Source organism: Podarcis liolepis (assembly GCF_965112155.1).
Source record: "Podarcis liolepis genome assembly, chromosome: 5".
Lineage (NCBI taxonomy): Eukaryota > Metazoa > Chordata > Lepidosauria > Squamata > Lacertidae > Podarcis > Podarcis liolepis.
In genome coordinates, this window is record NC_139556.1 from 67,067,295 (window position 1) to 67,139,383 (window position 72,089).

Sequence of the window (72,089 nt, forward strand, 5' to 3'; positions counted from 1 at the left end):
GAACGCCCTCCCATAAGTTGTCAAGGAAATAAACAACTACTTGACTTTTAGAAAACATCTGAAGGCAGCCCTGTTTAGGAAAGTTTTTAATGTTTGATATATTTATCATATTTTTAATATTCTATTGGGAGCCACCCAGATGGGCGGGATATAAACTTATTATTATTATTATTATTATTATTATTATTATTATTATGGGCATGGGTGGCACTGTGGTCTAAACCACAAAGCCTAGGGCTTGCCGATCAGAAGGTTAATAATAATAATAATAATAATAATAATAATAATAATAATAATAATAAATTGTTATTTATATCCCGCCCTCCCCAGCCGAAGCCGGGCTCAGGGCGGCTAACAACAATAAAACAGTACAACAGTACAACACAACACAACACAACACTCTAAAATCATTCATTATAAAATTAATTCAAAACAAACCAATGGCAACCATTGGGCCAGAGCTCTGCGAAGATTGCCGAAGGAGGGAGTCAGGCTGTTCGAATCCCCATGACGGGGTGAGCTACCATTGTTCGGTCCCAGCTTCTGCCCACCTAGCAGTTCAAAAGCACGCCAAGTGCAAGTAGATAAATAGGTACCGCTCTGGCGGGAAGGTAAACGGCATTTCCACACGCTGCTCTGGTTCACCAGAAGCGGCTTAGTCATACTGGCCACATGACCCGGAAGCTGTCTGCAGACAAATGCCAGCTCCCTCAGCTTATAGAGCGAGATGAGCTCTCAACCCCAGAGTCGTCCAAAACTAGACCTAACGGTCAGGGGTACCTTTACCTTTACTGTTGTTGTTGTTGTTATCATCTCCAGGTAGAGCTGAGGAAACACTGCAGGGTTGCTACCAGTTAGTGTGGGCAGTACTAAACTAGATAAAGCAATGATCTGGCTCCAATATAAGGGAGATTCCTATCTTCATATGGAGAGTTAGCACCATCAAATCATACTCAATTGACCATTCTCTTAAACACCCTCTGGAAATAACAATGACAGTACAGTGAAAATCGAGAAGCGAAGAGGCCAAGTGGACTTTCTGTGAAAGGGAATTCCAGACGCTGGGTGCAAGCACCAAGAAGGCTCTGTCCCAAATGACGTCCCTTGCATCAGATGGCAGAGAGTTGTAAAGCAGGGCTTTGGTTGAAGACCCAGATCTTCACGTAGGTCGGTTCACCTAGGAGCTCTCACTCCCTAAGTCCGGAATCCTGGGCCCTGGCCATTTAGGAATTCACGAGTTAAAACCAGCACCTGTGCTGAGATGTATTAGCTACAGAAATGACATGCCACTTGTTCCAATAGCTCCCCCATTGTATCAATATGGCTTCGATTACAATCCTCCTGGGCGTGCTCAAAACCATGGGTGGTGGAAAAGTACAATAAAACCCTGGAGGGTTGTTAGGTGTTGGGGACATAAAAATAAACGTAATATGCCAAGAGTGGAAAGTGACACTCACTGGAGAATATACCCACCCACATTTTAATTGCCTTAACATGCGGTCTTTGCTTTTAGCATTAAAACCAGCGTGAAGTCATGCCATGCTTTTTGGCACTCAGTCTTATGATCCCATAATGTGGTTTTGAAGCTGCCGTCAGGGCCCTGCGCACAACCGCCCACCTGCATGGATGAAGTATGGACACCAAAACCGCTTACAAAGCTGTATGTTCTTTTATGGAAACTGTAATAACTTCTCCCCAAAAGGCTGCCGAATGGCCTGGAGCTCTTGGCATTCCTCAGAGCCCATCCAAGGTTTAGAAGTGCATTGCCATGGCAATGGAAACATGTTATTTTTTCCAGCTGTCAAAAAATGTTGAATCTGAAAGGGGGGGCGGGTTGGAATAGAAAGCAAGAGAGGAAATTCTGAGAAAATGAAATAAACTGGAAAAATAGCAGGCGAGCTTTTTCTTTCAGCTCCCTGCTCCCATTCTTGAAGAAACGCTTCCAAAATAAAAATAATACATTTGAAAATCTAAGCTCTAAGCCAATGGAAACAGGAATCCCATAAAAGAGGCCTGTTAATGCTCATTCGCTACACCAGGAGGCTCTATTTATTTAATTTATTTATTGCATTAATATTCCACCTTTTTCTCCAAGTTGCTCAACAACCCTATGAGGTAGGTTAGGCCAAGAGGCAGTGACTGGCTGACTTCCAGTGAGCTTCATGGCCAAGTGAGGATTTGTTTTGCAATGTTTTTGCTTCATTGTTGTTTTTATACCGTATATCTGTTGTTTGCTGCCCTGGGTTCCTTGGAGAAGGCTGGACATAAATCCATTACAGTATATGAATAAATGTACACTGTCTTGTGAAAACACAAATGTTTGCCTTCTGGTTACCCTGCAGCCTGCAGAGATTTGTTTAAAGGTGACAAATAAAAGGAGAGCCTTTTCAGTAGTGGCTCCCCCCTTTTTAAAAAAGGTTGTAAGCTCCTTGGAGCAGGAGCCTGTCCTCTTCCACACTGGAAAGTGCTGTGCACGTTGATGGTGACTAAGGCCTGCTTCAGATGCTGTTTATATAAACACTGACTTAATAGAGCCTGCCATCTCACCAGATTTCAGGTAGCTGACCTCTTTAGGAGAGGGCAAGAACCCTTGCACTTTGGCCTACCACCTTGGAAATTTGAAACCAGCTTTGATCACATTTTCACTTGTTTTTGTAGTATTAGTCTTCTCCAGTGCAGCAGGCAATACTAGCTAAACCACGGGTTGGCAAACTAAGACCCAGGGGCCGGATCTGGCCCAATCGCCTTCTAAATCTAGCCCACAGACAGTCCGGGAATCAGTGTGTTTTTACATGAGTAGAATGTGTCCTTTTTTAAAAAAAAATGCATCTCTGAGTTCTTTGTGGGGCATAGGAATTTGTTCATTTCCCCCACAAAAATATAGTCCGGCTCCCCACAAAGTCTGAGGGACAGTGGACCAGCCCCCTGCTGAAAAAGTTTGCTGACCCCTGATATTAAAGGAAGCAGCCAAGGGTGCTTATCAGTTTGCAGAATATCGCACCTCCAGTCCTCTGCAGCCTTCCCTAATCTCTTGCAGGGAGGAACCTAAGGGCTTATCTAAACACCTATACTTGTATCCGTTTTATACCAGTTTAACTGCCTTGGAGTCTGCAAAAAGATCCTGAGAATTGTACAGTGGTACCTCGGGTTACATATGCTTCAGGTTACAGACTCCGCTAACCCAGAAATAGTACCTCAGGTTAAGAACTTTGCTTCAGGGTGAGAACAGAAATCGTGCTCCAGCGGCGCGGCAGCAGTGGGAGGCCCCATTAGCTAAAGTGGTACCTCAGGTTAAGAACAGTTTCAGATTAAGAACGGACCTCCAGAACGAATTAAGTTCTTAACCCGAGGTACCACTGTAGTTTGGTGAGGATGCTGACAATTCTCTGTTAGAGTTCTGCATGCAGCAAGACCATTCCACAGAGAGAGTGAGAGGGAACGAGAGAATGAATCTCTCTCTCTCTCTCTCTCTCTCTCTCTCTCTCTCTCTCTCACACACACACACACACACACACACTTACAAGATTGTTAATATACTCATCCTGAACTATATCGAATACTGTACAGTGTAACAATGCAAACAATTTCCAAATATCATTGAATTTGTCCATGGCAAATCTATGTTTATACTCAACTTGTTCATGTGTTGCAAGTTTATACATATCTTCTATAATCCTAAACCAATTTATGCCCGCATGATAGATGTGCCCAAATGCACCATACTTCAAGCTCCTCTTTGCGCTTTGAAAATGGGCGCCATTGTGTTCCATATACCAGTGGCACTGTGCAGAATTGCCAACTGGCTACAAGAAAAATGGCCTAGGTTTTCCCTGCACCAGCAGTGGGGAACCTGTGGACTTCCTGAAGCTGTTGAACTACAACTCCCATCATCCCTGGCCACTGGCCCTGCTGGCTAGGGTTGATGGGTGTGGCAGTTCAGTGACACCTGAAAGGCCACAGGTTTCTCCTCCCTGCCTTTACACCTTCCAACAGCAGTTTGACCATGGAGGAATCAGGAGATGGAAGCATGGAGATAAGCATGATAATCTGCTAATGGCTGCACAGACAGTGCTTCTTAAAAGGCACAGGACTGAAGCCAGTAATAAAAGTTGGCAACTCAGATGACATTAAAAAAACAACCTGTGAAACTCAATCAACTGTCAACCTTTGCCTCACAAAGCAGATCAGGTGAGAGGAATGAGGAACCTGTGGGAAGTATGGGGTGTGTCATCTGCAGCTGGGGCTGAGCCTGAGAAATGCAGAAAGCAGCCAAGCAATTTGCTCTCCAAGCACAGCCTGGCTGCAATAAATGTGAGGTTTCCTTCCTTCTTTCTTTCTTTCTTTCTTTCTTTCTTTCTTTCTTTCTTTGGAATTGAAATCATTTCTAATTCATATTTGTTTGACCTTCCCATGCATCCAGCTTCACATTGTTTTCAGCCGAATTAGTGAATCATAGCAGAAGCCCAGGAATAATAAAGTGGGCGTGGGGTTTGATTTATGCTAAGGAAATGGTCAATCTCCTCCAGACATTAAGGTCCAGAGCTGGTGTGTTTCATCACCTGTGGGTGCAATCGTTTAAATAAATAAATAAATTGGTGGCCGTCATTTGGGCTAGGTCGAGTATTCAAAGCGCCAGAAAGGATCAAAGGCCTCTTGCCAACTCTGTACCCCAAAGATGGGGAACCTGTGCCCCCTCCAGATGTTGCTAGATTCCCGTTCCCATCAGCCCCAGCCAGCATGGTCAATGACCAGGGATGATAGGCGGTTGGAAGCCAACAACATTTCAAGGGCCCCTGACTTTTACCAGAAGGCTGACCATGCTCTCAGTTATATGCTGGCCTCAGAGTGCATACCACAAGTCAAATAGAAAAACACGAGTGGATAATGCTGTTCTAGTGTGCATGACCGTACATATTCAACCCCTGCCCCATTTTGGAGTGTGGACCCATTTTTGCTTCTAGTTTACTGAGCTGCAGAGCAGGCCACAGCACAGTTGGCAAGGTACCAACTAGCGCAGCCTGCACATTTATGTCTTGGCAGGGTCCAAAGCCAGGTTTCTCCCAGTCCTGTCTGGAAATGCCATAAATACTGCTGACAATACTTCTGGCACTCGTGTCGCATGCCGGCCACCCATGGGGTATATCAGGGGTGGGAAAACTCTGGCCTGTGGGCCAGATGTAGGCCTCTCTAGCCCGGCCTTTGGATTGTCCTTAGGCCACACTTTTCTCCCCAGGCCACATTCATCACCTGTTGTGTACCATCTTCAAGTGCTTTTTCCTGGAGAGAATGTGTACAAAGATAGAAGCCACATCCATGACTCTGCCCACTGGGAAGGCTGAAAAATATTTCACACCCCTGATATATATCCTAAAAGAAATTCTGAGTGCTAAGTCTTTCAAGAGCTCTTTGCCATGTTAACTAAATGGAACCTTTATGTTCCAAGGACTTCTCCATACCAGCTCCAGAGAGAAACAACAGGTGGTGCCTACCACCAGCATGACCTGGTTGTTGAATTTTCCAGGTGCAGATAACTAATTGTTGCTGGAAATGTCGTGCTGAACCAGATAGATGGACAGACCATTGATTTGAACCAGCAAAAAGTCATTCTTATGGGCTGATTTCACCATCTGAAAATGTGCAGTATGTACAAAGAACACAGGAAGGAACAGGCAACAAGAATGCAAATGTTCAGAAAGGAATGTAAAAACAAAATTGCACCAAATTCAACAAGAATATCCTGTAATGCCGACACAACTCAAGTTATGGGTAAAGTGTTTTAAAAATAAATAGATAATATGCTGATTCCCAAGGGGTGTGTTGTGAAGGGTAGAATAATTAACTCACACTTGTAGTTGGCTCTGTAATGATGAGAAATGACTGCTTATGAGAGGTGTGCTGTGGCAGCAAGATGAGAAGAACACTGGAGGAAAGAAGGGATTTAAGCCAAAAGTTGGCTTTGCCTATCTCTGAAGAAACCTCTCACAACGCTTTCGCAATACAGCTACCCCAAATGGCCTGGTTACATTTTTGAATGAAATCCTAAAACAGGATACATCTGAAGTCACGCTAAGGTCTGCACCCTGCCAGTTGTTCCCTAGAGAGCTTAATGGAAGTACGTAGAGACATGGATAAATAAACTAGACTCTGAGTTTCCATCACTTAAGAACTGAAAATGCCCTTAGTTTTCCCTCCCAACATTACATTCCACGTAGCAATTGCCGTTGCCACACAAGGGAGATTTTATGCAATTGTAAATAGGAGCAAGTTAGATGGTTGGGAAGCAGTTTCCCAACCAGTGTGTAACCCACACTAGGAAAAATGTTCAAGAGTTCCAGACATGGAGGAAGGATTTGAATATCTGGCAGATCACCAGTGCTCGCTCATAGCTGGACAAAAACAGGCATCTCCACCTAAAAATCTACAGCACCCCTCCAGTCTCTCCAATTCAAGCCCATCACCCTATCCAGCAATATCCCTCCCATATCCTAGCACAGTGCAGAGAAGGTGAATGAACTCGTGTGCCAGGATCTAGGAGCGAACACTCTGTCCACATTCTTGGATGCTAGGCTGGAATGTCAGGTCCTGTTCTGATGCCAGAGGCCACATTCCTTCAAGATGTTGCTCTCAAAAATGCCAAGATCCTCTCCAGAGAGAATGCAGGAGCATTGCTTTTGCCCAGAACAGAGGATTCCCAGTTAAAAACACAGGAGGGTGTTTTCAAAACATATATTAAATTGTCATTGTTGTTTTTGTGCTGAAAACTGTGATAGAGCAGTTTGTGTTTACAACACATACTATCAAGAGGGAATTGCTGGAATGCTCGCCTCCACAAACCCCTCCCTCCCCACCCCAATTTTAGGCCATAAGGAAGTTTCACCCAAATATTGAAATCCTCAGTCTGTTGGCCACATATTTTTTCCAGAATGTACAGTATATCAAACATTGGTCATGCAAATCATGGTGCCAAACAGCAAGAAAGCAATGGAAGGGAAGATAATCACAGCCAGGTAGAAGCGAGGCATATGTTGCTGGACAAAGTAGCCCACCCACATCAGATTTAAAAAACATAGAACTGCAGAGTTGGAAGGGGTCCCAAAGGTCATCTAGTCCAATCCTCTGCAACGCAAGAATTACAACCAAAAATCCCTGACAAATGGCCACCCAACCTCTGCGTAACAACCTGCAATGAAGGAGAGTCCAGCACCTTCCGAGGGAGTCTGTTCCACTCTTACCATCAGAAACTTCTTCCCAATCCTTCTAGCCAAGTTCTCCTTTCTCCCACAATGGTCAATTGTTCTGTTTGTTTTGGGATGCCTGCCTTTTTAATCCCACCCAGCTTCCCATGGTCTAAGAGAGGGATGGGGAACATGATGGGCAGGGCTGAAGCCAAATATGGGCAGGCACCCCTTTCTCTCCTTGCCACCCCCCCTCCTTACCACCCAGATGAAATTAGGATGTGGACTACATGAAATTAGCACACAGGCTGCACCCCAGGCTGTCCACCCCGGTCTAAGATCATGGATTCATCAGTAATTGGATGGATCCCCTAACCACTGATATTCCTTGCAGCTGGCTTTATGCTTCCTGAAGCCTAATTACACTATTGGAATGTGCCTTGGCCTGTAGCTGAGTTTCAAAGGTCACTTATGAGCCATATGAAGAAACAGTCACTTCCCTTTTCTTTGGATTGATTCATGTTTACCTTGCCTTCTTGACACGGCATCCAAAGCTTTTTGGTGGCAGTGCCCTTGGGACTGTTAGGATAAGAGGCAGGGAGGCCAATCGTAGGTGGAGCCAGAGCAAAAGACAGTCAGAGCCAACTGATTCTATCTCTGTCCCCATCTTCCTCCCTGCTGAGTTCTATAAGGGAAAAATTGACACCAGGGAGAAGGAGGTGTCAGGGTTCACCCACTTAGCACGGACCAGATGAGGACTGGTTGAGGGCAAACCAAGGTTGGCGAGGCATTGCCCTCGTTCACCCTAATGGACCAGTCTCCACTGCAAATAATACATTAATTAGATATAAACCTAAAAAAAGTATCTCTGACAATAGCAGGATTGCACCTAAGTTGGCTAAAACCAGGCAAAATCAACTGCTGAAAGATACTTTTTTGATTCTTGTTTCTAACTCTGATGCTGTACAGAACTGTGCATAAATGTGACCAATTTGTTTGAATCACGCCATTCATTGCCCATCTGCTTCCCCCTAAAGCTGGCAGCTGTTTTCACATAACAAACAGGAGGAACACGAAGAAACTGAAAAGAATGCAAGGAGGAGAAACTAGTCCTCAAAATTGTGGCCCATTAAATTTATTGCAGCAGAACACATTTTCCAAGAGGGGTTCCTTCTTTAGGAGCAATCTTGCACTTTCAAATGTTACAGAGTATCTGAAGCAGCTTGCCCAAATGTTGCTGGCATGATGTGTCTAATAGATTGAGGGCGGGTTGTTATTCTTGCTATGCAGGAGCAAGAGATGGACAGACCAGCTTGTTTCCAGCATGTGACCTTTTCTCATGTGTTCAGGCATAAATCTGTTCCATCCCATCTCCACATCAATCTAAAACGCACGCACAAAAATATTATTGTCACAAAATATTCTAAGTTTTGTATGCATTTTATTCTGTAACATACAGCTTTGCACACACCCTAAAACGTGCAGTTGTATGCATTTTATCTAAAGATGTGCATTTTATATGCATTTTGATACATTTTCTGAGCTGAGAACTGCATTGCAAAATTCTGACAAGCTTAAAAACCGATGATTCGACACTAGAAAGAGTATAGAAAATAGAAAATAAAAGTAGACAGTGGTTTACAAAATGATTTAAGTATGGAGAGAGAAATTGTGTGGCTCAGGATTACTCACAACACACTAGGTGCCTGTGACCATATTCAGCACAACAATTACAAGGGCAATAAATGAATTACTGTACCAAGATACAACATACTGTACTTCGAAGGAACTGTTCAAAATATGTGCAACTAAAGGGAAAGTATGTACACTGACTGAATAAAAAAAACTGATCACACAGAAAGACTGGATCATGCTGGCTTTTCACTCATATGGAAGGAATTAATTTTGGGTGCTCTTCCTAGTTCTCCCATATCCTTTAGAAAATGATGAAGTGATCAGGGCTGCTTATCAGTGAATCAGCAGGCACACCATTGATGTATATAAAACCATAATGTTTTCTTACTAATGGAAAGCGGTGGTGCTTTTCTAGAGGTCATTTACAGCAGCTTCTTCAGCAATGAATTCTCTCAGCCATCTGATCATGAATGAAAGAAATTAAGCTTCTTCTGGTGTTTCCAAAGAAATAAGGAAATGAAGTCTCACTTCTTAAAACGGGGGTCATGTTATTCTGTACACCCATGTTATAAATATATAACATTAGTGCATGTGGAGATGGAGAATTTGCCTGAAAACTCAAGCTTTCTTATAGATAGGATTCTTAGTCTAATAAGGGTTTGTTTTTTCTTGTTGTGTTGGGGCCTTAGGGAACACTGACACCTAGTGGTCCCAGAGCTTGCTTTAATTTAGATTATGATATCACACAGTAGTCTGATCTCTAACATGCATTTGGGGACCAAATTTGGGGTAGCACTCTGGGTTAAACCACAGAGCCTAGGGCTAGCCAATCAGAAGGTCGGTGGTTCGAATCCCCACGATGGGGTGAGCTCCCGTTGCTCGGTCCCCGCTCCTGCCAACTAGCAGTTCGAAAGCACATCAAAGTGCAAGCAGATAAATAGGTACCGCTCCAGCGGGAAGGTAAACGGCGTTTCCGTGCGCTGCTCTGGTTCACCAGAAGCGGCTTAGTCATGCTGGCCACATGACCCGGAAGCTGTACAACAGCTCCCTCGGCTAATAAAGCTAGATGAGCACTGCAACCCCAGAGTTGTCCACAACTGGACCTAATGGTCAGGGGTCCCTTTACCTTTCCTTCCTTCCTTCCTTCCTTCCTTCCTTCCTTCCTTCCTTCCTTCCTTCCTTCTTTCTTTCTTTCTTTCTTTCTTACTTTCACAATATATTTATATAGTGGCAGTGCTGTTGTTGTGACCCACCTCAGATCACGCTGCGACCTGGTAGTGGATCCACACCTACCAGCTGAAGACTAATGTGCTACATGGTAAGATAAGTCCACTTACCCACAGCGCCTCCTCTCCTGCCAATGATGCAGGGCCGGGGGTCAGGATCTGATCCCTGCTGGAGCACATGCTTCGGCTCATGCTCCCGCCTTGAAATCCTGCTCTGCATCAGCCTGCCAAATTGGCCAATGGCAGGCTGGTGCAGAGGGCTGGGCTGTCCAGGGATGGGCTTGAGGGAACAATCAGGCTTCCCTCAGGACTGCTCCCAGGGGGATTTAAAACCACCCACGCCAGCCCCCAATGCCCAGCTCTTCTTCATCAGATCAAGATTATCGGGCTTCTTTGGATCAAGTTCAGCACAAGACCAGGGGATTAGTGACAGGGTGACCTCCCGTTGCTCGGTCCCTGCTCCTGCCAACCTAGCAGTTCGAAAGCACATCAAAGTGCAAGCAGATAAATAGGTACCGCTCCAGTGGGAAGGTAAACGGCGTTTTTCTTTGCGCTGCTCTGGTTCACCAGAAGTGGCTTCGTCATGCTGGCCACATGACCCAGAAGCTGTACGCCGGCTCCCTCGGCCAATAAAGCAAGATGAGCGCCACAACCCCAGAGTCGGCCATGACTGGACCTAATGGTCAGAGGTCCCTTTACCATTAACCAGTGGCGTAGCGTGGGTTGTCAGCACCCGGGGCAAGGCAAGTAATTTGCGCTCCCTAACCCGTGGATTTGCGCCCCCTAACCCTAACCCCCAGATGTTGCGCCCGGTGCAGCCGGCCCCCCTGCACCCCCCACGCTACGCCACTGCCTTTAACCTTAGCCTTGGTTGGAGAGGGCGTTGTGCCCTTGCCTTCCCCTCCAGAAATAGGGTTTCCCTTTAAAGGGATTCGTGATGGAGTTGCTTTTGTCTGTTTGCCCAGATGGGGGGCTTGGGCCTAGAGACAGCGATCCCTGCCGGGATCCCCCTATTTGATGTTAGTCATAGAAATCCCCGCTGCTGGGTTGATCCTGATGTCATATCCAGTAGGCAACCTGGAAATAAATGCTTACCCAATGCCTTTGCCAAACCACTTTATCTGTAGTCAGTAAATATCTGTGGCCTGGTTTGATCCCATTCAACTATGCTGTTTCCTTTATTGGTAGCTCACCTGAGCAGTGGGCAGGGAGTGCGTGGTCTGGGCCTGCAATTATTACATTTCTTCATGTGTATGTTTTCCACTGTCCTACTTTTCCCATCTCATGTCAGCTTATGCTGCAGAGAGCTCCTTTCCCAGCAAAGTCTCTGGACCCAACTTAGAAGTGACCAAAGAGAACACAGCTTTTTTTCTGGAGGGCTAGCTAGCAGCATGGCACTTTAAGCTGAACCACCAGCTGAGCCCATTTTTAGGAAGATCAGGACTGGCAATAGAGGAACACACCCCGGTTACATACCGTATATCTGGACTGAATTGCTGCAACCTACTCTACATGGGGATTCCTTTGAAGAGTCTCTGGGAAACTTGCTGTTGAAATGGAATACTCAGGATGAAACGGTGAAATCTGCTATGATCAAATGGGCACAAGATGTAGGACATAATATTATGATGGCTGACTGGGAACAGTTATGTACCACAGGTATGAAGTTTACGGCATGTAATGCCTTAAGAGAGAATCTAATGAAAATGATCTATAGGTGGTACATAACACCAGTCAAGCTTGCAAAAATCTACCATTTGCCTGATAACAAATGTTGGAAATGTAAGGAGACTGAAGGTACATTCTTTCACCTTTGGTGGACATGCCCAAGGATTAAGAACTTCTGGGAGATGATTTATAATGAAATGAAAAAGGTATTTAAATATACCTTCCTGAAGAAACCAGAGGCCTTTCTCCTGGGCATGGTCGGCCAATTGGTGCCAAAGAAGGATAGAACTTTTTTTATGTATGCTATAACAGCAGCAAGAATACTCATCACAAAGCACTGGAAGACACAAGATTTACCCACCCGGGAAGAATGGCAGATGAAGCTGATGGACTACATGGAATTGGCGGAAATGACTGGCAGAATCCGAGACCAGGGAGAAGAGTTGGTGGAAGAAGATTGGGAAAAATTTAAAGTATACTTACAGCAATATTGTAAAATTAATGAATGTTAGAAGGATGCTGGAATGAAGTTACATGGTTTTAGCAGAGATGTTATAAAGAACTAAGTAAAAATAGATTGTTAATGGGCCAAAGTGTAAAATTTAAGGTCAGATTGTGTTAAGATAAATTATAGAACAAAAATTGAGAAAGATGGAAAGGATTTGCTGAAATAGCTAATTGAACAAGAATACGAAAAAGGGAGGTGTGAGGAGGTCGATGATACAAGTAAATGAAAGGTAGAGATATAGAGATATTGGATGTGTTTTATGAATGTTTTTGCTTTTCTTGTTGTTTTGTTGTATTTGTTTTGTTTGTTTTCTCTTTATTTTTGATGTATTGTGAACTTTTTACTGTTTTCTTCTTCTTCTTTTTGTAACTATTAAACTTTTAATAAATATATTTAAAAAAAAAAAAAAGAAATGAATAGTCTCTGGGAAACTTCATCTGGTCCACATTGTGGCAATAAGGATTTTGGTGAGTGTACCACTTCAGAGCATCGCGCAGGTGATGCGACACATATTTTACAATAGCTGTGCTGGCTTTTGATTAACTTCCAGGCATATATTAAGGTGATGATTATTACATGTAAAGCACTAAGTGGCTTGGGCCCAGGTCATGGCTTGGTGGCAAAGCATCTTCCTTGCATGCAGAACTTCCCAGGTTCAATTCCCAGCGTCTCCAGGTTGCACTGGGAGAGAGAGAACCCTGTCTGAAAATCTGGAGAACCGCAAACAGTCAGTGTAGACAACAGTTAGCTAAATGGACCCGTGGTTTGACTCAGTAAAAGGCAGTTTCCTGTGTTCCTATAGCTAAAGGACCGTTTCCACCCAAACAAGCCTGCCTAAGATCTGTGCATGAATCTCTTATTTATGTCCCAATGGTGGTGGCGTTGCTGGTGTGTGTGTGTGTGTGTGTGTGTGTGTGTACAAAATATATATGAAAGGTAAATGAAAACTACAAAAAACTGTATTAATACATCTCCAGATAAGTAACAGGGAAGAAAACAATCCAATGAAGCTGGCTGTCAAATAAATGCTAGTTGTCTGTTGTGGGGTAGGAAATGGAAGGGAGTATTGTGGAAGCAGATGTACAGTAGATGGCTGGAATCCTGAGCAGAATTCTACACCACAACTTTTTGGTCAGATCATAGGTACCTTCAGACATCTGAAGGCAGCCCTGTTTAGGGAAGTTTTTAATGTTTGATATTTTATCGCTACATTATTATTATTATGTTGGGAGACGCCCAGAATGGCTGGGGAAACCCAGCCGGATGGGTGGGGTATAAATAAAGATGATGATGATGATTTTAAAATTGCTAAGTACAGTGGTACCTCAGGTTACATATGCTTCAGGTTACATACGCTTCAGGTTACAGACTCCGTTAACCCAGAAATAGTGCTTCAGGTTAAGAACTTTGCTTCAGGATGAGAACAGAAATCATGCTCTGGCGGCGCGGCGGCAGCAGGAGGCCCCATTAGCTAAAGTGGCACTTCAGGTTAAGAACGGACCCCCAGAACGAATTAAGTACTTAACCCGAGGTACCACTGTATGTGATAGTAGTGCTTTAAATTTTTAACCCCCTGTTAAAACAGCAGGTGGCAGTGCAGTTATGATTTTCAGTTGGATGCAAACTGCAAAATGCCAGGCATGAAATGAGTGGGACAGTAGCTCTGGAAGTTTGTTTCCTATTTTAAAGACAGGAACAACTCAATATATCATTTAAAATTGATTAATAAATTATTTAACTGATAATATACTGAAGATATGCTTTTAATTATATACACACATAGAGAAACACTCTGATCCTTGTCTGCAGGTAGACACCCACGATACACCAAGATAAGCAGGGCTAGTGGCCCAAGACAGCAGCTGAAGATGTGCATCCACATGTAAATTATGGGCTGGATGAGAAAGTGTATTGAAACCTACAAATTGCCATATGGGTGGAGATCACAGCTGGTGGGACCTGCAGAACCAAACCAGTCATGTGTTGAGTTTATTACTAAAAAATATGCTAGTTCAGCTATAAAGTGGGGCTGAGACAGCTAATTTTTTAACTCCAAAAACAGTGTATGGAGAATGGGAGCGAAACCCAGTCATTTCCCTAACTTGCCTCACTGCGCTCCACCGCTTCTGGTTCCAGTACGTGGAGGAAATGTTATTATATGTGTACGGTTCTCTGAACCCAGAAAGCGAAGCTGCCTGCAGAAGCTGGAATGCATGCAGATCCCCCTTGTTGGGTCAGGGTGTCAAGACAATGAGAAAATTGCCATTCCCCCCACAGTTTCACAAGAGAAATTTTCCCAGATGTTGGATGAATATTGCAATTCCCCCTCCCTGCTGCCTCTCCCCGCTTCCCCTGTGGCAGGATGTGCTGACACCAAATATTACAAGACACACGCACCTTCTTGTTTGATGTGGCAGCAGGACACATGACTGTTAAGGAGAGAGCCTGTTTGTTGATGAGACAGAACATGTTAGCCTTACGTTTTCACTGTTTTGAATGTAATGCAAGAGCTTGGGTTTGCCAATTTCTGTTTTAAGCATATTAGAGCTGTAATGTGGGTTACAGCCGAGGAGCTGCTTTCTACAACTTTCTTGTTCCCATCTTTAAAAAGCAAATAATAAGAAACGGAAAAACAAAACCCATGTCTTTGTAACATCTGAATGGAGTGTGTTGGTCTCCTTTCCACCATCCATGTATGGTCAGCAGGATTAATACTCCGGCCAAGGTGAGGCCTTGTGACATACAGGCTTGTATTCAATGCAGTGTTGAGCGGATTGTTCTGTCAGAACAAGGAATTCTCCCTGTGCAATCAAATGATATCTCCCTCTGCTTTCCCTGTGTGGCCCCTAAATCTGTTCTGGGTTTCCCCATAAACCTCCGGAGCAGATGTAGGAATGGAACAGAGCAGTGGTTCCCCATGGGCTAAGTACTGCAAACCCATTTTTTTGAAAAGCCGGGTCATGGAACCCCTTCTTTTGAAAACACTGATATCTCTGTGGTAGTTTTGGTTATGTGAATGGTGCCACCATACCCTTCAACATGTTGCAATGCAAAACTGGGACGTGTGTTTTCCGGGCCATGCTCCCATGTGAGCCACATGACCCATGCAAGAGCACAGCCCCACCCCCCAAATGGGATATCCTGGACAGTTGATGAGTATGTGCCACAGATCCCCTGGGTGGGTTTACACAGACGCCCTGGGGTTTGTGGACCACCGGATGGGAACCACAGGTGTAGTGTGTGTGCAGGGGTGGGGAATCCCACAGTGCTAGTGTTAATGTTTGCACTAGTGAAACTATTTTGTTGACTACTGCTCATACATACTGGTTTCTTTCCCACCTCTACCTCCTTTTTTACATGGCACATTACATGGCAGCAAAAATACTTGCCACTCTGCTTACAGGCACTGGAGTTCCACACAAATTCCCGATGTGCTACATGCACCACTATTAGCACATCTGCTTAACAACTCTTCTGCGTTATGAAACAGATGAGTAGTGACACCTGACAGCCAGTGACTTGAGATACAGTGACTTGTGCATTGGCTTAGATAGATAGATATAGATATAGAGATATAGAGATATAGATATAGATGATATAGATATAGATGATATAGAGATATAGATATAGATATAGATATAGATATAGATATAGATATAGATATAGATATAGATATAGATAGTTGATAGATAGATAGATATAGATAGATGATAGATAGATAGCCCAAGACATGACACTAATGTTCCCTGAAGTTCTGGGGCTGCCATAGTTTGAAGAGCAAAAAAGAGGACACTTCTACTTTTAACTATGGATCACCATGATGACTCTCATTTTACATATCCATGAGAAAAAGACTGTGCTCTGGAAAAAGAGAACCTATAGCAACCCTATCTACCTCACAGGGTTGTTGTGAAACTAAAATGCAACTCAGATCTCTTTGAAGGATGGACAAGATACAAGTATAGCACATTCACTGTCTCCTGGATATAGCAATGCCCTTTTAGCAATCATATGAGGAAAGGAGACATGTAAATCTATGCCTGCCTTTGAGCATGTCAAATTTTTGAGCTGCAGAACTAAGCAAGACGGAGGGCACTGTTGGTCTGCAATGTTGTCATTTTTCCTTTGAGGAAGGAGGACAAGGAGCAGGGGAGAAAGAGACATTTTATCTTTTCCACCGAATTATGCTCTAGTCTGCTAAACATAAAACAGAATCATGTGTGTAATTGGAAACGTAATGCTCAGCTAGCAGTCGGGACAATCAATGGCTTTGTCATCTATTTACCATGGAAATGCTTCAGAAATGTAGGATGAATTAATATTCAGATTACCTTGCAGCCTGGCCAACATTCAGAAATAGGCGCATAGGCAATGGCCACATGTAAAATCCCAGAGGAAAAGCCCTTTCATGCTTAGCACCATTACACCACACACCGCTCCCCTTATAAGGCAAACAAAAGAATGGTATGTAGGCTCCCGACCACAGGCTGTAATAATGTGCAGATGCTCTGCTCTTTTCCAGCTTCAGACCACATGCATCTGCTTATTTAATTCAGTTGCAGTAACAGTTGTAGCCCTCAATTAATGTTCTTAATGTTCCTAGAATGCTTTCTCCAGAATCTGCTCTGTGTGAAATACTAACTGCCTGAATGCTTGAGTTTTTCTACACCACGTCCATCCTGGAAAAAATTCTGGGAACAAACAGGCTTACTGAATAAATAAATAAATAACCTTCTGCGCCGAGGTGTTCAGAGCATGACTGTCCTCTGATGAAAGCTGCCTTGCCCACCTAGCTCATTAAAGACAATTTGCTAAGAGAAAGTAGATTGTATAAATTAGATCAGTAGAAACCTGACCAAATATGAGCTTTTAATACACTGCTAAGTCGCTGTTGCAACCATAAAGTGGGCCTGATTCAGGAAAATGCAACCAGTGCTGTGTGGCAGTGGCTGAAAACACAATCCTTTATTTTACTTTATTATCACTAAAACATTTATATTGTGGAATAAATGCTCTGATGAGGCAGCAGGCAAAAACGGCAACAATAAAAACTATTTTAAACAGCAGTTTAGTCCTTTTAAAATTAGCAATGAAACATCAAAAATTTTGGAAGGCGTTTTTTGAACTAGGCAAAATGACCAGCCAAAACCTCTCCAGGCGTCCTCCCATGTATATGGGGGAGCACCCTTTAAATGCCCTGTCTGCAATCCAGACCAAAAACACTGTATCCAAAAATATCCACAACTAGAATTGTAGCTCTGAGGCCAACCTGGAAAGCTGCGGCTGCTGTGCTACCCCACACGTCAGCTGTTAGGCAAGGAGGCTGAGCAGCCTAAGCAAAGCCGCGCTGTGCCTCCAGTCTCTTCAGGGTTTCCTCTGCCCTCACTGATGCCCTCTTTGGGCTCCAGGGACAGTCTCCTTGCAAGCCACTAGGACTCTCCAGCTCTATCTGCAGGAGTTGAATGTATTTATTTATTTCCTGGTGCCACAAATATATGTGAGAGTTGATTGCGGCTGTAGTTAGATCTGATTCTAGCACTCTTCCTGGCTGGAAGTGCTAGTAATAATGCTACTGGCTGCAGTGTGGCTGGAACTAGCTAGTCATGGGGGGGGGCTCTATGCCCACAAAGGTGGGATGATACAACCCAATTTGGGACATAGCGTTATCTGGACATTGGCTCCAACAAAGGCGAGTCATTGAGCGTAAAGCGAAATGGGATGATTTTGATGTTACATGGTTTCCATTCATTATATTAATAAATCCCAGTCTCCCTAGGCCACCAGCACCCCCAAAAGCAAAATGGCGGGGCTACCTCCAATAATGAGAATGATGACAGTAGAACTCAGTTTATGTTTACTGACACTTTATTTTATTTGGCAGACATGTTGTTCTTTTCATATTTATTTCTTTTTGTTGTTGTTTTATACAAACATTGGTTCTGTCATACATAACGGTGTAGAACAAAAACAAGTCTCTTGCCGCGGCACCTTAAAGACTAACGAATTTTATCATGGTATAACATTTTTCGGTGGACCAGAACTCACTGCATTAGGTGCACGGAGTGTCATTCTCCAGTTAACAGCAATGAAATGCCAAAGTGCAGCCAGTGACAATTCAATCAGCACTTAATATATATGCAAAACGACCCTTCGCAACGTCAAAAATCGGCGATGACACTGTGCAGGCGGCCCTGCTCCTACACAGAGCAGGTTCCTTCGCAGGAATTTTTAAAATCAGCTTTGCAGCTGAGTTGCTCTCACTCTTACCAGAGAGGTAAACAGCACGATCCAATATGCGTTTACTTACTCCTGGGGAAATTGCGCACAGGATCCCATCTCGGGGAGGTGAATCTCAGCGTTCAGTGAAATGGGACGTCACGGTATACAGAAGGGAGGGGGCGCGGTGGGCAAAAAACCCCCAAACCCCACCTCTAGCTCGCAGGAGCCCGCCTGCCTGCCTCTTATGGACCCTTTTGCGCAAGCGCGGGAGGAAAGAGAGGCGGGCTGCCGCGTCCGCCGGCGCTGCGCGCACGCGCACTGGACTGGGGGGATAGGCCTCGCTCGCTCGCCTGACTCGGCTCCGCCGGAGGGGCGGGCGGAAAAAGGGGGGCGCGCGCGCGCACGGAGGGAAAAAGAGAGAGAGAGAGAAGGGAAAAGAAAAGAGGCTGCTCCATGACTCCCGGCCCTGAGAGCGCGGGCGCGCGCCGCGGCCGGAGCATGAGCGGCCGCCGCCGAGTGTGAGGGGCTCGCGGGTGGGGAGGGGCGCCGGGTTCCCTCCCCGCCCCGCCGAGGGAGCCGGGAAGCGAGCGATGGTGCGGGGTGGCCGGGGGGATGGAAGCTGCGGCGCGGCTGAGGCGAGGCTGCCCTGCCGCCTCCGCCCCTTCCTCCTCCTCCTCCTGCTGGCGGCGGCGGCGGCCTCCGAGGCTCCGGGGGGGTCCGTCGAGGCGCCCCTTCCCGGGCCCGGCCTGAGCGTCTACATGAGCCAGGAGGAGGTGCGGCGCCTCATCGGTGAGTGAGGGGCGGCGGCTGCCTCTCCGCGTGCGCGCCTGCCTGCGAGGGGGGGAGGGGCCCCGCGGTGTCTCCGTCCAGGCTCGGCTTCCTCCGGGAGGGGAGGGGGATCCCGAGAGGGCCGTGCGGCGGCGGGTGGGGGGCGTCTGGCCAGGCACCCCCTTCCCCGCCTCTCCCCGGCTGGTCCTGCCTTCGTTCCTTGTACGGCCTTGCTCTGCTAATGCCGCTCAGCGACTCGCCTGCTTGCCAGGGCTTTATGAGAGGGGGCTGGGTTTGGGTTTCGGGGTGGAAACAAAATACGTGGCTGGGGGAGGGAGAAGGGGGGGACCTAATGGCTTCAAATGTGCTTCACGGTGCAAATTCCCAAATCCGCGCTTTGCAACTGCCCGGGTGAAGCGCTGACATTCTCCACCCAAAAAGCCACCCAAACCACTTCATGGTGAAGGAGGAGGGAGCGGGAGAAGCCTAGAACCAAGGCCAGCAGCAGCAGCAGACTTTCCTTGGCGGGTGGGTGTGTTTTGCAAATAGGGACGGTCGCACTCAGTTTAGACTCAAGCCCTTTTACGTGCTACAGGGGTTGGTTTGTGGTACTGCTTGTACAGTGCATACACAATAAATTATTTTATGCAGCTGTGCCCTAGGAGTTCATGCTGTGAGATGCTAAATCCTTAAGACTTGACTGGGTAAACACTTTATACCTTATGTTAATTTGTTTATCTTGGTCCTGGCATATTGACTGCTTTATGAAATGTACCAAAATATGGCAGATTTTGCCTACACCCCAAAGTGAACAACACTGAAATTCTTACGTAAATGTGTTTTTGGATGGAAGGGTCAGTGATGGCCTTCATTTTGTCCTGCTTAAGCCTTGTTAATGGAATACAATAAATTTGTGAAATCTCAGTTTAAAACACAAGTTACAGAAATAAAATTTTATGTGCACATCAATTTATTCCAATATGTATTTTCAAAAAATGAATTTGAAAACATTTGAATGGCGCATTGTATATCCAGATACCTATTACTGAAGCTGTTGATTTGTACATGCAGTAATGAATATTCACAGACTCTTACAAAGACATATTTTACTCAGGAGTAAGTAGTCCTACAAATATGTCTGCAAACATTACTAGCTCAAAATAGTAATTATTAACTCATTTGTTCATGTATACATTCATGTTCCTCCCTCTGTCTCTTCTACATTACAAAAATTAAAATATAACTGTCTGGTTTTCTCATTGAAATGCTTACTTGCCACAGGTGACTAGACAAGTGCATATTTTTGAGTCTCTGGTTAACTAGATGTTGGGATGGGGAGAAATGATAATTAAAGTAAGCAATCTTCAAAACTGAAATTTGCCAATAAATAAAGGTAGTTTGATGTAGGTGATTTTACTTCTGTCAAAGAAAGAAACAATTTTTCACATTTTGTTTATAAATTTGCTACAGTGTAACAGTGTGCTCTGTACAAGTCTATTTTCATAGCTTGGAAATTTATAATATTAAAAACATTTGGTTTTTACCCAGATGCTTGTCTTTAGATGTGCTGGCTTGCTCTCCTGGTGCTGCCTTAAACTAGGTAATTTGTCTGAGGTCAAAGAGGCTTTCTATAGTTTCAAGGGGGGCTGAGAATAGGTTTTGACCAGGATGTCATAGAAGAAAAGAACCACTTATGTGGAGGAAGGTGCTAAGCGTGATTAAATAAGAAACTGACAGAAGATGGATTCATGTTAAATTTTGTAGGATGGGTATACAGTGGTACCTCGGGTTACATACACTTCAGGTTACAGACTCCACTAACCCAGAAATATTGCTTCAGGTTAAGAACTTTGTTTCAGGATGAGAACAGAAATTGTGCTCCGGCGGCGTGGCAGCAGCAGCAGGAGGCCCCATTAGCTAAAGTGGTGCTTCAGGTTAAGAACAGTTTCAGGTTAGGTAGAGTCCTCCGGAACGAATTAAGTACTTAACCTGAGGTACCACTGTAACTGCAGAAAGAGGGGTGTTACAATGTGTTCCTATATGTTTGCCTGGCAGTTCTACTTGATAGGGTTGTGTATATCTCAGATTCATCGGATTGGGACTAGGTACACACAATGTCTTGTGGGAAAGTTTTCACAGTTGTGAATGGATAAAATATTCTTCATAGAATCATAGAGTAAGAAATGATTGAAAGAATGATCTAGTCCAGCCTCTTGCTATGCAGGAATCTGCAGCTGTCCCATGTGCGAATTGAACCTGTGACTGTGACATTATCAGCACCATGCTCTGACCAACTGAGCTATCCAGTGGTGTAAATCCACTCCAGTCTTGTGCAGGTGTGCACAAGGCACTTTAGGACTTCCCAGTTAGACTGATGTGGCAACTTCAAATGTTTATAACTTCTCTCTTTTAAAGCTATCAAACAATGGTTGCAGGACATTATTTTCTCTGGTAGGTCCCTAAGATTATTACAAGACCTCCTTTACTCACACCTTTGTAATCCTAGTAACGTAATTGTCTTCACTTTTTCAAACTTATTTACGGAACAAGGATGACAGAAATCATTACAAAACCAGAACCTTTAAGGTTCTGAAAATAGCTGGGGGGGGGGGGTCCAGGCATGTCAGTAGTACTTCTGCCTGTATATCGCCGGTTGCCTGTTCCTGTTGCATATCTATGCTATTTACTTCAGCTGTAACTCTGCTTTCCTGGGGACTTGTGCAGAGAATATCGTATCACAGAGAAATTATAAAACAAAAAGTGAAAAGGCCTGTTTTCTTTATAATTCTTGCTATAGTTGTCGTAGCCTCTCTTCACCTAACATTTTCAAAGCCATCCTATCTCTTAGTTGATACATTGCAACTTACCGCTCAGATGGTATTGGGGAGTCTTCTGGTAATAATGTACTGCAAAGTTTTAATTAAAGATAGGTACTGTATCTAATGATTTATGCACAGGTACTGAAAGTTGTTTCTGGAGTACTTGCAGTTTCCCTTTCAGCAGCTTTCATTACTGAATACGCAAACAGCTTATAAAATGCTCTTTTCAAAAGCATTTTGGGGAGCAAAAGCTGGGAGGGAAACTCAGAAAAGCTCTAGCATATGTTCACATCTCTTATCACTGCCTGATAAATTGTATCCAAATGCCCACTCAACTGAGCTGTTTTAACCTGATTTTCAGCTGTTCTCTTAACCCATGGCAGTCACCTGGGCACCACATTCTTGCCTCTCCAGTGGAAAGGCATTTCAGGGTGCTGCAGTTGTTGAGAGACTAATTTATTGAATTGGTGTGTGAATATTTGTTGGTGTAGCACCAAACAATGGTTTAGCATTCTAGTGTGTGAAGAGAACCAATGCTTGTTAGGTGTCTTATTTTCCATTAAGTTTGAATAAAGTGCTGAATAAAGTACCATACTTATATGGTACTTATATTTATTGTTCTATTTTGATCTGAAGATATGGCTGTTAATTTGAATTAAGTGCTTCTCTTAACAAAATATGAAGATGCTGCACATTGACAGACTTGTAGCTTTTAGTGTATAAGGCTAAGGTGTTTTTAAAATCTTTTGAATACTTAACCTTTTTAGATTTTTTGTATGTCACCATCTCATCAGTTGTATGGTCCTACTTGAATATATCTGCCTGGAGTTGTGTGATATATTGCAGAACAATTATTTCTTAGCTGAAAACTGTCCTTTAACATAGTGCTCAGGGAGAAAAGATGACTACGCAGTAACAATTACTGAAGGCAAAAACAACCTTGAGGAAGGAGCTTACTTTGTTAAGTTGACTGTCTGTATCTCTTTGAGGATGCTCCAGCTTATTAAATATCTAAGTCTGAGATGCTAGAGACAGATGCTAAAATGGCTGAATATGTTTTCCAGTTGTACAAAGGAGCTGTGCATGATACAGATGTGTTTCACGGTTCCCATTGCTCTTGATGAGGCAGCCTATATCCATCTGGGATCACGAGGCAGAGTGGAACTCAAGCTTAGATAAAGATCATTTTGTGCAGATTAGAGTGCCTGGATAAATTCCAGAGGCCAAATTGTTAGGGCATGAAGAAAATTAATGCTGGCCAGAACTTCATTCTGATGCCCACAAATTTGAAATATACTTACCAACTCTAGATGTAAAAGTATGTTGATGCAGCAGAATGAATCTTTGGCAGTATTTGTTGTCATGGGATGAGCAATGACACACCAGGACCTGAAAGAACTTTAGATCTTTATTGTACTTTTGCTGAATATTCATGCCTAAAGAATTTTGAAAGGATGAATGTTTACTATATTTCTGAACACTCAGTAGTCTAATAAAATATATCGTTTTACTAATTCAGTGCTGATGGTTTATTACACTGTCGTGATTTCTCTCCCCCTTCATGGTTCATAAATTTTAGTGCAGTGTGCTGTTTTTGAGTACGGTATGTTTTATATAATGTGGACAATTGCTTTTAGAGTCGGTGCCAAACTTCAGAATTCTCAGACACAGTCATTGGATTTTAAAGTCAGGACTCCAGAAGGGACTGGAGGCTCTAAAACCTTTTGTGTGCTCAGTTACTCTATGTGATGGTGCCTACAGGATGCAGTGTCTAGTGTGTATTTTCAGTAAGTGGTTCATATTTCTTCTGGACCTGTGAATGACACTATAGGGGTGGGAATCTACTCCTGAAGGACTGTAGTAGATGCAGAGGTCTCTAGGTCCCTTTGTATTCTTGGTGACCTTGTTCAACCCACTAAAGTGCCTAGAGTAGTATTCCCCAACCTGGTTCCCTCTAATCTTTAGGACTACAGTTCTCATCATCCCTGACCATGCTTTATGGGGCTGATGGGAGTTGGAATCCAGTACAGCTGGAGGGCACTAGGTTGGAGAAGCCTTGTCTTGAGTCTGATTAATAATTACTGAAATTTGAAGAATGACTGATTGATTATGAGATGTCCAGTGGTTGTCTTTGTAATTAATAATGGATTTTAAAATTTGAAACTAATTTGTTATGCTTTGCCTTCAGATAGATTGTGTCTGTACAATTCTAGCTATATAGCCCAGCAAAAACTAGCATGATGCTTGTGTGCACAGTGGTGTCCTTGAGGTTCACTTGATTCCCATGAAACCTCTAAGCCTACCCCCTCACTGTCCCCCTTTTCTCTCTTGAAAAAGTACATAGAGCTGAAGAAGGAAGTTGTAAGAGGTGCACTTTCTCACTTCCTCTTTCAGCTCTGTGTTTTTAATGGTTCTGATTAATTCTCCTTGACTTTTATTCGGATTGCTTGGAAAAGTGAAGTACATGTGTGTGCTCTGTCTCTTGATTTCAGGGGGCGGGGAATGATTTATGGAAGTCAATTCCCCATGTTGGATTCATTGACATTACGTATCTGACATGCAGTAAATATTTTGGTCAAACGTACCCATAGGCAATGTAACTTAGATGTGCGAAAAAAGAGCAAAGATAGGGGCAGCATAATATAAGACAATTTGATATCTGCTTGCCTGTTTTTAAAAGATGCAAAAAGCAACATGAAATTAGTCAGAGTTATCTAGTTCTTAGATCCAGATCTCTTTCTTAGCTTCCTTTAATTAGCTGTGAAAGGCTGTGTACACACCATACATTCAAACTTTAATCTCCCTCCCCCCAAAAAAGAATCCTGGGAACTGTAGTGAAGGGGGCTGAGAATTGCAACTGTCTTCAAGGGAAACTACAGCTCCCAAGATTCTTTGGAGATGAGAAATCTGCTTTAAATGTATGGTGCACAGCCTAAATGATGTAGAATGTCTTCTATTTAGCGTGATTTGTTGCAGCGGGCACAACTAACAACCCTGCCTAATACCTCATAGTAAACAAATTTATTCAGTCATGAATTGCATTGTAGTGGATGGGAAGAGAAACAAAGACATTCTGAAGGGTCCCTTTGGCACTACTGTGGCAACTGAAGACATGAATTTTAGCTACATTAGGATTTTTGTTCCTATGTTTTGTGTATTCAATAGTATCCATGAGAATTTATATTTGTTGTGTTTCTTCTTAGTTTGTGCCAGAAGTTCTCAAATCTCTTGTTACATTTATGTCTCAACTACGAAACTTGGTGAAGCTCAAACAAAATCAATTGGTTGGGAGCAGCATAAATTTTCATGATGATGTAAGCCCCAAGGAAACAAAACTGAGAAATCAGTTGGCTGCTGGCCTTGCACAGCATCAAGTGAGAGAGGAAAGGGACATATTTGTGCAGTTTCCACCTTCTCATACCATAAGATGCACACATGAACTGGATTGCAAAATAGAAGTTGGAAATATCTTCTGCTCCATGAGACTGAATAGAATTGTGAACTGTTAGGATCGTGCCAGTTCCTGTAGGTCATTCAGTGGATATTAGCTCTTGCTATGCATGGTGGTTGGTAAGATGTGAATTGTAGCAGAATATGTAAGTCAAAGGAAGGTGATTAATGTAATGAATGTGATTTTGTGCATACTTGGTTAAGAGGAAAACTTGTATTGCATGTTTCCAAGTCTACACACAAAGGCTTTCTTAGAAAAGTCCCATCTGAATGATTATGGATGATAGCTTAAATTTCTGATAACGCATTCCTAACTTTTAAAAAGCTACCCACTTTCTAAAAAGAAAGTTAAACTGGCACATAGAAATTGTTTTAATTTACAGGAGACACAAGGAACATAAGCAATAAAGATGAAGATAATACTAGAATTGCTTCTAGTAATTCAAACACTGTTGAACGTTTAGAAAATGAAACCCACCTATTGTCTGTCTTGCTCCTCAAGAGGGGAGTTCTCACAAGAGCCCCTCTTAAGTAAACAAAAATCACTTTCCCATGCTAATTGAGGAGAGCTTTTTGTATTTTCTAAAACTGCAAAGATTTAAAGCTCTTTTATGCAAGAGCCCCTTGAAAAAGCCACGGTTTTGTTAAGGCTTCTAGAGTGACATGATCCAGTTTTGTAATGAATACAAGGGTTCCTCAGCATCCTTCATTCTAAGAATGAAATCCCTGCCTCTCCTTGTCTGCTTCATAATGTGTTATGTTAAAATCTTTAAAGAATGACCTTGTATTTCTGTGGTATGGCATAAGCCTACCTTCTTGTTCTATGCTTGATTTAATTTATTCTCTCTGGTTTATGTCCAAGTGTGGAGCACAAAGATATATGTTAATGTGATTTAGGGTTTGCCTGTGCAAAACAGTGTTTCCTCTTAAAATCTAAAGCAAAAAAAAAGCAGGCCTTGTCATGTGGTTTGCTTTAAGTTAGGTAAGATCCAGTAACAAGAAACTAGATCCTTGAGCCTTAAGCTTTCTATATATGAGCTTGCTTAATGGGGTCTGCAAGTCAGAAGAGTTTTAAAGTAGATTTGTTTAGTTGATTCCAGAAAAGTTTTTCTTTATGCCAGTTAAATAATTTATTCAATTATTATTCTGTTGTTTTGTCTGCAGTTGATCAGAGAGTCTGTGTACACATTTCCTTGGACATTCATAACTTTTTGTAGTGTTTTCCTTATCTCCTTTCATACTAGACATGACTTAGCCCATAGTTACGTATTTCATAGCAGCTTTTTAAAACAACAACTACTACTACAACCAAACATTGACACACACCCCTTAGCCTCATCAGAGTGTGGGGAAGAGGAATGCTTTAGTCCTTTGCTCCTGCCGTGGTCCCAATTGGAACTGATGGGACCAATTGGAGGAGACTGCACCATCTATACACAATAGCAGGAAAGTTTCCATTGATGCTAAGGACTCATGAATCTATTCTACCTGAGATTTTATCATTTCCAAAGCCTGGTTTGCATGCTGTTTATAATAAAGGTTTATTCTAGGCTTATTGCTCAGAGTGCTCCCATTCCACAACAAGCCAGGCTCTGGCTTGTTTCCTCCCCCATTAAGGAGTAGAGAAGGAGGTGTTTGGGTGGGGGTTGTAGTTGATTTTAAACATTCCTTTAAATGTTGAAGGTAAATTGGGTCAAACTGACTTAACTGGCACTGAATGTTAGTTTCCTCTTAAACAAGTAATCTTTATTTCTTGTTTACTAAATTGCCTGTGGCTGTAGCTTAGCTTTTAACTTCATTTCCATCCCCCTCTTTGTTTTAAACATGTTTTAGGTATTGATGCAGAACTTTATTATGTGAGAAATGACCTTATCAATCACTACGCTCTGTCCTTTAATCTGCTGGTACCAAGTGAGACAAACAGCCTCCATTTCAGTTGGCATTCCAAGGCCAAGGTAAGCACCAACTATTATTTTATGTAGATGAAGTAAGCAACAGTATTTATTGTGTGGCACTGGAGGGCTTAACCAGGGTGGGTAACCTAAGACTGAAGCTACATGTGTAAGGTGTGCTACAGCTGGTATAACACACTGCAGCTTTGTCTGTAGCAGTTGTGGTGGGGTTTTGAGACCCTTTGCTGCCTGGAGCAGTTTCATGGATTCTGTCCACCCCCTCTTCAGCTTCAAGCATGGAGCTGGGGGAAGGAAGCAGAAGTCCATGAACTTGTGCAGAATGTGCAGCGTGTGTCCATGATCAACATCCCATTCTTAAATATTGTCCATTTGGAAGTAAACTCCATTGCACCCATAAAACCCCAGTGTACACTTACCAGGGAGAAAGTATCATTGAACACAGTGGGATTTATTTCTTATTAGACATACACTAGGATTGCACTTTAGAAGTATAGTGTGTGAGAAGGCTTTTCTCTTCATTTCATAGGCTTGATTCCAATGACTTGTGCTAAACACAGTTTGGTTTTCATGAATGAGCTTTAGGCTTGTGTGCTGCTTCATCTTTAAATACATAAGAGTCCCTCCCTCCCTGTTTCTCAGTAGCTATAGTTTGCCCAATTCAGATATCTGTAAACCATAATTTTGCCTTGAGTTCAGGATTGGAAACCATACAACATGTATTAGATGGTATCAGTACACACATGAGTCAGAAAAGTTGTTTGACATTTAAAAGGATAGCTGGCTTTTGGTTTGAATATTTAAATATAATTCAAACAGTGGTATTTTGGCATCCAGCTTAATAAAGCTGAAATATTAACTGTTCTGGCAGTATCGAAAACTAGGTCTTTAGGTAGATCTCTGGGGGTGAATGGAAATGTGTTTTTCTGGCAGAAAGTGATTCCCGCCTGTCACTTTGTATTGATCATCTCCACATCTTGATATGGTTTAGTATCTGTTCTGCTTACAGATCCCTTTTTCTGGTTTTGATCCAGATTCTACCCTTCCCCCTAATAATTGCTTGGTTGAGATGCACGTAGATTAAGGCAATGTCTGATTTCATCCTCTGAATTTACCTTGTTCATTTTTGTTGGACACTTAGCAACATGCTTCTGATAATTTGGTTCTTAATTTATCTCATGTAGAAATCAGTGCAAATACATACCCTTTTAGTGAGCATATTTTCTTTCTGGCTTGTTCTGCACATCATTACAGATTGAATATAAACTGGGATTTCAGGTTGATAATCTATTGGCTATGGATATGCCACAAGCAAATATTTCTGAACAAGGAGAAGTCCCTCGTACTTTATCAGGTAAGTAGTCTTTCATTACACAAACTGTAATGCTATGTGCTGATGGGGATACCTTCACTGCCTTGATTCATGTGTTGGTAACCTCACGGTTGAACTACTGTAATGTGCTTCATGTGGTTTTTCTTTTGGGATTGATCTGCACACTGCAGCTGGTGCAGAGCACTGTGACCCAGTTGTGGAGTGAAGTACCTGAATGTGCAGATATTACTCACATGCTGAGGGAATTGCCCTGGCTGCCAGTTAGCTACTAGGGTGTGCTCAAGGTCTGCTATTAGCATATGATCCTTGGAAGAAGGAATGTAAAGTCTGTAATAAAATTAATATAAATCCCTGGACAACTCAGGTCCAGGTTTACTTAATGGACCGCCTACCCATGTATAGGACTGTAAGATCACTTTGATTCTGTGGAGAAATTTTACTTGTAGCACCAAACCCTACAGAATATCACAAGGCAGTGACCCCAAAATGGACATTTCCTCCACCCATTGCACATGCACCGTGGAATGCCCTTCCTTCTGAAATACAGTGGACCCTCTGGATATGAACTTAATTCATTCCAGGGGTCTGTGCGTACCCCAAAAAGTCCACATCTTGTGGGTTTGCTGCGTTCGCAACCTGAAAGTTACATTACCCAAAGGTAATGTAACCTGAGGGTCCACTGTATGTGAAGCACCATCCCATCAGTTTTTTCAGATGTGTTGAGAAACGTACATCAGGCTTTCCCTGACTTGTAAAACTGGACCCTGTTTTTCCAAGATTTCTCTTATTTGTTTTCAAGTCTGTATTTTTGAGATTTGCTTAGAGATTTTAAGTATTAAGCTGTTTGGGGGGGGAATATAATAAAAATAAGCTAATTATGCTTGGAGTTGACCTATTGAAATGAGTAGACTCAAGTAACTTCATTGATTTTAGTGGGTCCGCTTTGAGTATGTTAGTTGAAACCCTATATAAGCCATTGTCAAGTTTCAAATCTTGGTTTCTTAATCTTTGAAAAGAATTCAGTGTTTTATGTGGATAGGTAAGTTATTGTCCATGTGCCAATTTTGAAATTCCTAGTTTTATGAATACAATGTTTATAAAGTCGATGTGTTATACCTGTGTGTTGGGGGGGGGGGCATTTACATATTCATATATTGAAGGTGGTCTGTATATCACTATTTTGTACAATAAAATTAATTCGAAAAGAAGGGATTAGAGAAAAGGATGATTTGAATATAAACCATAGTTTGTTTAGCCGAAGTGCGGTTTGTCTAAATTCAAGCCAAATTCATGGAAAATACAACTGTCAATAGCTCCTAATTCTGCTGGCTATATACTGTCTCCAATATCAGTGTTAATGTTAGTGGCAGTGGCTGAATAGCAACTACTGGAAAGCAAGAGTGAGTGAAGGCTGTTATACTCATGTCCTGCTTGTGGCCTCTCACAGGCATCTGGTTAGCCACTGTGGGAACCAGGATACCAGACTAGAAAGGACTTTGGTCTCATCTAGCAGGGCTATTCTTATCTTAAGGAACAGGAAAGGAGGAATCAAGAAATCGTGTAACAAAAGAAAGCTGTAACAAAGGAATTAAAAATATTCAGGAGTTAAGGCAGTTTTGCACTGCTGATTTAAAGTGTGTGGTTTTTCATTTTATCATTTAAAAACATGTATGTATGTGGCTTTTCTATTTACAGTGTTTCGGGTGGAACTCTCTTGCACAGGCAGATTAGACTCTGATGTTACGGTACTAATGCAGCTCAACATGACCGTTAATGCTTCCAAAAATATCACAGTCTTAAATTTCAAACGAAGGAAAATGTGCTACAAAAGTAAGACATTTTTATTCACTGTTCATATTAAAGGGGCAATACAGCTTTGTAATTTTTTTCACTTGCATTGCACACAGCTAGAGTCCCTCCACCACCCCCCTTTTCCTATTCTTTCCCTTCCCACCCAACACCAGAGAAAGCAAGTGTGTAGGAGCTGCCACCAGTGTTGGGAGCTGTAATTTGCCTAGTTGGAAGCAGACATTTCAGATCTGTTTAGATTGGCTTTGAGAGTACTGGACAGACCTGTTTGAGCAGTGTGAGGTATGGGATGTGAGGGGTGTACTGGAGCAGAGAATGTGTCAAAAAGAGCTTCCAATAAATGTGGACAAAAGAATTTCTGCCACCACCAAGAAGGCTCTCCCTGCTGCACTTCTAGCCAAACCTCAGTAAATTTATCAAGCCCAGGCAATCTTGGTACAGGGTCTGGCCTTTAAGGGGAGCAGGTGATTTTAGGGCTTTGCTTACCAGTACTAAAACTTTGCTTCAGTATCTCAGTAAAAGGGAGATTTTGTTAACCAGAAAGGATCATTACTAGCATTGGGAATGCAGGAAATCAATATTTAAACCAAGACGCATGACTGGAAACAGAAGCTACCTATAACCAATATGCTTCAGACCTCTAGAAAGGTGGAAACCTAGGGAAGGGTTAACATAATTGGCTACATTTACATGGCCTGAGAAAGTGTGGGTCGCACGGTGGATTTGAAATACAGTAAATAAATTTCTTCTTGATAGCATCTACTCATGGGTATGAATAGTTGCAGTGATTATGGGAAAGCTTGAAAGTTAAATATTGTGTGTCACAAAGGATGAAATACAAATGTATCCATGTGCTAAATCTACCCCCGTTCTGTTGTTGGGTTTTACATCTGAAAGTTCAGCTTATGTTCTTTAATGGGCACATGTTTAAACGAGGGTCAACCATCGGCAGTTAGCATTGTATTTATTTTTTATTTCAAGGCAAGTAAAAGGACCAGTCTCCATGCTACTGAAATCTTGTGGTTGGTGTTACTATGTGGTATGTTACTTCCTCCTTATAGTAGGTGAACTACATTGAATTCTTAGGTTTGCCAGATCTTGATAGACATTTTTTTGATCTAGTATTGATAGAAGATGGAATAAAGTGTTCTTCTGTTCATTGTCTTGGTATGAAAAGTAAAACTCAGAGGAAAAGTGATATCAAATGTCCCTTTTTATCCCTTTTGTCTTTAGAACCTGAGCTAGAAGTAAAACCACCAGTATTGGACAAAAATAGCAGCAAAGCTATTTGTAAGTAAATGTGTTTCGTATTTTTAAATGAAATATACCTGAAAGCATTATTCGTATACAGCATACAGGAGAGGTTGAGGATCTTTGTCATTTTCTTTTAAAATCATCAGTCTACATAATTCAAACACATTTCTTCCCCTTCTGCTGTTAGATAAGGAAAATTGGTCAGATTTTTTAAGAGACAGACTTTTTGTTCATTAATGGAAATTAAAAAGTATAAATCTCCAGCAGCTTGTACTTTCACATTTTTGTATTTCATGCTTTTTTTAAATTGATTATCATGTTGTGAACCAGGTACTCCACCAAGCAGATCTGTAAGAGATTAGTTTTGCTATCAGCCTTTTTATGTAATGTATTTTTGAATTTGCATGTTACATGGCTGAATATTTTGGTATATGAATTGAATTCCTGTGAACAGTAAATAGAGAGAAGGCAACTTGCTAGTGAAGATATTATATTACAAAAAACTCCATTGGCCTTTTGGTGGAAGCAATTTCATAATTTTTTCATGTTGAGTTATTAGCATAATTAGCTGAGTTCTTTGTAGTGGAGGGCATCTCTCTGTCCTTGGTACTCATCAGTCTTCTCTTTTTGTACTTCAAGGAAAACAAGGCTTAGAGAAGACTTTAATGTAGAGGTTTTGTATCTAAAGGCTATGATGTTTAGTTTTTCTAGGCATCTCTTAGTGACTGTTTTCAATATTTTATATTTAGACTTCGAAAACTAATCTTGGAAGTCACTTTTTTCCTTCACCATAAGCTTAAATTATATACTGCAGTATAATAGGAAAATAAAAACAAACATGTTACTTAGTCATTTGTATGTGAACTTAGCTGAAGCTGGCAGATGTTATATCCATTTTGTTGCAGTAATGCTTTGCTCTTCCATTTCAGTTGATCCTGTAAATGCAGCTCCCACCACTTCTACGCGTGTGTTTTATATCAGTGTAGGAGTTTGCTGTGCAGTCATATTCCTGGTAGCAATAATACTAGCTGTTTTGCATCTTCACAGTATGAAGAGAATAGAATTGGAAGACAGGTAAAGAAAAAACGTGGACTTCAATTTTCTTTCCAGTTTTCATGTTTGAGACGTTATATGGACTTCTTGATGCACTAAAGGTAGCTCCTAGGCTTTGGCAGAGTTGACATTGAGAACTTAATGTCAGTGCAGTATATAAAACTTATTTTTCAGTGTTCCCAGATAATGCAATACAAGACTTACTAAGTTATCAGGCTGCTAGCCATGTTGGCTTAATACTACTTCAAGTTTCAAAGGCAGTATTGAATACCAGTTGCAGGGGAACACAAGTGGAGAGTACTATTGCATTCATGTCCTCCTGTTTGTGGACTTCACATAGCCATCCGGTTCGCCTCTGTGAAAACAGGCTGCTAGCTACATGGGTGTTGAGCCTAATCTAGTGGGGCTGCTCTAAGGGACTGGCATATTCTGTGCTATAGAGTTAAGATTAATCATAATAGGTTCCAAATAACACTGGTTAAGGATAGTTCTTGGGATTCTCCCACCCCTAGATTCTCTCCATTTAAATAATATTCTTAAGCTTCATTTCCTTACCTACAATCTGCACATCCCTAACAGTTGGACTGAAAGTGAAGATTCTTGGAGCAAGGGGTGATTTATTGGGGTGGGGGTGGGGAGATCCTCTAACATCACTGAATAATACTTGAAAATATGTTTTAAAATGTGTGGCTGTTACTCCTTTTTAAAAAATGGATGCATTTCTTCATTGTGGTCATAGTCAATTTACAAAGACAGTTAGGCGCAAATACTTAATAGAGGTGTCCCCCCTTCCCCCGGTAAGTGCTATATAAGCACAGTCCAACCCCTTTTCTCTGTTGGGGACATAAACAAGAACATTCTGACTTCCGTTGTACATATCACCAGCTAAACTCTGGGAAAATGCTAGGCCCAGTATAGTTTCCCGTACATCTGCTCTAATGTATTTGAAACCTATAACACATCAGAACTCAATCTACAAACTTAAAAGTTTGGACTTTCCCCACTACGCTACAGATTTTGTCTTCCTTTTCGGCAAGATTTGCAATAGCTAAAGGTGTAATTGCTTAAATTACGGTTGATTTGATTGAAAACGTTATTAATCAAAATGCTATTTGATTGCCTTTTCATGTTCTGATATTCATTTAAAGTATTACAAGCTTTTGACATTTTTGCTACATTCAGGTTGAGTTTTGGAGAGGTCTGGTTTCATTAATCTTTTTTAGCTGCACAACTGAAGTGGGGTCTTAGCCTCAGCAAAAGTTAAGTGGTTGAAAATTAGAAAATGATTGTGTTTTCTTTTCCAAAACAGCATTAGTGACAGCAGTAGTTCTCAAGGCTTATCTCAGCCCTCAACGCAAACAACACAGTACCTGAGAGCTGACACTCCAAACAATGCAACACCAATTACTAGTAAGTGTTAATCTAATTACAGATACCCACACACCTCAACTTTCTATGTATGAGTGTTAGTCATAGTGATCTAAGAGACCATACTGATGTTGACTAACAGGAAAATGTGTGAAAAGTCTAGAGTTGGCATCCTAGTGACCTTTGTTTCTCTGGGCTATAAGATCACAGTACAGTGGTGCCCCACAAGACGAATGCCTCGCAAGATGAAAAACTCGCTAACGAAAGGGTTTTTCGGTTTTTGTGTTGCTTCGCTAGACGATTTTCCCTATGGGCTTGCTTCGCAAGATGAAAACGTCTTGCAAGTTTGTTCACTTTTTTCTTAAAGCCGCTTGAAGAGGCGCAGTTGCGATGGACCGTGCTTCGCAAGACGAAAAACATCGCAAGACGAAAAGACTCGCGGAACGAATTAATTTCGTCTTGCGAGGCACCACTGTACTGCACATTGTATGAGAAACGGGATTCTCAACCCATAGAGAACCCTGACTTTCTTCAAAGGTTCCTCCCTGATTCTCCTATATAAATGTTCAATCCCCCTGAAGGAGCTAACACAGAGATGACATGCTTTTGCCAAGTGCATGTAGCTCTGCCTGGAGTCTGTGTTTCATTCCTAGATCTCAGCCTGCACTTATTTTCAGACTGCTGGAAAAACAGTTAATGTGTACGGGTAGGATGATGACCTGCAAATCATTTTTTCTGTGTGTTCTTCTGTGCTGCCTCAGATTATTGACATGTCCTTGCCCTTCTGCTTTGTGAGACTGCAGCAGACACTGTTGCCATGTATTCAAACTTTTCTCTGTATATGCATAATTATTAATTTTCACCATACTTTTAAATTGGTTGAATCAATTGACTTGGATCCTAAAATAAGTTAACTTCAGTAAGCTCATGAAGGACAATTTGCTACCCCCACCCGTATTCCTTCAAAAAGATTGGGGGATCCCCCTGAATGATGTGGGTTCAGGCGTAGGGGGAAAAGAAATGTTTCCTGTCCCATTACACTCTGGGTGCCCACCCCACAATTTCAAGAGGTTCCCAGAATGTAGCACAATACGACAAATGGTCCCAAAGTGGGTTGAATGATAGCATCCATCATCACTGCTTGTGTAAGTAATTTTCTTATCAGTGGATTTGGCTGTGTTCTAACTTCATTGTTAGAGGCCGTATGCAATGCCAATTGCAGGGAATCACAGATGGGAAGGTTGCTGTTTCACTTGTGTTCTGTTTCTGGGTCTCCAGATGGTGTTGGGCTATAGCCTCCATCATCCGCAGACAGTGGGGCCAAATATTCTGTGCTACTGTTCTTGGGGCAACAGTTCGTTAGACTGCACTGCTGTTAGTAGTTTCTCTTTGACACTTCCCTATTATGGGGCAGCAAGGTAACCATTAAGATGTGCTAGATCAGAAACTGTTTGAAAGGACAATGCTCTAGCAATTTCATACAATTAGGATAATGTTTGATTCTAAAATACCTCAAGGAGGTTTCGAAAAACAGTAATATCCATGAGTGTCTAGATCGTCTGAGCCCATTAGACTAGAATGGAATACCAGCAAGAAACGGTTCTTGGAAGTAAAGGATCAGTCTCTGCAACTGCAGCTCTTTGAGACATTGGGAAGAATTGGGGCAGGAGAGTTTATTTCGTTTATGTAACCTTTCCTCCTGCTGAAGAGACCTCTCAGTTTGCTGCTATGAATGTTCCAGATTGACCAGCTGCATAAAGCTTCGCCCAGTCTACATAAACAAAAGTTCTTGTGAAAGGCGTTGGAACATTTCTTACTAGAAACCAAAATAATTTTGAGATGCTTTACCAATTTTTAAAAAATTATAAACACAGGATTCACTTTGCATATAGCAATGTCTTCTAAAGCCCAGAAGAGGGCAATGTGTTTGCTTTATTGTTTGTTTCAATCTTGTAATGTGTATGATACTCAGTAATTAACCAGAAGATCATTATTCTTATTGCATCCTGTGGCAAAACATTAAATAATTTAAAGGTACTATCCAGGGCCATAGGTTTCTTTTCCTGCATGTGTGTTTTTTTTGCAGCATAATTTCATCTCTAGATAATGATGAATACTCCTATTTACATTTGGTATTTATATTGGTATTGTTTGGATCTGCTGGCTCCTCAGGTTATCCTACTTTACGAATAGAGAAGAATGATCTTAAAAGTGTAACACTGATGGAGGCAAAGGCTAAAGTAAAGGACATAGCAATCTCCAGAGAGAGGATAACATTAAAAGATGTTCTTCAGGAAGGTACAAGTAAACAATTCCTCATATGTGTCAATATGCAATCAATCACATGATATGCTTTTCATTTTTCTTGGCCTTTTCTGTGTATTGTTGATACCTCAAATGACTGGTGGTAGTTATAAGTAGGGTGGATTGTTTAAATAACCAACAAAAAAAAATGGGCAGGTTTCTAACAATGATGTCTAACAATGGTTCGGCCATTATATCTAATCTAGACTGATGTGTCTGATAAGTGTGCAATTCCATTTTTAAGAGGTTAGATGTGTATGATTATGTTTTGTACACAATGATTTTATCCATACCATTTTTGAAAAGCATACCATTTTCAATGCTGCTTAATTATCCTTGGTATAGGGAATATTATGGGGAAATTGAACTGGGCAAATATATCTCAAAACATTTCTGATGATATATCTTATTGCTCTGAAATCTTGCTTAATGAAACTAAAGTGGGGAAAACAGGGCCTCATTTTATTTTTTCCTAATCTTCTGGTCAGTCTTGTAAACTAGCATATTTTTTAAGGTTTGATCAGTTTCTCTACTAATCTATGAGCTACATTTTTGCAGGTAAGCTTACTAATCCACTATGTTAGCAAAAGAGGGTTTCACGAAAATGTTAAAACTTCTATTGCTTATGTTGGCAATCTCCCTTTGAACTCCTCTAAATTAGATTGGCAAATAATGGTTCAAGTGCCAACTATGAAAAGGTTGATGAAATGCTGAACAAAGAGGCCATGGATGGATGTGAAGTTTCACAAGAGGAGAGTCCACTGCTAACCTTGATTTCCCTTCACTGTTGATTTATTGAATGTGTATCCAAATTTCTGTTGACCTCATTTTCTTCGTTCATTGCTCTCATCCTCAGGCACATTTGGTCGAATTTTCCATGGAATGCTAATAGAAGAAAAAGACCCTACTAAAGAAAAGCAGATGTTTGTAAAAACAGTAAAAGGTAGGCTTTCAGCATGACTTTTGTTCAGCGTTAGGCAGGTTATAGGATAGTCACTGCTTCTGCAAAACAGTTCTTTCCTAGATGTATTGAAAAATGAATGTTGGGGCTAAACCTCTTCCACAATCGCAGAATTCCAACAGGTCGCGTTCTAGTAATTTTTCTGTCTCTGGCTTTAGTTTATTGAATTGGGTGTGTATATTTCAGGTATGTATTTTGAACCAAACATGGAGACCCCCTAAGAAGTAAAGAGGGGGTGGTTTGGTGAGCTAGTACATATTTGGGAGACAGCTGGCTTCCATTGAGCCTTGGGGAAATATATGGTTGAGGGAAGACTACTCCATAGTCTAGTAGGTTAGCTCTGCAGCTTGGGAGATAAAAGGGGACACAGGAAAGAAAAAAGGCCTGAATGGTAAGTAAAGAGGGACCATAGCACTAGCTAATTTTTGTCTACTGTGGAATGTGAAGCTCATAGCCCCAAGGAGAGAGGAAGTTACAGGTCCCAGCATCTAAAAATGAGTGAACTATTTTCAATGTTCAGCTGATTGCCAGAATTCACTGGTCCTTTTTCACATGAAGCTCCATCTCATGGCCCCTCATCTCAGTCCCCTCAGAAGTTTTGTGGAAGGACAAGGAAGGCAAGCTACTGCCTTAAGTTTATTATAAAGATTTAGTGACTACAGACCGTGGCAGAACGCAAGTTCCCAAGTCCAGATTCTGGCATCTCTTTAAAAGATTTGGGGTATCAAGGCTGAGGGAAAGACCTTGGAGAGGTACTACTGGCCATAACAAAGAGTGGATCGTTGTTCTAAGGCAGCTTTCTAAGGCAGCTTCATATGTTCCTCTCTGTGATGTCTCCCCACAATCTCTTAAAAGGGACTGTGACAGCCTTTTCCTTTTTACCCACCACACTGCAACATTTTGTCAATTTCATCTTAAGCTATGTGACTCATGCTTAAGTCCTGTTGAAAATAGTGGGACCTAGTTCACAAAGTCTAACTTAAATCCCATTGATTTCAAGAGGATTTTTAATGCAATTAACTTGGTCTGGATCTTGTTCATCAAGAATGTTTAATATGTTAGTATGTGATTTTGCTATTTGAGGATTTTGGATTTTATGTGTGTCTGTCTGTTAGCTGTTTTTTTGTTTGTTTTTTTGCCTATGCAAATTTGTTCTAACAAGCTTTTGCCTTTTTAGATCAGGCCTCAGAAGTTCAAGTGACAATGATGTTAACAGAAAGCTGTAAACTCAGAGGTCTTCATCACAGGTTAGCGCTCTTCAAAATGAAATCAAAGTTGTTTTCATTTGTATTTGGGAATTTGATGGCTTATCACCTAAAGTTTAGTTTCACAACAGTCTGTTGAAAACAGTTATTAATTATTGCTTATTCTGCAAAAACACTTCACTAGACTTCAGTTTTAGTCTTCATGTGAGCCATCTTCAGTCGGGCAAAGTGCAAACTTGAAGGTGACTGGAATTGAAGTGTACTTTGCATATGCTTCATTCAAGAATTCTCGGATAACATATTTGGCCTATAATGCAATTGTGAAAAGCTATTTGACTATGATTGCGAGCAGTGTTTGTACTTAAAAAAGGGGGTATACATTTTCCTAAATTATAAATCAAGGAAATGGGATACATGGTGGTAATTGTGCAGTACAATGGACCCTCTGGACACAAACTTAATTTGGTCTGAGGGTCTGTATTTACCCTGAAAAGTCTGCATCTAGAAGCACCGCTCCTGTGCACGTGCACAGCGTGATAGAGTGCTTCTGCGCATGCGCGCACGGCAAAACCCACTTCTGGGTTTTCCGTGTTCGCAACCCAAAGGTTACATTAGCCGAAGGTAACGTAACCCTAGGGTCCACTGTACAATTGTGGGACTATTGGTTGAACAGCTAATGGAATCCCCACCACCACCAGAACCAACCAGAACTATATTTCTTTCAGAAATCTGCTTCCCATTACTCACGTTTGTATAGAGGAAGGAGAAAAACCAATGGTACTGTTGCCTTATATGAACTGGGGAAATCTCAAGCTGTTTTTGCGACAGTGCAAACTGGTAGAAGCTAACAATCCTCAGGTAAGAAGTGGCTAATCTAGAATATAAAATGGTTGGTCACCAATTTAGATTTAATTAAAATTCAAACTGTCGAGATCATGGTGAATTTCCAAGGGATTCATAGGTATGAAAAACTCATTCAGTAGAACAGCCTTTGCCAACCTGGTGCCCTCCAGAAGTGTTGGACTGCAGTCCCATCAACCCCAGCGCAAGGCTCATGGGAGTTGCAGTCCAAAACACCCAAAGGACACCAGGTCAGTGAAAGCATCAGTAGAGCCTTAGGAAACAGACATGGTAACAATATTTTAACAACAATTTGCTTTAATGTTTCATTCTCTGCTTAAATACATGTTGCTTCTTAATTACAAACATAGGAAGTAGTGTAATAACAAGGGGAAGGCTGAAACATCAAGTGTAATCCTAATATTCCCAGTCCTGCTAGGGTAGCTTCTCAAAATTGTCTTAATCTCTTCTGCTTCCCAGATTAGGAAAGCCAACATTTGTGTTTTCTGGGGCCACCTTATTCTTCAGAGGGCCACCAGCATATGTTGTTGTACAAACTAATTCCATCACAGGAGGCTTGTGACACAGTAGATGTCGTCTAGCAAGAAGAGCTTCACAGTATGTGATTGTTTACATACTCCTGCATCTCAGGATGCTGAATTATGAGCCCAGTGCATATAATCAGACTCCTGTGCCTTGTGAAAGCTAGAACCGAGCAGATCACAGTGACTTGCACCTAACACACAAAGGGTTCTGTTCTCCCTTCTCACAGAAGTGGTAGCAGGAAATGCAGCAGAAATTTTGTTAACTCTGGTTTTTGCCACTGTGAAAGCTAATTAGATATGGTGTCCCTGATGTTTTGGGACAAGCACCAGCAGTTTTCATTTTATCAGTGAAAATTGACAGTAAGAAAAGCTTGTACTTTGGACAGGTAGCAAATAATGACTAAGCTAGGATTTTTTATTCAAATATATTTATTTTTAAAAAAATTAGCTCCACCTTTTCATTTCAAGGAGGTTTATAATTGTAATCTCTATTTCTATAGGCAATTTCACAACAAGATCTTGTACATATGGCTATTCAGATTGCCTGTGGAATGAGCTACTTGTCCCGAAGAGAGGTCATTCACAAAGACCTGGCTGCTAGAAATTGTGTGTAAGTACTGAAGTGTAAAGGGCTAAAGACACTCAGTTGAGGGCAATGTAAAATGCTCCTCTAATGGGTCTTCTGTCCATTCACTGTACAAGTCTCTCTTTCCCATTGCAAACTGATAGCTGCACCTGTCTGGCACAGCTAGTTTTATGTTTAAGGTGCAGCATAATAAAGAGAGCACCAGAAATCAAAGTATGAGGTACCGCAGTACTAGAACTTAGTAGGTATCGGCCAGCATCTACCATATTTGTGGAAAATATGACCATGTTCTTTTAGGTTGCTTATACAAATGAATTGTTGTCTTTGTTTGCAATTATTCCACAAAAAGCCAGTTCCAAATGTTTTCTCTCAATATAATGTGACAAGAAACAGAAACTATGCTTGGGATATTGTAGATAGGGGGTGCTTTGATTCTTAGCATTTGGGCCACTAGGGCCACCCCCCTTGTCTTAATAGGGAAAGCTAAGTTTCACAGTTGCCTTTATGCAGTACCACTTTTGGGCATCCGTCCATCATGTGTTAAGAATTTGTAGTAGTTGATGGTTGGCAATAGGCTACATTCCCGCACATGCTGTCATTCTATATTTTGACCGACAAATGGAGCAATGAAATAGGAAGGTATCACGCTACCAATATGCAGTTTGTTAGGTTTTTATTTAAAAAGAAAAAAATACTTTAAAATGACATCAAGGTTCTTGATACATGTCTTACTCCAAATTGTTTTGCACTAGGCATAGTAGGCTAGAGTATGTCTAAAAATGCCTTGTTGTTTCCTGAGTGTCACCTAGGTAGTGCTGCAAACATGACATAATATGACTGTAAAGAGCTTAACTTACCTATCTAAGTGGTTGTCTGTGTGTATTTTAATATACAGCATTGATGATGCACTTCAGGTGAAGATTACAGACAATGCCCTGTCCAGAGATCTATTTCCCATGGATTATCATTGCCTCGGAGACAATGAAAACAGGCCAGTGCGGTGGATGGCTCTTGAAAGTTTGGTTAACAATGAGTTTTCTGGCGCTAGTGATGTGGTAAGTTAAGATACGGTAGCAGAACAAAAACATATGGCAGGAATCAACTATTGAGTGCCATCAGGCTTTGGCTTGTGCTCCAGCACTTCCTCCCTCCTTCCTCCCCCCACAACCCCCAAGATTGGCTCTGGGTTGCTCAGGAGAACCCCAGAACAGCAAGTGAGGAGAGGAGATGTGGGAATCGTTCTGTCCTGCAAGTCAAAATGCTTGCCTTGATTGAACAATTGCACGATGTAGAATTCCTCCCGTGTATTTTTAAATTAAAACAACAATGAGAGTTGTAAAAATCTTCATACAGAACAACTTACTTGTTAGGTAAGTAGCCTTTGGATAAACAGCAAACCCACACTGAATATCCTAGTATTCATTTTAATAAGTTAAGTTTGAGGAGATTATAGAAAAAGAAATTTGAGGCTAACGGAACTGGCAGTGATATCCAGCGTTGATCATACCCAGGGTAGACCCATTGAAATCAGTAGGCATACTCTAGGTATGACCACTGGAGTTTAGTGGCATGATAAGAGGAAACAATACACACACCACAAGTGTTGAATCCTTTAAAAATATGTGCAATTCATATTGAGACATGCAGCACACATGTTTTGTATTTTGGAGTCATACCAGAGTAAAAGCAGTAACACAAATATCTCTGGTAACTGTTAGTAGGTCTGATAGGCCGTTTTACGCCACAGCAATTTACAATTGTTTGTTTTCAAGCTTTATTTGAAATAAAAGATGGACTGAGCCCCTTATTTGCAAGAAACTGATACTTGTTTGAAAGAAATATGAAACATTCCTAAAATCTAACCAGTTATTATATGTGATACTCTTTCCAGTGGTCTTTTGGAGTAACCTTATGGGAACTGATGACTTTGGGACAAACCCCATATGTAGATATTGACCCCTTTGAGATGGCAGCCTATCTAAAAGATGGATACAGGATAGCTCAGCCAATCAACTGTCCTGATGAATTGTAAGTGACTGTTAGAGTTGCATAATAATTCTTAAGATTGTGTATGTAGGTGGAAAATAATGTCTATGATTAGTCGGTGCGAACTAATAAGAACTGCTGTGTTTGAAAGGATTATACGTTCTACATTAATTGGACTTCATTTGGGTATAGTAGGATTCGGCACAATGTGCGTGTGCGTGGTAACACGTCAATTGGATGCTCGTAAATGGGAGGCTGCCTGTATGTTGGCATTTCTATCCCTCTGTGTCTTGAAGACTGGGAAATATGGTGTGATTAGTGAAGTCCTCAAAAGTGATCAAAAGAATGACATTAGATACATTGCAGTAAAGTGCAACTCATACTCTTGACTCAGTGAGGACCATGTGGGGAACAACTGAATAGGTGGAGAATATGTCCTGTTTCTTATATGTGTGATACAGATTACTGTGGCTGACGTTGTAGTAGTCTGTGGTTCCTGTTCCACTTGTTCTGTTGCTATGGAATAAAGTTCTATCCCTCCATTCATTGCTGAAGTGCTTTGTCACAATTCATGGTTCCTTCTTTTGGGGACATAAACAGTTAATCTCAGTCTTAAATTGACTCATACTGATGATAGTGGTGTTTCTTTTTTATTGTACTCCTTGGAACTTCTCTGTTAGGAGTTGAGGCTGCTTTTAAAAGGAAGATTGTGAAGCTGCATGTAATTTTACATTTCCTAAAACCGTTCATGCATATATAGCACTAAATCTTCTAAGAAATCATTACAGTTTCTTACTTAGTAACCCTCAAAAACTATACTAATCTGACCACTTGAGGCTTAAATTTTGAGCCTGTTATGCACTGAAGCAAAACTTAGTCATTAGATTCCTATCCTGGTTCAGTTTCTGCCCACTGTATTCCAGAGGTAAGCAGTCATTTTTAAGTCTGTGCTAAAGTTAGTTTGCTATAAGCTGCTGATAAAGATGTTTCTAAGAAAACACATAAATTTAAAGTGGATGTTAAATATCTTGCAAAAACTTCAAATACTGAAAAGAAAAGAAATCTGAAAAGAACAGAGAAGATAAGCTGTGTTCTTTAAAAGGGTAACCAACTATGAGACATTAGGTTGGGGAGTATCTTCACTAGACGTCACCTGCCGTAGATTTCTAATTTTCACCCAGGTGAAAATGTGAAATACTTTCCACGTTGCTAAGGTCTCCAATACTTACCACACATTAAAGCGTGTGGCAGGGGATAAAAATATCACGCTTTTAAATACCTTTACTTACTGTGTGTTAATTTGTTGGAAGCTGCCCAGAGTGGCTGCGGGTAACCCAGTCAGATGGGTGGCATATAAATAAGGAACTATTACTCTGTTACTAAACCTGTGGCCAAAGGGCTTACCACTTGTGTCAAGCTTACTTACCTTTGTTTGCTTTTTTTATTATCGTCCAGATTTGCTGTGATGGCTTGCTGCTGGGCACTGGACCCCGAGGAGAGACCTAAATTTCAGCAGCTGGTGCAGTGCCTCACCGAATTCCATGCAGCATTGGGAGCCTATGTCTGATGCCAGGCATACACACTCTGCTCTACTTGGAAAGAGACGCTGTGTCCATGTAACAGTGAAACGTGGCGTTTGCATCTATTTATATACACTATAACGTCTATCTAAAACACATTATTTGGAAGTAGGCTTCACTGATTTCAGTGGATTTTTCACACTGGGATCAGATCACTGGGATCAGGGAGCCCATGTGTGAAGCAGAGACACTAACTAGAAGATTGCCTTCTTCCAAAATCACTGTGCCTTAATAAAGCAGTCTGGTGTTTTTTGTAAGGTTAGGTTTTATCCTACGTGTCACTTAAGTGGAAATCAGACATTTTTAATTTCCCAACCTGAAACGTAAGTATAAGAGACTGGAATGTGAATTGGATGAATTTTTGGCACTGTTACAGAAGATGCAAACTTAATTTCACAGGTGCTTGAACTGATGTATGGGGGCATTTGTGTAAAAATCTAAAGTGGCAAAAAGAATTTCTCCTTCCCCCACACCCCAAAAAAGACTTGTGCTGCAGCTTAAACTATTTAAAATGACTTGACTGGTTTTGGTGTTCAGGTTTGTAGTTGGAATAGCCTTTTTTTTAAAGTATCCATTGCTTTTTTTTTAAAAGACGACAGCACAATATGGTTGGAACCACAAGTGGCCTTTTTATTATGTTTTAATCCCATTCTTAAACAATGGTTTTTTTGGGGGGGGGGCTTACCTCCAAGATGCATTATTCCCCCTTTAAAAGTGACAGACAGTTCTGTTTCTGTTTCCAGTTTACCTCAAGAGTAAAATGGAGCCTCATGTTGCAAGGCTAAAACCGCTTAGAGGTTTTTCTCTGCAATCAAGCGGTATATAAATTTTATGGAAAAAAGAAAAGTGCTAGAGGCCTTCAGAGAAGTGCCAAAGCAGCCCTCTATTAGGAGCCTTTCACCTCGGACTGTAGAATGCAGATTTTCTTGTTAAAAAGGTACTGGTTTATGTGTTTAGGATTTTTTATGACCTGAAAAGGAATTAAATATATAAATATATAAATATATTTGTAAATCCGCATTTGAAGAGTAAAATATCTGTATATTATGAGTTAATGAGAAACTTCATCCCTGATACTGTTCGGTTGTATCAAGCTTACCATGTGATTATGCATTAATCAGCACTTGATGCAAATTCTGGGGATGGCTGTAAAGCCACTTGATCATCTCTTGAGCATAGAAGCCGTCACAGATAATGAGAAATGTTATTTCTCTGATCCTGTACTGATTTATTATGCCTACAGAGTTAACGTATGCTGATTGCTGACTCAAGTATTTTTTTTCATATATAAATAACTGCTCTGCCTTTTGTTTGAAAGGCTTGCAGTCACATGGCACAGATGAACAAACTTTGAAACTGTAGACTGTTATGGATAAATCATCGCTATCATGAAACAGCTACCCAAATGAGGCTGGTCAAACTGTTCAGTCTGGGCTGTGCCACTGTGCACAGAAAAGCTTGCAGGACCAGCAGAGGCATGCATATATCTGGTATTGTCCTGCTGTTCCACCCTCATCTTATGTACATTTACTTTTCCCCCAGTGTCTAACCATCAGAGTGTTTACTTGGTGAATCATCTTCAGTTAACCTTTCCTTCAAATTTCCTATACAGTCGTACCTTGGTTTTTGAACAGCTTAGTTCTCGAACGTTTTGGCTCCCCTGAGCGCTGCAAACCCGGAAGTGACTGTTCCAGTTTGCAAACTATTTTTGGAAGCCGAACATCCGACAGGGGTTCCGTGGCTTCTGATTGGCTGCAGGAGCTTCCTGCAGCCAATCAGAAGCCACGCTTTGAGTTCCAAACATTTTGAAAATTGAACGTACCTCTGGAACGGATTCCATTCTACTTCCAAGGTATGACTGTATTAGTGGTGCCCATGCTAGAATGGCCACAAAGGGATGGATGAACAATTCATGTTGAAGATACAGCAAATAGGTGCTGGAGAAACCTCAAACTAAGTGGAAAACAAATGTGATAATTTTGACACAGCACTGTTTCCACATATACCTAGAGAAAGCAAACAGAAAAAGGGAGGGGCACCGCAAACTGACATCTCACAATATCGGGCGTTGGGGAAAACAAACTCTCTTACACTGCTCACTCCTCCTGGTGGTCGGCTGCTACCAATTCAGGCAGTTTGGGTATTACAACCCTATCCTCCAACCACCAGCCAAAGGGACACATTGCAGCTAAATAACTTGTTGCTGCCGCAGGGACTGCATTATCAACACTGTACTGCCACCTATGGGTCAAGCAGTGTGCTGCAGTAATGTCTGCTGCCACCACTGGCCGAAGACCAGTATTACGCCAGCAAAATACAGCACCATCAAAAAAGACACGGCTCATCCACACTTTGGTTTGGTCAGTGTTTTATTTTGTTTGGCTCATGATTTCTAGGCAGAGGTCTGGGGTTCTTTTTTGTTTTCATTTGGTCCATTGCTTTTGCCAGGAAAACTCACTGTTAGTTAACTGCTGAATCAAAACAAGTGTCAATCTGCAGACAACCCGAGTGACATTTGTTACAATTCAGCAGTAAATGTGGTTTTCCTGGCCAAAGCAGCTGGGCAAACGAAAAACCTCCTGGACTTGTGCATAGGGACCTGTCCCTTGACCTGTGGATGAGCCCGTAACTATATTGCATCAACAAAATTGTTTACTTTCTAATATTACAATACAGCAGCAGCAACAAACTGAGGTATCTTACGCTGATACAACACAACAAAGAACAGCAGCAAAATAATTCAGTCATTTCAGACCTCATCAGAAAATTGAAAGAAGGTCCGGCAACTGAAATTGCAGCAGAGTTGAGACAAGAACACCTGCTTTGGAAACTCCAAACTTTCAACCAGACAAGTGCCAATAGCACAGAACCTGGGATACCTATGGACTACGCTTATACACAGCAGCAAAGCACTTTGGAGTGATGGAAGTTGTTATCCAACAAAAACTGGAGGGTCCACAGATCCCCAAGTCCTGCTGTAGCTTCTTAATGGCTTTCAACTGGAACAGGAGCCTGATCAACATCTTATCTCTTAATCCTCTTTTCTGATATGCAGCATGTGCCAAAGAACCACAGAACAGAAGTCCCCAGCATCATCACCTGGGACTGTCCCTTCAGGAGGGGGCAAATTCACCTCCTAGGCCCAAAAGTTTCCTTCGTTTGAAGGAAGCAGTCTTTTTTTCTTTTCTTTTTTAATCCTTGAATCAGAAAGACGAGGAGTCCTATACTTTGTAATTGCAATAGGGAATATATTCTGATTTTGTACATTTGTTGTGGTATAGCAGGGTTGTAGAACAAAATTCAGTGAACAGGAGGAGAGAGATGGAGCACATAGATCTATAATGGTTTACTTCATGTACTATGAACAAGGATCCAGATCAGAAGCTGTATTAAGTGAGTTTGTGCTTTAGAAACCTAATACATCTGAGAGCATTTGCAATTTGTGGTTTTCCAGAGTAATGAATGCTCATCTAAAGCTCTAGTCAACATATTTTTCTATTGCCTTTAATAGAAATGGACCTAGGCCAACATTAAGCACTTCTGAAAAATTCCATCCTACGTGGTTAGTTCTAGCTCCAGGGCAGCAATGCTTCTTGCAAATGAATTATGTACGTGAAAATTGCACAATCCATTTCTGGCAGTTCACACAATGGCATCCAGTCAACTTAAATGAGAAGTCCAATCTGTAATTGGTAAACTCCTCTCATTGTTGATTTATGCCTTTGATTTTAATACCTGAAGCAAATTGGCTGGTACAGTCTGAACATGATAGAAGAGTTTATTCTGGTTTTAATAAGACATCCAGAAAGGTGCTGAAAGAAAAATGAGATCCCAAAAGTCTGATATGAAGGATGAGCAAAAAAGAAATATCACAACTGAAGTCAAGTGAGACTAGCTTTGAATTAAGCTGTCAAATAGCAAAAATATTTAACTGCATTCTGTGCCGGAACATTGGGCATATAATTGGCAAATGCTGTTGGGAGAGGCTACCAAGTGGGTTAAGAGTTTATGAGAGGTGGCTTGAGAGTGTGTTTGTTGCTCAAGTAGATAGGCTCTCCAAATGTGAGCCAATTGATCCATGATGTATGGGAGATGCTGATTTCTGTTAACCAAGTATCACTTAAATTAAGGTTTTGATTCCAACTACAACTACTTTTTTGTCCCATGTGGATGGGCACTTAACTCCAGCTACTGCCTCATCATTGTCTCTGGGGCAGACCTTGAGTAAAAGACGGCACCAGCCCTTCCTCCCTTAATCTAAGATGCCAATATTTAGGCTATTTAAAAATCCCTTTTTACTGACACCTTTTCAGAAAACCCCTGACGGCTATCTTTTTTGTGTTCAGATTCACGTACAGCTCAGTAAGGCTGCAATGCCTAATGTGTTGATTATACTACACCGATAAGTAGCAATCCAAATTCTCCACAACCTGAATTTTGTTTAGATTGCAATCAATTCTTAGTGAGTTGGGAATAGTCTGGTACTCTTAAGGGGACGATTTGTTGCAGAGTTGAAAATGCAATAATATACCTTATTTTTTACCCAGTATAAAGGCAACCTGCTTCTCTAAGAATTGTTCTGTTGGTAGCACTTCCACTAAGATTTCCATACCAGCAGACGTTGGCAGAGCTCCCTCCAGCTCCCGGGGGTTTGTATTGTACCTTTAGTAGGTTCACAGGTCACCTACTTGTAGTCTCCGCTATAGTTTGATGCATTTCTACTTAAATTAATAGAAAATTTCATCTATACATATAAATGAGCAGTGGTGCATGATAGATAGATAGATAGATAGATAGATAGATAGATAGATAGATAGATAGATAGATATGTGGTCATTGTACTACTGAGATGCCCACAAGATGGTAAGAACGTGTGCGGATGTGGAACTGTGCAGGTAGGTTGCATTGTAGTGGGTGAACCAATTGCCAGCCTCGTCATAAAGTAGGGCACAGAGCCACCGTAGTTCTGATTCTGAATTGAAGATTTGTTTCTGCATCTCATGACCTAGCACAATTTGGAATGGTTTTGTGTGTCTTTTTGTTTTCTTAGTCTTTTGAGCAAAACACAGTTTTCTGCTCGTTTCCTGACTAAATTTTCCCTGCTGCCAATTTCTCATGAGCAGCTACTTCCAAATCTTACCAATAAGCAAAAATCAGGGAGTGCCTGTTAAAAACAAGTTGTCCTTATCTCCAAAGATGACTCACAGGCCACAGCACTGGCAGTAACGGATTCAGAACTCCAGAGCGCTAGGTTTTGCAAAAACAGCACGAATTGGGACAAATATGGGGAAAGGGTTTTGTGTGTGTGGTTAACCCAGCTCCACCTAGGCAGCCAGATGACCACAAGGCTGATCAGCCAGTAGCAGGTAGCCTGGCTCTTGCAAGGACATTCTGGGTTTGCCTGACAGCCCATCTAGTCTAATAGGTTCTTTCCGCTAGTCAGCCAGATGCCACAAAGAAAAAGTGGGATGTGAAGACCATAACCTTTAGCAGTTGCTCCCCAGCAATTGGTATTCCTTGGCACATGCATACCAGATGGTGCTTGTGGGCATCACAACACCTTTGAGGTCTTCCCTGGCACCTACAGAGCCATTGAGCTGCCCACCACTCACCTCCCCTCTGGTTCTGAGGTGGTGGGGATGGTTACTGTCTTCTCCCTTGAGAAGTCCATAGAGCTGAAGGAGGAAGTTGAAAGAGCAACACTTTCCCATGTCCCCTTTCAGCTCAGGTTAATACTTCTAGATCCAGTTTTTTGCCCATATCTGTCAGGCAGGTGGCTGATCCAGGGAAGGTGGGAAGAGGTTACCAGAGGCAGTGATGCCCATGGCTCTCAAAAATCCATAGCATTCTATATAGCCATCATGACTAGTAGCCATTAATGAACCAAGGTGACTTGCTTGAACGTTTCTGCAGCCGTTCTTATCTCTGCTTTCCCCCACATTGAAATAAAAACAGAGGACATTATTAGCCTAGTTTTGTGGAGGGCCTCTATTATGCAGCCTCTAGTCTAAGGGCTGGAAAAATCCAACTCACTTATGAATAATCAGGCTCTACAAATAAGTTGACATGATTTAACAGTAAAGGTTTTGCACTTTGGTGGTATTTCATCAGTTTGTGGGGGGCAGGCTGGAACAGCAACAAATTACTTCCTGGAAGTTCCCTTAAAAAGGTTGGTCCATTTGTTCTGAAACCTCAGCTACTGTGAGACAGAGTGGACAAGACTGGACCAGATGGATAAATGGTGTGACATGGCATAAGACACACGGTAAGCTGCATTATGTACATAATGCATAATGTCAATGGTCTATGTAGCTCAGTTATTGTCTAAACTTGCTGGCAGACACTCTCTGGGGTTTCAGGCAAATTCTTTCCAAGCCATAACTGGAGATGCCAGGGATTGAGTTTGGGCTCATCTGCATGCAAAACAGATGCTGTACCACTAAGCTGTGACCCTTCTCACACAGGTCTGTGCTCCTAAGAGACACATTGGCAATGCCTGTTTGACTTCCCAAAGAGTGCATGACCCAGGAATAAAAAACATTACCAAATACATCGAGATTTGTTGCCTTTTCCCCCTTCGAAGTAAAACAGACCAAACTTTTACCACAACTTAAACTTTGTAGACTGGCAGGGTCACATGCTGCCAGTGGGCAAACCATGGTTGAGGTGAACAGGGACCACAGCCCAATCACTAGGTGTGTTCAGGTGTTTGCCTCAACAGGCAAAGGCTTAACATGTGGCAGGGGCAAGCCCTGCCCCAACCTCCTTGGGGACATCATACGTCCCCATAGTCCCTGACCTCAGTGTTGCATGGGGAAGGTCTGAACATGAATGGGCTCCTCTGTAAAGTTGAGGACCCTGGATCCTTGACCATGTAGAAGGTTCTACCCATAATCAAGCAAACATGGGTAGAAGACCCCTGTAAACCTTATTCAACATGAAGGTGCAGAACTTTCCCTGTGGGGCAGCTGATATGGGAACATAGATGGGCTTTCACACCCTGCCCCACCTGTGTTGTACAATAAATACGCACCTCTTCATGTAGAAAAATGACATGTCCAGAAGGCTAGGCTAACATTTGTTGACTTCTAGTAAAGGTAAAGGGACCCCTGACCATTAGGTCCAGTCGTGGCCAACTCTGGGGTTGCGGCGCTCATCTTGCTTTACTGGCCGAGGGAGCCGGCATACAGCTTCCGGGTCATGTGGCCAGAATGACCAAGCCGCTTCTGGCGAACCTGAGCAGCGCAAGGAAACGCCGTTTACCTTCCCGCCGGAGCGGTACCTATTTATCTACTTGCACTTTGACATGCTTTCGAACTGCTAGGTTGGCAGGAGCAGGGACCGAACAACGGGAGCTCACCCCGTCGCAAGGATTCGAACCACCAACTTTCTGATCAGCAAGTCCTAGGCTCTGTGGTTTAACCCACATCGCCCCCCTTGTTGACTTCTACCTGGCCCCATACAGGATGTCTTACAAGCCTCTTCTCTCCTCTCCTCTCCTCTCCTCTCTCTTTCTCTTTTGCTTTTTCGTGTCTTGGAAGCTATTTCAGAGACAGGAGAGGTTAACTGCCCCTTCTCTTTTTTTAGGATAGGATGCCAGTGGCAACTAATGCTGCTACTTTTATCAAGAGGATCAGGGTCCCGCTGTCCTCTTCTTTTAAGTGGAAATTAAGATGTGGGCTTTTTTGAAATTAAGAAACATTCCTTGCAATGATAAATTACCCCATAAATCCATTTACTCCTAGACAGCATTAACACAGGAAATTGTTATAGCAGAGGGCCTGACTGAAAGAAAGGGCTATTATTTTAGCTTATTCAAGGAGAGGAAGCATTTGTAGCAGCTGATTGATTGCTTTAGTCTACAGAATATTCAAAAGCCATTGCTCTCTGTCTTTGGTTCTCATTTAGGGACTGTGTGACTATTAGCTATACTAAGGAAGAATACATTAAATATGACATGTTTAGGATTCGTAACTGATTAAACAATAGGGGGGGGGGTCAAAGCAAGCCGTTCTTACCATGAAAGGAATTAAATACTGGGCACTTTGTGTGGTGATCAAGCTTACAATTGGCAAGGAAAAAAATTCAGGACGGTGAAAACCCAAGGCCTCCAAAAACATCTGTCCAGGCTGAATGCATGGGCAACAAAATAGCAACTCAAGTTCAATATAAATTAATGGAATGCTGTCCAGATAGCAGTCAAAAAACAAACTCCATGTGTACACTGATGACGCCTGAACTGGCAGCGAAGAAAGAAAGAGAAGGAAAAGGAAAGAATTTTTGATTGTGGACAGCTCAGAGGAAAGCTCGCCTGTGTGTTGCCAGTCAAAAAGACAAATTCCACAGTAGAACATATTTAAGGCCGTTGCTACATTTGGAACATCATGTACACTACAGGAGTTTTCTTCTGTAGAGATGCAGAAAATGGTGTCTCAAACTATCAGTGTTCTAATACCTTCCCTATGATGGGAGATGTAAGGTGTATAGGAGGTGGTTTGTAAAATGTCTGCTGTGGGGAAAGTGAGCTGAATACAGCGGTACCTCAGGTTAAGAACTTGATTTGTTCTGGAGGTCTATTCTTAACCTGAAACTGTTCTTAACCTGAGGTACCACTTTAGCTAATGGGGCCTCCTGCTGCCGCAGCGCCACGGCCACACGATTTCTGTTCTCATCCTGAAGCAAAGTTCTTAACCCGAGGTACTATTTCTGGGTTAGCGAAGTCTGTAACCTGAAGCGTCTATAACCCGAGGTACCACTACTAGAATGAGGTTGCCTCATGATATTGATGGGAAGTATACTTAGGACAGGTATCTGCACACACTGCAGATCAGGGGGATAGATGCAGTATGACTGGGCTGCTGCAGCTGTAGCTTCCAAACAGTTCCAAACTGCTTATGTAGATGACCCAGAAAACCTGGAATCACACACTGAGCAAAGTGACCTTTTCATGCTCCTCAGCCAATCAGATTTTGGTCTCATTATGACATCACGAGGCCAAGTTAGTCAGGGGAAGAAAAGATAATATTAAGAGGTAAATATTTTTGCAAGTGGTGCAAAGAAAAAGAAGAAAATATTTGCTTTTCAACACTGCAGGAACAGTTGCTTTGGTAGCTAGAACTGACCCAAAGCTCTTGCTTTAATAGCATTGTGGTGTGGTGTGGTAAGCACCCTGTGGTTTGTGCTGGCACGTCAATGGAATAAATCATTCTGCAACAAAATATACTTGCTTAAAGAGGAATGATGTGACCTGGGATAACTTGGCACCACAATAACTTTTTGATACGTTATAGGTTCTAACACTATGATCATACTTGTCTTTGGCATTGGCTGGGTATGTTGGCTGCCAATCGGATATGCAACCAGCATTCAACTTAGTGCTCATTGGGCTTGTTTGTGCACATCCAATGGGCAACTAAGTCTGGTACAGTCACAGGTAAAATACACAGCATGCACAAAGGCTTAAGAGATGAGGTGTCAATCAGGCTCCTTTTCTAGCTGAAAGCTGAGAAGCTACAGCAGGACTAGGGAACGTTGCTGGACTGCAACTCCTATCATCACTGACCCTTGGCCAAGCTAGCTGGAGCTGATGGGTTTTTTTAATCCCAATATGCATCACTTAATTCTTGTTTACATTCAATTGCGTTTGTCATTTTTCTGGCCCTTCACCCACTTTGGAGAGCTCATTTTGGAGCTTCCCACAATTCCATTTCATTTGAACAACATTGAATGAATGGGCATCATCAGCTAATAGGGAATTTCACTGCTCATCCCTAACTAGATTATTTAAAAAGCACAGACCTCAGTACTACTCCTTGGTGGATTCCATTTTTTGACATAAATAACGATTTATTCCTTTCTGCTTCCTTGGGGTCCAGTGAAGGATAAGTCATTGGCATCCGTCTGTCTCGGGAGACAATGGAAGAGTGCACATTTGGGGGTGAGATCAAGCTGTGGGCAGTTTCAGCGCCTGCTGTGGCTGTAGAGACCGATGTGGAAGAGACATGCTTTGTTAAAGCTGGGGCAGGTGAAGACATCTAGTTGTGCTTCTGCAGATGCACCATGGCGTTCCTTCTCTCTGTGCTCCTCCCAGCGGTTATTTCTCTTCTGGTCTCTGCTCTGGATATGCAACTTGACTGTCTTTCTCCAGGTGCTTTCCCTCACAAGTATTTGCATTGCACACTTGGGGTTTACTGCAGTTTGGGATTAGAGGCAATAGAAGGGAAATGTGGCGGCAGCTGACTTGAGAATCTCTTACACTATTGGCCTACCTAGACTGGCTTGTGGAGTGGGGAGAGTAAAAGTTCCCCATCTGCTACAGGCTGGACGTCCTTGAGATCTGTGAGTGGGGTTGCATATCCTCTTTGTGATGCAACGTGGTGTCTCTCCCTTCAGCCCTGGAAAAAAAGATGAACATTATTGAGGAATCTGAACCTGGCATTTCTCCTGAAATCCAGGTAGCTACTATAAACAGAAGAGCTTTGAGTCGGTTATGTCTCATATCACAGCTGCAACGTTTTTTGGAAAGCAGGTGTTTCGACAATGTGCAACAACTGAATGCCAGCCTTTATGTCATTTGTTACAATGCAGTTGCCACCTGGTGCTTACTCCTAGGGTCCTGCAGGACTGTGCTTGCTCCAGTTGGGTCTTTGGTAGCGCTAGAGATAAGATTGTGACGAAAATGAGATTGTAAAAGTAATGGCAAAGGAAAAGCAGGAGCTGCCAAGAATCAAGAAAGCAGGAAGCCTTTCAAGCTGCCAACCAGCTGGGGGTGAGCAAAGAGAAGAGGCCAGCAAGATATTACAAAGCTGCTACACCACTGGGATAATGAATCAAGTTAAGAATAAGGTGTGATTTGACAGGCTGTCATTTGATGCAAAATCAAGAGAATATGGCTGTTTTGCAATTGGCTGGGGCTGGGCTTGACATCAGTAAATATGTTTTCCCAAAACGCTGTTGATGTCTATCAGTCTTCTTAGGTCATAAGATTCAAATTCCTTCTCTGTAAGACCTACTATCTGCTGAAACATGGATGGATGAGTGCCTCAGCATTGCGTCAGATTTGTGCATAAGAACACAAAAGAAGTGCAGGATATCAGTCACCTCATGGTGCTGTATGGAACAACTGGAACTGTCAAAATAAGGCAATGAATGGATAAAAAGAAGACAGAACTCAACTGGCTGGAACTCCATAAAACTATGATGGGAATCTCATATACAAAATACTTTTAAAAAACATGATCACAAAGGGTCTAAACCTTACAAAAAGGAAGGCCAATACTAAAATCTGAATTATAAAGAATGAAGGTGGTATATGGCATTTTGACCTTGTCATCATTATTGATAAATTTGTTATAAATTTAGGAAACCTTGTATAAGGTTTCTGCCACTAATCTGTAGGATATTATTAACTATCAAGCTGGAATCCAGGTTATCCCAAAGCTATGGATAAACCCATATCTATGGAACAAAAGGTTTTAAAGAGGCTTAAACCAAATACAGTGGTACCTCAGGTTAAGTACTTAATTCATTCCGGAGGTCCGTTCTTAACCTGAAACTGTTCTTAACCTGAAGCACCATTTTAGCTAATGGGGCCTCCTGCTGCCGCCATGCCACCGGAGCACGATTTCTGTTCTCATCCTGAAGCAAAGTTCTTAACCTGAAGCACTATTTATGGGTTAGCGGAGTCTGTAACCTGAAGCGTATGTAACCTGAGGTACCACTGTAGATCTCTGGGACAAGATGGTTACATTTGGGAATTTTATAAACCATGAGAAGGATGTACTTGTTCCACACCTCCAGGTGCTATTCAATTATATTCTGGGAGGTGTTCAAATCCTGGAGAGTTGGGCCAGTCTGGTTGTCTCCTGGATGTAATGGGGAGTTGCATCTTCACCTCAGGCAGCAAAATACTGTGCTTGACTGTGCTGACAAAGGCAGGTGCTGAGAATGCCTGGGATTAGTCACTCTTGGCTTCTTTATGCAGGTTCTGGTCTTTGGAGATTACAATTTAAAAGACGTCAACAGAACCAGTTTCACTATTGTGTGCTCATTGAGGAAAAGCCATAGCTGCTGGAGAGAGAAAAAATGCCTCTTGCAATTTAATTGTTGATCGAAAATTCCTTTGTTTGCCCATTGCGATAACAGACAGGGTCACTTGTCTTCTTGGGGGAAAAACATTGCTGTACATGGCATGTTGGCTGAAGGCAACATCCCCAAGGGGAGGAAAAGAAAGCCCTTTCTCCTGATATCAAGTTCTTTTCAGAGACACTTGGGAAAGCAGGAAGCAAAACACTTATTTTGGCCTTGTGCTGTGGGCACCAGCTTATCGGGCTGATCTTTTCTATGGCCAGGCTAGAACGTCTGGTCCAACTCAGGGAAGGACATTTCTCATGGCTGTGCTGTGGTATCTTTTCAAGAAGGCCCATTATTACCAGCTACAAACAGCAAAGCTTGCAGCTGCCATTCAGGCGAGTTCCCACCCCCACCCCATTGGCTGATGTTAATATAGCAATACAGTGAGGGGTTTTAGACTCTGGGCTTAATGGTCTTACAGAGGCTGTATGGTCTGAGGGCATGTGATGTGGCCAGTTTGCTGAAGCTACAGTTTGCTGAAGCTAAGGGGGTTTAGGTCTGGTTAGTGCCTGGATGGGAGGCTACTTGGGACACTATGTACACCATCTTGGGTTCTGTGATGAAAGAAAGGCAGGCTATAAATGTAGTAAAATAAAATATGTAAAAAAATTACTTCATTTACTTCAGATTGTGGCAAGCTAGCCATGCTGCACTTAAGGGCCTCCCTGTTTATTCTGCTGAGTTGTGCACTGGACTTTTGCCATAGAGACCTGCCCAGAGCATTGATGTAGGTTACTGTGTAATTGTTGTTGTTTAGTCGTTTAGTCGTGTCTGACTCTTCGTGACCCCATGGACCAGAGCACACCAGGCACTCCTGTCTTCCACTGCCTCCCGCAGTTTGGTCAAACTCATGCTGGTAGCTTCGAGATTCGAGAACACTGTCCAACCATACTGTGTAATACTGATATTAAAAAAGGTATGACTCTATGTCTTTGGTTCCTGGTGTACTTTTGCCTTTCCCCCACCATACCACATGATAAGAATTAGCTGTAGTGAAATTTCCTTATTTTGTGGCAACCGTTATATTGTAGCAGGTCAGACCTTGTATTGAAGAATAGGAGGAGATTTGCTTCACTGACTAGAGCCCTGGCCTAGAGAGTCCTGAAAGATAGTTGGATGTGGCATAGGAGTTTCATTGTGTGTGAATGGACCTGGTCTGCCCAAAGTGGTTGGTCACAATGGCTATACATTGCCTCCAAGATCAGAGGCAGCATGTCTTTGAGTATCAGATACTAGGGATCAGTGAGAGAGGGCTATTGAGTGGATGAGAACGAAAATCGTGTGCCAGCAGCGCAGCGGCAGCAAGAGGCCCCATTAGCAGAAGCACGCCTCTAGTTAAGAACAGTTTCAGATTAAGAATGGACCATCGGAACGAATTAAGTTCATAACTAGAGGTACCACTGTATTGGGGGTTTTTAGAGGTTAGGTTGGGTTTTTTTGGTTATGTTTTGACTAATGGTCACCTTCATCTGCCCCAGCTGCAACAAAACATGTTGCTCATGTATCAGTCTCCACAACCATAGCAGACACTGCAACCTTCTAATAGGTTGACTTCACCCACAAGGCACACTCCTCCATTTTCTCCCGAGACAGACAGATGCCAGCGTACGTTTTGATAGTTAATTAATTCAGTCTTTAAAAATGTGTATTTTAAGTCTCCTAGAGGCTGACTTTCATTAAAAGAAAAGAAGATGGGCCTTTGGTCTGATCTAGCAGGGCTCTTGTGTTCTTATTGTCCAACAAATAGTCTGTGGATGGTTTAGAACTGTTGGGTTTAGAACTTTCTGGCATCTGGAAATTCTCAGTTTATTCTCTCTCCCCTACTTTCATTTTACATCAAGAAATGTGCTCTAGAGTGATGATAAAGTACACAGCCCCAAATTTGCAGAAATAGATATTAAGTCAACTATTACATTCTAATCTCTTCTTGCAATCATGGCAGAGCCTTGGAATAGCTCATTGTATCAAAACACCAATAAGTAGTTTACCATTGTGATCAGATCCCTGGAAGGTATTAAGCAGTTGGCAGAAACACAAAAGCACCAGGATAAACAAATCATGAGCAAACAAAAGCAGTCACTGGAAGAGTGATATAAGTCAGGAAACATTCAGGGCTCGTCCACTCCTCTGCTTGTCGCAGGGTTTCTAGAGGTGGTTCATCTGCTCTGCTGCTTTCCCCTGGGAAAACCTGCTGTTTACCGCTGAATCATCATAAACCAAGTTTTCTGCGGGTTGACATTTGTTCTGATTCAGCGGTAAACAGCAGGCCTCCCCAAGGAAAGTGGCAGGACAAAAGAAAAAGCTCTCAGACCTGTACCTAGAAATTACAGGTCAAGAGGAAGAAATCATGAGGCAAGCAAAAGTGTGAACAGGCCATAAGTAGAGAGTCAACTATAAATACAGCACATAATAATAAAATTGTATAATTTTGTATTGTAAACCACATGATTTATCGCATTTGAAATGCCGCCTTGCAGTATTCCACTGAAGCTACCTGAAAGAGCCTTTCCTATCTATTTAGATGTCCAATATGTTGAAGAGCGCATCAGAAAGCCTTCTGTACACACTTGTTCCCCGGAGAGGCCACCCAGTTAGCAAACATCCCTCGTGTTCCCCTCCCTGCCCTCGATATTAGTCCCACCTCCATTGCATGATTCATTTGTGTGCGCGTACGCATATGCGCACAGAAAAGTGTGCACGCAGATGAGAGATTTATGAGGGGACTTGAATTGGTAGATTGTAGCAAACTGAGGAAATGCGCCCGTCTGAGAGCAAATGATAAATCAACAGGGGTTTGAATCAGAAAATAGTCTGTCAGCGATGGAGGAGCAGGAAGCTGGGCAAAGAGAGGGTTTTTTGTGTAAACAGTGACTGCGAAATGAGCTTCTGAAGCTTAAAAAATAGGGTGGGTGAAGTCAGGCAAGAAAGCATCAGCCAACCCAAGTGATTCAGTTCACAGCCCTGCTTGGTGTCTGTGCTTAGGGGAAAAACAGCCCTCATGGATACAGTTGCTGGTCTGGTCTGGGAGACAAGTTGAACAAGAGGTGGACATCGAGTCTCATTTTGCTTTACGTATTACCACTGCTCCTTTGGGTCAAGCTGGAGTGTGACCAAGAGATGCCAGATATATCATTCATTCCCCACTACCACAGTAAGTTGGAGGCTGTGTGTACAGACATGCTGTGAGTTAATATGAGCCCAGGGAGAAGGCAGGAGATGGCTCTGCACACCAGAGACAAGCTGCAGAGCTTCCTTGTTTAAAAAGTCGTAGAGAGAGAGGCCTGTGTAGGTGTGTTACCTTCTGCTGTCATGGAAATCCAGGCAGCAAAGTGAACCATGCAGACAGAAGGCCTCTGGAACTTAGAGACATGCGCTGCTTCTAGGTAATCCATTCATTGACCATTCATTTTGATATTTTAAGCATGGCAGCACCCACACTGTGGAACTCCCTGCCTGTTGACATCAGTCAGGCTTCACTCTGTTGTTTCCAGAACCTGCTAAAATGATCCAAAGCTCATCCAAAGATGTTTAATTTCGAATATTTGGAATGCTTTTAATTTAAATCATTTATTGGCAGTTTTAATGTCTTTTTGTGCATGCAAACCACTTTGAGGTTTTATTTGAGGTCAAAAGGTACATAAATTTTGCTAAAAATAAATAAAATAGCACAAAGTTTGCAGCTAGGTTATACATTGCTGGCTGCTTACAGAGCATTTATTCTGTTATGTTTGTGTCAATCAACTCATATCCCACACTTGCCAGTGTATTTCCTTTTCACAAAACTCTGATTCCCCACCACCACCTCAAAAGTGGGTTTTATTCCACAAGAGTATTAAATCCCGTTCAAGTGTGCAACCTAAATTTGCCAGTATGCAATTGAATCCCACCCACAAAATGGTGGTGGTCTGGAAGCGCCCTAAAGGGAAGAAAGGAGATGAACAGTTGTCCCTAGAGCTGGACAGCTGGAGTGGAGTGAAGAGGTGGGGTAAACTTCCTCCTCTTGGCCTGGTGCATCATCTCCCCTCAATGAAATATTTCCTTGGGCCAACAATTTACCGTATTTTTCGCTCTATAAGACGCACCAGACCACAAGACGCACCTAGTTTTTGGAGGAGGAAAACAAGAAAAAAAATATTCTGAATCTCAGAAGCCAGAACAGCAAGAGGGATCGCTGTGCAGTGAAAGCAGCAATCCCTCTTGCTGTTCTGGCTTCTGGGGTAGCTGTGCAGCCTGCATTCGCTCCATAAGATGCACACACATTTCCCCTTTTTAGCAGGGAAAAGGTGAGTCTAATAGAGCAAAAAAATATGGTATTCTCTCTCTCTCTCTCTCTCTCTCTCTCTCTCTCTCTCTCTCTCTCTGTGTGTGTGTGTGTGTGTGTGTGTGCAATAAGTATGGTATGCCCTTATAGACAGATCAACCTGTTAATGTGCATTCAGCATATGCTAAACATAGGCAAGTATTTTAAAAATACAGGAGCTAATTGGCTCTGTGTTTATCCTAGAATCAACAATGTCCCAGAGGGGACTGAATATTTATTTCAGGAATGGGATCAAAATCTTTTTGAATTTTCAAATACAAATGGTGTTATGTATTCAGTGGTCTGTGTTTGCCTGAGCTTGAGTCTGGACTAAGGATTCTGAGCCCCTGTGTTCTGATTCAATACATGATATCCAGTCACAGAACATTTCAGGATTTGGGCTATTGCCATTGGCCCTTAAACTCTGAATTATGATTTGCAGCTTGGGAGTTTAGACAGCCAATCATGTTGAGAGTGGGAGTGGCCCAGGTCTTCAGAAAGGTATATAAGCAGTTGCTTTGCCCCTGTTGTCCAGTTCTATTAGTTCAATAAAGGTTCTTGCTGTTATCACTGTGTCTTGCTTCATGGGAACCCACCTACACTTCAGATGGGATATTCTTCACTCCATGAAGGCCATCAGGTTGGGTCATGTTTTGCTTTTTCCTCCAACACATTTGCCAACCCAGGTCTCCACAGCAGCCCTGCATCACCTAATGTATCTGTTCTCATTTCTTGGAAAGCAAGAAGCCACACACCCCCAGACCCTTCAAGGGCAAATCCTTGATGAGTTTAAGCTGCCAAGTTTTAATCTCCATTGTTTGACAGCTTTTGACGTCAGTTTGACGGCTCAGGGGGCTTTCCAGAGCAATGTGGGCAAGCCTCCACACAAGCCTGCTTGTGGAAATGCCTTAAGACCAGGAAGATCTGGGAGCTTGATGGGCGGGTTACTGCATAAAGAGCAGAAGAAGAAGCAGCAGCAGCACCTGTGATGCTGATATCAATGGCACGAAAAGCCTCAGGGTCCTGTTTGATTCTTAACTTGGCAAGATCAGATAGTCCACATGTTAAAAAAAAAAAAAAACCCTCTACGATAACAAACTTTACTATCCCATTACTGCATCTACCTTTTGATAAAAGTTTCCTCTAGATCAGTAACATGGTGCGTGCTTGCCTGAGGCCACAGAATGATTTTTATACTTTATTGCACAATCCATTAATTTTAAAAGTGCACTTAATTCTGTATGCAGTGCTGTGAACTGTCACTCGAGGGTATCTGCTAATTTATCAGGAAAGGCAAGCTTGGCTTATCCAACTGGCTTCCATTCATTTTCATCAATGAGCTTCCAAACATAAGAGAATCCCAATCACATTTTTTTATTTTTTTATTAAAGTTTTTATTGGTTTACAAAAAGACATGCCTTGTCTCTTTTTTCAGGTTGTACAGTCTTTCTTACAAATCAGTTACATTTGTTGTGATACATTAGTGTTGAGTACAGTTTAAGGTTTGGGAAGAAGAGTGGGGAGAGGAGTGGTGGGGTGGTGAGGTTTATATTCTTTTGTATAGTGTACATGTGGGGTTTTGTGTCAGCGTCAACTGGGTAGGTTCTCTTTCTATTCGTTTTTCACATTTCCTTGGTAGTGAGAGGTATTGGGGGGCAGGGTGTGGTTGTCTCTGATTGGCTGTGGTGGGGTTTGTTTGCATTTGTGATGGAGGGGGAGGCCTTGCTGGGTCAGGTAAGCCAGACTGAATTGTATGCTGCTGGTGGATTCCTGTTGTTGTCTTGTTGGGCTATAGATGTGATAAGGGGAGCCAGACTAAGGTGAAGGTGTCCTCTTCTATTTGTCCTCATGACAGTCTCAGTTTATCTGTTAGCTTTCTAGTAAGGCCATTTCCCATACAATTTGATACCATTGGTCCATGTTTGCTCCTGACAGGTCTCTCCAGTGTCTAGCTACGAGGCTTCTGGCTGCTGAGAGTAGGTGGGTTATAAGCTCTGTATAATGTGAATGGCCATTATGATCTTGGAAGATGTTCAGTAGGGCCAGTTCTGGGGTGAGTTCTAATACCTGTTTAGTTGTTTTGCATATCTCTTGTAGGACTGCTATCCAGAAGGGTTGGATTTTAGGGCATTCGCACCACATGTGGAGGTATGTGCCTGTGGAGGTGCTGCTTCTCCAACATCATGAGGTTCCTGGGCATATTAGCACCAGTTTCCATGGCATTACGTACCACCTGTAGGTGAGTTTCAGAGTGAGTTCCCTTCTTTTGGCTGATACAGACTTAAAGAGAGGTTTAGACCACATTCTACTCCATTGAGTGGGGTTAATTTCAAATGCTGGTCAACACCAGCATTTGAATTGGGCCTGGAAACTGACTGGCAGCCAGCGCAGTCAGTCTAGAATTGCTTTATGAAGGAGCTATATTCACAATGATATAAACTGTGCTGTTAATACTATGAATTTAGAGTAGTTTATACATAGGGTGTCAAGTAGAGCTGGGAGAAAACTTTCTGTGTCTGAAATTCTGCAGAAAAGCTGCCAGTCAGTGCAGATAATACTGAACTAGGGGGACCAATGGTCTGACTCATGATAAGGCAGCTTCCTATGTTCCTACGCACTGCCCTTCCCCAGGCTGGCCACTGGGCCTTGTTAGACAGAAAGGGCAATAAAGGACTTCCTGTCTGGGGTGAGAGTTTATCTGGGCTGCAATGGTCTTCCTGGCAGTGGCATGTTCTGGTGTGCTTGCCTGCTCAAAATTCTGTTGCATAACTCATGGCTCCCCTCTGACTGCAGCCTACAGCTGAATCCTGATGCATGGTTGCCAAATTCAGTGCAGTGCAGGACAGGGCTCCTGTGTCTTTGATAATCACATGGAAGGGAGCATGGGCGTAGCCAGGATTTTTGTTAGGGGAAGGCGGAACCTCAGTTAGCCATGTATTTTTATTGATTTAGGGGGGCAGTGGCCCCCCTTGCCCCCCCCCTTTGGCTATCCCCTTGGAAGGGAATCTTTTTGCACATGTAGCTTCTTCTCCTGTCATATTTCTTGTGCTCATGGGAAAACTGCCCTTGCTCCAACTCTTCCTTTTATATTAACAGTACAGAAGCCGCATCATGTACTGACAATCCAAGGTGAAGTGTCACTGTAGATATATCCAAAAGTACCCTGAACATGTGTACACATCCATAGCAGAAAATATATAATTTTTATAATTTGAATAAATCAGATCTTGCTGCCTTTTCCCACTGTCCAACTCTTGCTTTCTGGCACTTATTAAACACTAAGTTACGAAACAATTCTATTCAATGGGCTTGAACTAATTTAGCGATTTCAGTAAGATGATCCCACCACATCCACTTCTTTGGAACCTTGTAGATTTTTCTCGATAGCTTCAAAACAACCAAACAAAGGAGAAAAGCCACTGATCTCATACTTCCCCCCACCCTGTATATAAAAGAAAGACCACCAGGCTCCCAGGAGGGACGATAGCCTTTTGACCTTAGTCATAGTGGGTGGAAGCGGGTGGCTAAAAATAATTCTGAACAAGCTAGGCCTTTTCTATTCTTTTATGCCCTCAAATGTACTGGGATAGTTTCCAGGTTTGTGTGTTTGCATCACAGATTGGCTTCTGTTGTCTTGGACTGGGCTGGCATCAGTGATGCTACAATGTGCATCCAGTCCCTTTGATCCACGTTCACTCCGTGCAGCTCCACATCCATCTGCCTTCAGATGGGCCAATGGACAGATGGGCCGTCCACATTCCAGGAAGAGCCACCCCAATCCTGGATCCCCCCATTGCCGCAACATTCTTAGGCTTCTTTCCTTCTAGATACCAAAGGAACACACACAATGTCCATGCAGACAAGCAAGAAACACATCATTTTTCATTGCTGAGGAGGGCAAGAAAAATACGGTGCAATCAACGCACTTCTTTGAGCAGCAGGGGCCAACCTGACCAGCCCCTAGGTATGCCCCTGAGGCATTTACTGAGCAATGTTGATATCTTCCATTGGCAAAGAGAAGAGCTAAAGTATTTGTTTTTAACCTGCTGCTCGTCTGTTTCCTATAGCCAATAGTAAAAATTTTAGAGTACTGTCTGCTTTTAATCAACAATTTGCTACATGCCAATAGATTCCAAGGCCTGCTGCTGAAGGCACACTTAATATTAATGCTGTTTGGGAGGCTTCTCATAGGCATCTGTGAGAAAAGAATATTGTACTAGAGGGCCCTTTCAGGAGACATCTTCTTTTATTCTTAATTCTTTTCCTTCATTAAGGCACAAAAGTGGAGCTCACTGTGCTCAATGGATGTGGAGATGACCTGTCATGGCCCAGGAGTCAGCTTCACCTGCTGAAGGTGGAGAAGGCCCAGAAGTGACTCCCATCTGCAGCTGATCAGCTGGCAAGGACACAGAGGAGAAGGCATTGATGAGAACTAGCTGGCTTCAGCCTTCTTAAGCAGAGCTTCCAGCAGCAGCCAGATGCTGGAAACAATGCTTGTGCTTCCAGGCCCTACCTTGCTGCTCCCTGCTCTCCATCTGGACCCTTGGCTCTGTGATCATCTTGATTCCCTGACCTCTGGACTATCTGACTTCGTATGTGGATTCTGCTCTCAGGCAAATGCTCCTTGGAGACTCCTAGCCATGGGACTCAGGTGGGCCTACAACATGACCTACAGTTTATCCTGGTTTATTTGGGACCTCTGGTAAATCTAGCGCTGCAGTGCTCTGTAATGGGTGTGTCAGAATAGTAGAGTCAAGGCTTCTAGGATGCTCAACTGAAAACAGGAAGTTCTTTGTTTCTGTATTTAAATGTCATTCACTTTTATCTTGGTTCCTTAAAAATGCTATTTCAGTGGAGGCCAAGCTGAGATGATAACAGCAGAAGTGGACTGTTTCCTGCTTAGCATCAGTGGTGAAGACTGGGGACATCTGAAAGACCCCATTTCCTAATGCTTCCATTGGCTCTCTTGGCCAATTCTGTTCTTGGTCAGTGTGATGCACGCAACAGAGGTCTGCCCTTTATTTGCCTTGCCATTGTTGAACTCTCCTGGAATGTTGACTTAACCCTGCCTGTTTGATAACTGGATGTTCCTGTGACTGAGGCCATTGCATCTCAGCAGGCCTTATTCTAAGTAATAATTGAGTAAATAAAATGAAAACCAAACATGGGCTTGAAAACCATACAGTCTTTTAGTATAGTATATGTGCTGCCGAAGCAAACACAATAACCATGCAGTCTTGAGGATTTCTGGGACAAAGCAAAAAGGAACACCACATGCTGTTTACAACTGGCCATGTGCTATCAAGTATGGAGGTAATAAATTCCCACTATGGACCTGGTAGAACATGCTCTACTGCACTGGAAAGAGGTGTCTGTGCAAGATTGCCGTATTTGAGCTTTGCATTTCCCATGACGTAGCTGTGCTGATAACGCTACAGGTGAAACTAATGTTGGGGTGTAAAATATATAATTACACCTTAGGCTGGTGCTGACATTGACCAGGCTTTTTGAAAACAAGAGTCTGTTTGTTAAAGTAGGACAGATGCTGGGCTCTTTTTAATGAATTGTACACTGTTGTTTTTAAACCTTTTGTTATATTTATTACATTATTAATGTAATTTTATATATTTGTATGTTGTGAATACATCGAAACAGGGCCCTGTCCTGGCTTCTAATCCATAATTGACTTCTGATTTCTGCTCTATGATTGAAACTGAATCTCCATCTGCAAGCTGATAAATTATAAGGATCAACATTATTGTTGAGCGAAAAAGAGAAAATCTTTGTAACGAATTATTGTGTTATACGTATCTTTATGAGTTTGAGTTTGTAATCTCCGTTAGAGTTTGTAATCTCTACTTGAGTTTGTATTTCTTGTCAGAATACATACTTTTGAACAGATTAGTTTTTGTTACTATTGACTTGACTTGTGAGTAGGGACCACTCCCACTCTTGGTGTGCTTTTTTCTTGGTATATTTAATAACAAGAACTCCAACTTATTCTTTTCAGCCATGACAGCTGCATGGTAGAGAGATGATGTGAGGTATGTTACAAATACACTCACAAAAAGCAAAAACAACAATAGGAAGAACCCTGCCCCCGCAATTGAAATGCCCTACTCCAATCTGCTGGTCCCTCCCCTCTAATATATCTTTCAGAACCTTCAGGTTTTGCCTGACTGTGGAACTATTGTGCAAATTAAATGGGAGGAAATAAGCACATACAAAATTATGTACTTCTGCCTCTATAAACACAAAAGCATACGTCAAACTGCCGCAATCATATTTCAGAATTCTTAGGGGGAAATATTTGGACTGTGCCACAGTGCCTCTTAGAAAGGCACCAAATCCACAGCAGCAATGAGCAGCAATGACACCCACCTTAGCAACTGGATCAGCCAGTTTGCTCTTTGCTTGGATGGGCCCAAATGTATTCTCTTTAGCACAGCGGTGGAGACTGGTGGCTGTCCAAATGTGGTTGACCTCCACCTCTCATCAGACCCAGCCAGCATGGCCAATGGTCAGGGATGATGGGAGCTACAGTCCAACAACATCTGGAGGACCACAGGTCTCTGCTTTAGAACACATGTGGGGAAGCTGTGGCCCTCCAGATGTTGCTGAACCATCAATGGTCGGGGATGGCACAGCATCATCTGAAGGGTCGTAGCTTAGCACCCCTGCTTTAAAAATTCAGGTCCTATTTTATAGGCACATGAGTTTTCTGATAAATAGTTCAATATTCTAAATAAAAATGTATAAATACATTCCCTGAAGAGCATTGATCACGTCAACTTGAACCAGATTCTCAATGATTATGTAATTCAGTGGGCAGATACTATGAGTGCTGAGTTCCAAGCTTTCTGGATCCCTGTAAAAATGGTAGGTCATGTAAAACTGGGAAAATTTTATTCTTCCCCAACTAGGTATTGCATTATTTGTTATATTACTGCCTAGACTGCATTTAGAACCACTTTGATTTCCCCTTTGTAGATCTGTTAGCTACTGGTCAAGCATTCACATTTATTACCATGGATTGACTTGCTGTTTCCATGTAGAATATTTGATCCTTATTAGACCCATTTCCTAAGAAGAAGAAAAGCGTCCTTCTGGCTGCCTTCTCTGCCACTCCAGTTCCAAGCCTGTAAGCCTTGTCTTTTCATCTCATCCAAACAATCTCTTTCACCTCAGTCAGATTCAAATTTCTGTTTATCCTTCTTCTACAGTATTTGCTCATTTGCATTTACAAGTTGCTTGCCATTCAAGCAGTGGAGGCTGTTCCACTAGGGTTGCGAGGACACAACCTCCCACAGAGAATGTCAAGCAATTTTTAACACACATAGTCCCAAAATTCTTCATGCCACACAGTATTTCCTGTCCCACATACATCTTATACTTCTATTTGAACTCAGAGAAGCTCTGCAAACATTTCTGCCACTCAGCAGTTATCTGGCAAATCTAATCTCTGGTAGGGCTGTCCCCACTAGATCTCTGGATTGCTGTCATCAGTCCAGGACAACATGGCTTTCTGTGATGTGTTGGCTATGAAAAGGTGGTCACTGTGTGCCTTATTGAGGCTCCATGGGGAATCAGTCAGAATATTTCTTGGTTTTTCTGTGCTATCCCCGATTAACTGTGCGGATTTACTTTTTTGTGGAAGCAACAGAAAGTTGTTTCTAAAACGGGGAATACGACTGGTGCCTTGTAGTGTTTATCTAAATGAATTGCAATCAGCTATTATTAGATATTTTAAAAATAAAGCTATTTCAGGAAGGAGAAAAACAGCGAGTCATTTCATAGATGTTACAAGCAGCTCCTAATCCAGCGAGCTATATCTGCAAGGAGTACGTTTTTCTTCTTCCTTAATAATGGCTCTCTGGAGGAACAGGGAGGACGCCGCGGCTACAGGAAGCTGGTGACTGGTGTCTGTTTCCACTGAGGTATGGAGATGCTACTTAGTCTTTCCAGTCAAGAGAACAATATTAAAGGAAAGACACAGGCAGCTACATTTAGGGAAGATCTTCCTAAACATGCCTCTCCTTGGAAAAGAAAAAGGTGGGGGATCAAGGGGTCAAACGACAGGAAAAGTCGAAGTGGAAATGAGATTTTGCAAAGCTTGGGCTTGAGTCATAGGTTTTCCCATGCTATTTGATAGGGAAACATAAAGATGGATGGTTTTATTGACTTCTTGGCGCCAGTTAGAGGAATGGGCAGGCTTGATTAGAGTAAGAATCAGACTGCCTCTCAAGGAAATTCAGGGCAGGTATATAATGGGTGAATCATCATTTACTGCACAGTAACACCTCTCGCCAAGTCTCCATTCCAGAGAATATTTGGCATACCTTAAAACTGATCTACACCTTCAGAATAATTGCATGGCATAGACTGTTGGGGTTGAACCAGTTCAGGGTGCAGGTGGGGGAAAGTGCATATTCAGGGACTTCCGGTCGGTGCCAGCGCTTAATGGCGGTCCTAGCTCCGAGCTCCGGAGAAGGACTGCTTCGCAAGTTCGGGTCTTACCCGCTACGGCAAGCGGGGGACCCCTAAAATCCCAGGCGCTGAAGCCTGAGAACAAGGAGACTCGGTGGGCACCTTTGCGCCCCCCGGTACCGTGAAAGAGCCTTTTTAAAGGCTACGGATCGACATCGGGAGTGAGCGCGGTGCTGAGAGTCGCTACCCAGCCTGCGAAGTGAAGCCGCGTCGCCATAAGCGGAGAGCGCCGATTCCTTCCTGAAAAGAAAATTTGGACTGATTCCCCGTGAGTAAGAGCTGAAAAATAACCGGGACTCTTTGAATTTTAAAAATTGGGCTAAAAACGGGGGAGATTTAAACAAAGGAAGTCTGCCTCCCCCCGACTGTATGAAAGCGAAAGCAACGGAGCTCTAAACCTGCATCCGTTTAAACCCGCTCTTTGATCAGCTAAACCGGACATTTAAACCTTTGATCTCCCCTCTAGCAAGCAGGGCAGAGGGGAGGTGAATCTGACCAATAACTGCATGATTTATTTGGGGGAAAAAACCTCTGCTGTCTCATCTATTTGAAAGTACGAAACGGTCTGCCTTTTCAGTACACTGAACTGACTTTTTCCTGTGAAGCGATACTTTGATACAAAGTTTCCACAGTGCCTGACTACTGTATATTATAAGAAGAAACAGTATAAATTGGGCAACTGTGGCAATTTGAAGCTATAAGCATTTAGCAACATTGACTTTGACTGTGTTAATTTCCTTTTTTCTTACTCCTTGGACTGTCTCCTTTGTTTTTGTATTTGGAAATTTTGCTCTATGGCCATTTTGATTTGCTCCCTCTAGAGGATAAAGTAAAGCTCGGCACGGCTTAAGACAGTGGAATTTTCCAAGGGAGAATAAATCCCTTGGGAATTGACCTTGACATGAGTGGCCCACAAGAAGAGATAGTCACAAGAGCCAAGATCAAGCAACAACAACAACAACAACAGCTGCAGCTGCAACAGGCAAAGAAAAGAGGCTCAATCTCAGGCGCAACAGCCGGATCAGCAGGAACAACAGGTCAAGACAAAGGAGCAGCCGTTTCTATGGAAGCTGTGACAGAGGCCCTGCTCAAGATAAACCAAACTCTGGAGTCTTTGACAAAACAGACTTCAGAGAACACACAAAAATTAACAGAAATATCAGCAAGATTAAACCAGAATACAGAATCTATAAATAAATTGGTAGAGGAAAACGCCACCACGCGCCAAATTGCTGAAGAGGCCAAAGCCACTGCTGGAGAGACACAGGAGAAATTAGAGCCGCTTGCCAAGAAGGTCTATGAGCATGATGCAACTTTGGCCTTGTGGGAGTTACAGAGGAAAGAGAGAAACTTAAAATTAAGACTGATTCCGGAGAATGAAAGAGACAGCCTTGTGGAATATTTGACACGGGAGTTTGCGGATTGCTGGGACCTTGAGGAAGACGAATTCAAAATTACGACTGCCTTTAGACTGGGGAAAAAGCAAGACAGAAAGACACCGAGAGATTGTCTGATTACACTCAGATCCAAGGAGGAAAGAGACAAAATACTAGGATTACACTTTGAAAAGGCCTTGCAAATTGGAAATTCAGCTGTACAGATCTTTAAAGACATCCCAAAATACATTTTGGATTTAAGAAACTTCTACAAGGACTTGGTTCTCTTGCTAAAGAAGAATTCTATTCGCTTCAGGTGGGAGTTCCCACAAGGACTGTCATTCGACTACAAGGCAAAGAAAGTGAAAATAAAGACAATTCAAGATAAAGACAAATTTTTGGCAAGATACCAGGAGGACTTACAGAAGGGGACTGTGGACGCACTTGCAGAACAGAGGAGAGCACTGGATATCCTGAATCTCTCGTTTGGACAAAAACCACCACCATCAGAAGAAGAGCAACAACTTGGAGCTGTTGGAGGAGCCTTAGGAAAATAACAAGATGGCTCTGCAATTCCTTAGTTGGAATTGTAATGGGCTCAATGGGCCTTTGAAGAGAAGACAAGTATTTCATATATTGAATAGAGAACAATTGGACTTGATATGCTTACAAGAAACTCACATAACCAGAGCCCACAGGAGATTACTTTCAAACAAAAGGCTAGGACAAGAATTTATCTCATCAGACAAAGTTAAGAAGAGAGGAGTTGTAATATATGTGAAGGAGAAATGGGCTCCAAAAATGATATTTAAAGATGAACAAGGGAGATATCTGGCTGTGGAGATACAAGTACAAGGAGAAAAATTCTTAGTTGTTGGAATTTATGCACCAAATGAAGGCAAATCCGACTTCTTTAAGAGACTTCATGAAACTTTGATGGACTATCTGGATTACAATATGATAATTATGGGAGACATGAATGGCGTGGTCTCCACCAATATGGATAAGGCACAAAGACTTACAGTCACCAAAGAAGGGAGACTCCCTAAGACTTTTTTCGAAATGACTGAAAACATGGACTTGATAGATATTTGGAGAACAAGGAATCCTCTGGAGAGAGAGGGAACCTTTTTCTCCCAAGCAATGATGACCTGGACCAGAATCGATCAAATCTGGGTTACTAGTGGAATGGCTCCAAAGATTAAGAAAGTGGAAATCTGCCCAAAAACTTGCTCCGACCATAACGCCGTGAAGATGGAGATGAAACTCACAACAACTGGTCAATTTAGATGGAGAATGAATGACACCCTCTTTCGAGACAAGGAGATTCTCACGAAGGCCCAAAAGACCCTAAAAGACTATTTTGAAATAAATTTGAGGACCGACGTGGAGAAAAGAGTGATCTGGGACGCAAGTAAAGCGGTGATGAGAGGATTTTTGATTCAACAAAACTCAATAAAGAGGAAAAAACAAAATGAGAAAAAAGAGAAGATTCTGGAAATGATAAAGGAAGGAGAGAGGAAATTAAGAACAAAACCAAAGTCTCAGGACATTTTAAGAGAGATCAAATTATATCAAACACAATATATGGA

The 72,089-nt window shown here is 42.2% G+C and overlaps 1 protein-coding gene across 2 annotated transcripts; it reads left to right on the top strand.

Annotated features, from left to right (window-relative positions):
• Positions 1–18,076: 18,076 nt before the first annotated feature.
• RYK (receptor like tyrosine kinase) lies at positions 18,077–45,222 on the top strand. Of its 2 annotated transcripts, none has more exons than XM_083506458.1 (15): positions 18,077–19,220; positions 27,302–27,423; positions 28,633–28,732; positions 30,407–30,541; positions 31,754–31,810; positions 32,704–32,848; positions 34,137–34,237; positions 36,359–36,493; positions 37,356–37,442; positions 38,638–38,707; positions 39,391–39,523; positions 40,551–40,660; positions 41,532–41,691; positions 42,528–42,664; positions 44,078–45,222. In XM_083506458.1, the coding sequence occupies exons 1-15, from the start codon at positions 19,022–19,024 to the stop codon at positions 44,187–44,189; spliced, it is 1,803 nt and encodes a 600-aa protein (XP_083362584.1). In that variant the 5' UTR covers positions 18,077–19,021; the 3' UTR covers positions 44,190–45,222. The 2 variants fall into 2 exon arrangements, with proteins under 2 accessions (XP_083362584.1, XP_083362585.1); XM_083506459.1 differs by having other exon boundaries at positions 36,368–36,493.
• The last annotated feature ends 26,867 nt before the right edge of the window (positions 45,223–72,089 follow it).

Bases quoted from the DNA above. Each gene is read 5' to 3' on its own strand.
- RYK (XM_083506458.1), top strand. From the start codon at position 19,022: ATGGTGCGGGGTGGCCGGGGGGATGGAAGCTGCGGCGCGGCTGAGGCG. The intron at 27,424-28,632 runs GTAAGCACCAAC...ACATCATTACAG, and splicing joins GTTGGCATTCCAAGGCCAAG to ATTGAATATAAACTGGGATT. The intron at 31,811-32,703 runs GTAAGTAAATGT...CTTCCATTTCAG, and splicing joins AAATAGCAGCAAAGCTATTT to TTGATCCTGTAAATGCAGCT.